Source organism: Cupressus sempervirens, chromosome 4 (assembly GCF_028749045.1).
Source record: "Cupressus sempervirens isolate cs-2001-9-10 chromosome 4, ASM2874904v1, whole genome shotgun sequence".
NCBI lineage: Eukaryota > Viridiplantae > Streptophyta > Pinopsida > Cupressales > Cupressaceae > Cupressus > Cupressus sempervirens.
Window position 1 is genome coordinate 71,435,107 of NC_143121.1, and position 72,089 is coordinate 71,507,195.

General features: G+C 34.1%; 1 protein-coding gene across 1 annotated transcript; it reads right to left on the minus strand.

Annotated features, from left to right (window-relative positions):
• Window positions 1-31,382: 31,382 nt before the first annotated feature.
• LOC149560000 (dihydroflavonol 4-reductase-like) lies at window positions 31,383-35,497 on the minus strand. The gene is made up of 6 exons (XM_089824405.1): window positions 35,150-35,497; window positions 34,090-34,259; window positions 33,624-33,827; window positions 32,607-32,766; window positions 32,289-32,481; window positions 31,383-31,919 (listed from the first exon to the last, which is right to left on the minus strand). The coding sequence occupies exons 1-6, from the start codon at window positions 35,331-35,333 to the stop codon at window positions 31,775-31,777; spliced, it is 1,056 nt and encodes a 351-aa protein (XP_089680531.1). The 5' UTR covers window positions 35,334-35,497; the 3' UTR covers window positions 31,383-31,774.
• Window positions 35,498-72,089: the final 36,592 nt, after the last annotated feature.

Genomic DNA, 72,089 nt, shown 5'->3' on the forward strand with positions numbered 1-72,089 from the left:
TAACAATGTTTCTTTTGGAATAGGTGAAGTAAAACCAACTAGCCTAAATTCCTTGGGAATAAAATTTCTAACAACTAATTTAAAACAAAATGAGTCATTCATTTTTGGAATAGGTGAAGTAAAACCAGATAGACTAAAGTTGTTGTGAATAGATTTGCTAACAACTATTTTGAAACAATAAGAATCATTCATTTTTGGAATAGGTGAAGTAAAACCAACTAGACTAAAGTTGTTGCAAATAGACTTGCTAACAACTACCTTGAAACAACAAGGATACGAATCCTTTGATAATAGATACAATGTATTTGTGAGTAAACCATCTCTTAGATGACAAAGAAAGTTTGAGAGAGATAGAGAAATGATCTCTTTAGCAAAAGGATTTGATAGTGACCATAAAAATGTGTATGTTCTAAAAATATTTTTCATAGGTCTTTTGCACAAATAAGACTAGTCAAGCACACTTTTTATCCCATGGTCACTTTGGTTTCAATCTATTCCTCATTAGGCCTACTGAGAGGTACCCATCTTGATGTTTTCTGGATCTAGTGTGATATTTCCCTCTAATCAAAGAGGTGATTTTATATAAGAGTTGATCAACAAACTTACATCTCAATGATCCTTCAAGGAAATAGAAGCCCCCCCTTTTGCAAGGACAATGACTTGTGGAGATGAAACCCAAGTAGCCATATGCCTCTACTAGGGAAAGCACATATGTCAGGTAACATTAGAGAAGCCTTATATTCTCTTACACCATAAGTAGTACACCAAGTATAAAAGGGTAGCTACTAAATTGGTTTGTAATAAGGTTTGTGGAGTTACCCACTCAGTTGTTACATATATGATCCACTTAAGAATCTATTCCAAACATGTTAAAATCATGGGAAAGTTTTCCCACTCAGTGCTACCCATAGAAACACACTGCCCTAACTTTCTAGGTGGATCAAGAAGGTTTACCCTTACTCTCATTTATATACCAGCTAGATTATTTACTGATTTGAGCTTCTATCCAAAGGGGATGTGCTTCCTAGAGGATGATGAACTCACTAGAATTACTCCTAGGTTGTTGCGAATGATCTTGCTAACAACTTTTGGTACATACATCACATATTTAAATGGTCCTAATTTTCAAAAGAAGAGATGTCAAAGATGTGATAAAAGGAACAATCTTAAGACACATAAGGCACTTGATTTATTCTATTTTGGAAGCTTTAAGTGTATCCATCCTATTGACTATTTGAAGACACTCATAATTAACATACATGGTTCATTTCCAACTTATAGTGATGGTCAACATAATAAACCACATCAATAAAAGAAATTGATTGAGTGAAAACTTTGAAAGAGATGAGAATAAGGACGATTTTGCTTCAAGGCATTCAAGATTTTGTGAAGTTTTTTTTAAGCCCAAAATTTAAAGTGTTTTCCCATAATGTTCATTAACACTTAAAATAGAAATTTTATTGCATTCATTCATTTTAACACCTTGGAACTTGAGAGGTTGTTTGTTTTAACTAGTTAAGCATGCATTCCATGAAAATAACTTATAATTCTTTCTTAAGACATTCAAGATTTTGATTTTTGCAATAACCTAAACATTCATTCCATTAAAAATGTTTAAATTTTGATCTTATGGCATTCAAGTTTTGATTTTTTTTACAACTAAACTAAGTAAATCTGCAAAAGAAAATAGTAGAATTGTAACAAGGTACCTGTGATCTATCCTCCCATAAAAACGATAAAAAAACTAAACTGGTTAATAAAACTAGTGAACCCATAGGAGTCAACCTGTGATCCCGCAGTGCAAGAATGCATTCAAATAACAAGGGATCATGGTGAATAAATTGGTGAAAAATAGAGAAAAAGTAAGTTGAAGGAAAAATACTTACATAGAGAACTCATGATAAAGCAATCCCATAGGGATAGAAGGCATTCCCACTGACAAGTTTATCGGCGAGTTTGAAGGTAAAATTTAGAAACTAATTTTTTGGGTTGACTGCTAACAATAACTAGCATTCCCACTGGAACATTGAACAATGCGAATAATGGGGAAGGTTTTAACTACAATGTGGTAGATAGGAGTCATGATAAATGTGATCCCATGTTTATAGATTCACAATCCTATAGGTGTTTTTCCCATGAACTTGTAGCTACAGGTTCACAAAAATGAAGTGTTTTTAAGTTGATTTAGTAGAGAAATTGGTGATATGGTTGGGAATGTGTTTCCTAGATTAAGATTTATGCACCCACAAAAAATTGTAAAAAACCTAACATACACAAGAAAAAGCACAACATGTTAGTTTGGTTAGTTAGAAAAAGAGGTGCAAATATGATCAAAACTAACTTGAATGCGAGGTCCCACTAGGCATGCCAAAATGTAGATGGAATCTATTGTGCTAAGAAAATCAAATCTAATTTAACATTCACAACTAAATAACAAGTTGTACATACAATAAGACCAATGGAGCACTATGGAGGAAGGAAAACCCAAAATGGTAAGCTCCTCGAGTGTAACCTTGATAACTTTGATGTCTCTAGATATGAGGGATGTGCACTTAGATGTAATGAAGCTTCAAATGGTGAGTTTGTGTTCAAGCATGGAGATGGATGAAAGATTCAACAATGGAGGTGTCTAAGGATTTTGAAATGGTAAGGATGTAAATGGCTATGTTGTGGTGGTTGATGGGGCATTATAAATTTGCATTAAAAGTTGATGATATGTGAGAGGGGAAGGGCTTAATCTATAGGCTAAGAGATGGTGAGATGGAGGGTCAGGATTGAGGATGGAGAAAGGGTGAGGAAGGGATACGATGCAAGGAAGGGGGAGCACATGGATTGTGCTTCTTCAAAGCTCTAGCCTTGTGACAAGTGTCACAGGGGGATTGGATGATCAAATTGGAGAGTCAAAGGGAATTATGAGGGAAGAGGAGTGTGGAAGATGAGTATAAGAAGCATTTAAGGGCATTTAAGGCATGTAAGAGCCATAAATGCTCTTGGATAGGAATGTAAGAGGATAGGGGAGACTTTTGACTTTGGTTTGGGTTAGAAAGTATTAACCCATGTTTAAAGTTGTGCACATGTTTAAGAGGGGATTAGGCTTAACTTAGGAGGGGATTAGGAGGAAAGTGGGTTGGGGCTTAATGAGGTAGGTTAATTAGCTGGCTAAGCAAGGTTAGTATGGTTGAATGGGTTGGATTTGGCTAATGACAAGGATTAGGGATGGCTAGGGTTTTAGGATTGATTTATTAAATGATTTATTTAATAAATGGGGATGTGGGATTAAATTGTGAATTTATTTAATTTAATAGAGGAATGGGGATTTAATTGATAAATTGATTTTGGGGTTATCATTTGATTTTTTTCAATTGGACTATAGTTAATTAAATTAATTATTGAAATAGGGGATGATGATTACTATTAAATATAAAATATTTAATCAAAAATGTCATAGGAGATGACTACATAAGATTACCTAATGGTGTAATTAAATTTCAATGTCTACAAGATTAATCATCACATGGCATAAAAAATATAGATCAATATCTAGTCAATCAAATAATGCCTCAAAATATTGAATCATAATGCATCAAAAAAATATATCAACTGAGCTATGATGGTTCAGGGTGAGTCCTTACAACCTTATTGTTAGGACCCAAATTTACTTTCAATAGTAGTTTCTAGGTTTTTAGCTACTTCCTAAGTTTATCTTAAGGGGGGGTGTTAGAGTAATAAGGTGTTTTTTTATTAACTCTATTCTACTTAAGCTAAATTTTAGGCATATATTATTTAACTTTTTTATAATTATTTTCATGCAACCTTGGTTTTTCTATTTAGGGTTTTTTATCTTTTTTTATAAGGATTGATCTCTCTTTGTAATTAAAAACACTTTTTGATTAATTGCAATTTATCATTTTGCTCATTAATAATGTCTCCTTAATGGATCTATGAATTCCATCCTCTATAACTTTTATCCTCTCTTTCTTTGATAGGTTTTTTCATACAATGATTCTAGGGAGTTATGGGGTTGAGCTTTGCTCAACATCAACAAGGATGAATAATATCTATTATAGCTTCATCCTCAAGAGTAAATGTTTTAGGAAGTGAGGCCTTTTCTTGTGTAAACCTTACACGATTTGTTTATATATATTTTTAAATAGGGTACTTACCATGTACTTGGATGGAAAGTTCAACACTCTCTTTAGGAGCAGTATGCCTCAATTTAGACCCTTGTGGATACCTCCCATGACTAGATATGAATGTGTGAGTCCTATATCCAACAAATTTTGCCTCTTGTTCTCCTACCAAACATTGAGGGAACATGGGGAACCATGTCATAAGTTAATGAAGGTATAAATCTTTGACCATAAATGGCCTAAATTTTCAGATACTATTTAACAAATTCTTATCCTATACAACAAATCTTTGATTCAATACTTTGTCTTCTCTTAAATTAGGTTAATTATTGAAGGTTGTTTCCTTCCTTCTCCCCAAGTACCAACCATCAAGATTTGGCTTCTAAAATCATGTAGGTTTTATTGTAGGGTGCACCCCATCCCACTCTTGTAACACTTTTAGATTTCCCCCATTTAGTAGGAGCTTATTTCTAGGATCAACAACAAATATTGAACCTTTAAATCACCAAAATGAGCCCTAATGGGTCCTCAAACATCCAACTATGGGCACTAACTCTGTAGGACTATACAATACCTATAGAACATGGCTTAAATATAATAGAGGTTAGGGATCCTTTATATTGCCATATTAATGCGATGACCTATCAATCTATATCACTCCTACCATACACACACATTTCCATGTGAGGGTATGAGGTCCACCACTATATTTCCCACTTGAAAGTATTAGAATATATACACCTACATTATTTGATTTCTCTCAATCATTTATCACATTAGTGAGGAGGAGATCACTTCCCTTATCCATACCTGATTAATCACAGCCTTGCCCATGCACACATGGATTAACCTTCTGAATTACCATTGCAAACTGCATAAAATCTCTTCCTTTCTTTCTAAAATTTTCACTCTCTTGTGCATCACTTAACTTTCCCAAATTAGAAATGGTAGTAAAATAGAGTGAACGTTGAGTTGAAAGGAAAGATGAAGCACTAGTTCAATTGGAAGAGAAAAATAACTCAACATGAAATGGCATTGTTAACTAACAATAGATGAACCCTTCCTAAGCTATCTTAACTAGTCCAAGAGGTTAAAATGTCAAAATAACATGACACACCAAGGTTGCCAAGAAATACTACATAACCCATTTTGAATCTAAGAACATCCCTCGAAAGACAACACAAGTCCAACTCTAACCAAGGATGGTCAAAACTTGATAGTCTCAACTTTATGCTTGACTCTTTAGTGAGGTATAAAATAGATAAGGGTAATTAGTAATTCTTATTTAATTATTTAGTCAAGTGTATTGACTAAGATAAGAGGATCACATACGTAATAATCAATTTTTTTAAAAAAATTATAGAGAAATTAGTAAACAAACTTTTCTTTATATATACTAAATAAATGAATAAGAATTAGCCTAGAAAACTATTAATACTGGTTATTTAGCTGACTAGCAATGGTAAATGAAAAAGGAAACTAAAATGATAATAGTGAAATATTCATGTGGAATTGAGACGCAATGTTGTGAACAACAATAGGAGGTGGCGAAATGACATGTCTACAAAATGTACAAAGTCAACTTAAAGTAAGAAAGAAATAAGCAGGACTCGATAAAATTTAAATTTGAAATTAGGGGTTATTTTCACTGGTTCATGATCAATGGTAAAAAAATGGGTGGGAGTGAATTAAAACTTTTAATTTGAATTTGGGGTCATTTCTACAATGACAAGATTGGTCTCGCATCATGAGATTGAGCGAAGATAAGGGTATAGTAATAGTTAGGTGGAGAAGAATGTTAGGATTAACCATAGATAGAAATAAAAATTACATGAAAATATAAACAAAAATAGAAAATAATAAGTTACACAGAAGAGAACACACGGCACCAAGATTTAACACAGTTCACCCAATCCCTAGGCTATGTCCACCAAACGATGAGTCCAATATTATTATGATCCATTGATTACAATCTAATTACAATATGTAATCCCTTACAACTCAAAATTGTTGCAAGAAGCAGTTATCGCATCACACCTTATGGAAAATCCTTAAACCTAAGCCTTTTTTACACAAAATTATTGTTGCTTTAGGGTTATAATTCATTATAACATGTTAGCCCAAAATTACTGATAAAATAGGCCCAAAAAATTATATGAAAAGTGTGTTGTACATTCCTAATCAATCACCACATATCAACACTCCCACTCAGGGACTAATCAGGCTCCGCACTAAACAAAAACTTCCCACATGGAGACTGATACTATAGCAATACAACTACCACATGGGGCTCCCACTGGATCGAACCACCCCAAACTTAACTATTATTTTATCTTGTTCAATCAAGAAAACCAACTGAAGCTAAAGAGGAGTTTAGCTTCTCCCTTGTCACTACCTTTCTGAACATACTTGCTAGATTTTCATCTATATGTATCATGTCCAATTTCAATCATCCATCATCCAAAACTAATTGAATGAAATGGTACCGCAACTGTATGTGTTTTTCCTTTGAATGTAGAGAAAAATTCTTTGTAATATGAATGGAACTCTAACTATTTGTAAAAAAAAAAATCATCCCTCTAAGGGTGTCCTAATTATTCCAGGAACAATTGAAGCCATAACATCTCCTTGGTTGCCTCTATAGAAGCAACATACTCTGCCTCTATGGTGGATGCGGTATTAACCTTTTGCAATCAAGAAACCTAGCTTACGTTGCCCCAAAAATGGTAAATATATTAGCTATAGTACTCCACCTGGTATCTACTGTAAAAATTTTCAGTGCTCCCCTCAGGATTCGTGACAAGGGATTAACTGCCTCCTATGTACTATAAGTTGAATGGTTGTATTGGGCATTTATAGATTGGTTTTTTGGTACAATAGAAACCCCACTCTAGCAAGTTGTATTAGAGCTTGGTTAAAGGTTTGAAACCTTAGACCCTCAAGTAACACTAAGGGGGAGATTCCCCTCAAGATTCATGACAAGGGATTAACCACCTCTTATGTACTATAAGTTGAATGGTTGTATCAGACATTGATAGATTGGTATTTTGGTGCAATAGAAACCCCACTCTAACAATATCAATATCCCCTGCCAAATCTAAGTCAACATAGCCTTGTAAATTAGTAGTAGATCCCCTAAAGTGTAAACACTTATTAGAAGTTCATATCAAATATCTCGTAATCCTTTTGACTACATTCTAATGCTCAATTTTGGGATGACTCATATACCTGCTAACGACTCCCACTACATGTGCAATATATGGCCTTGTACATATCATAACATACATCAAGCTTAGTACAACTAAAGAATAAGGTACCTTAGACATTGTATCCTCCTCTTCTTGTGTCTTTGGACACATCTCCTTAGTCATTTTCAAATGACCAAGTAAAGTGTGTTGACAACTTTAGCATTCTCCATAGAGAAATGTTCCAACACCTTTGCAATATAATCAGCATAAGATAATATCAATTTTATGTTCTTCCTATCTCTGCAAATTTTTATATTAAGAATTTTTTTTGCAGCCCGCAAATCCTTAATAGCAAATGAATGTGCTAACTATTGTTTTAACTCTTAATGTGATCCATGTTAGACCTAGCTACAAGCATATCATCAACATATAAAAATAAAATAATGTAGCATTGTCACCCAACCTCTTAAAATAAACAAAATGATCTAAAAGACACCTACTGTATCCATCCTCATGTATATAACTGTCAAATTTCAGATACCATTGCTAAGGTGCTTGCTTCAAACCATATAAACTTTTCTTCAATCTATACACTAAGTTCTCCTTACCTTTGACCACAAATCCCTATGGCTATGTTATATATATATATATATATATATATATATATATATATATATATATATATATATATATATATATATATATATATATATATATATATATATATATCAAGCTTTTAGCATCAAGCTTTTCCAAATGCAAATCTTTAGTAGCCACAATAGTTAAAAGGGTGTGAATAGAAGTCATTTTAAAAACAAGAGAGAATATCTCATCAAAATCAATTCATTTCTCTCTGTACAAAACCTTTTACAACTAACCTAGCTTTCAATATTTTCTTACCTCCCTCCTCTTCTTTTAACCTATAAACCCACTTATTCTATAAATCCCTTTTACCTAAAGGCAACTTACATAAATCTCAAGTCTTATTTTTTAGCAAGGAGTCCATTTCTTCTTTCATTACAGACTCCCATTGAATCTTTATATCCACCTACACAACTTCATCATAACATTTAGGTTCATCAACATCTATTAGTAAAATAGAGTGCAAAGAGGGAGAAAATATTTTTGGAGGTCCACTTTTTCATGTTGACCACCTAACATTCACTACGGTGTATCATATTTGTCATTGCAGTTCTTGCAGATCATGAGGAACTGTTGGAACATAATCTTTTGGAGTATCATCCAAAACTACACATTCATTTTATTTCTTCTCATGTTGCTGCAACAAATATTTGTACAATATTTTCTCATTGAATATAACATCTTTGCTTCTTAAAACTTTATGATTTTTGAAATCCCAAAGGTTATAACCAAATTCATCAATGCCATATCCAACAAATACACATTTCTTTGACTTAGCTTCCAACTTGGTTTTATTTTTAGAATCTACACATGAAAATGCTCCATAACCAAAGATTCTGGGAAGAGAATAACTCACCTTCTTAGCAATCCATGCTTCCTCAAGAATACCACAACCCAAAAGAGTAGAGGAACCTCTATTAATCAAATATACATGAGTATTGACATCTTTTTGGTGAGATAATAGGTGTTGTACACATTGCATAATATTTTTATATTGTATTATTTTATTTTACTATGTAATATTGTATCTAGAAGCACCTATATGGGTGTGCAACATATAAATATTCCCATGAGATATACTTGATGAGTTGTATCATAAAATTGTGATCATATTTGATGTAATTATTTAATATTGGGGAAAAGAATTAAATATACAATATTAAATGTAGGGTCAATGGGTTAGGTAGCACATGGTGAATGTAATACCACTTGGTGGTTTTGTAGGACTTGCCACTATATAAGCATCCGCACGGGTAGTTGTTGTATGACAAGATAGAAGGCAAAAAGGGCAAGAGTTGATCAGGACAAGGCTTGACAGGTTAGCCAGGGGAACATTTGTGAAGGTTGGAAGCATGGCATGAGATGTGTGGGTTCATGTTTTTTCACATGGATTGTTTGGATGTGGATATGGATTTTAAGGCTTCCATGGTTGTATGTGGTATTTTGCTAAATAATACATAGTGATGGATACTTTTGGAGGCTAGGTTTTTTCTCTCAATGAGGGTTTCCCAAGATATATCTTATGTCACAATTTTTGTGGGTATGTTGTCTATTCTTTTTCATTTAGATTTCAATTGCATAGTTATTTTAACTCTATTATAGGTTATGTGAAAATGATTATATTTTTTGTTGCAAGTTTCCTTACACCTTCACCCACATATTTAAGGGTAACCTAGAATGCAACCTCATGCTCCTTGCACACTTCATTTTTGACTAGTTCATAAGTTCAACCACTCCATTTTCTTGTGGAGTCCTTGGAATAGTTTTCAATTTGTGAATACCATTAGTGGAGTAATAATCTTCAAATTCATAACTGTAATACTCACCACCATTATCAAAATTGAGATATTTTAATCTCTTACTAGTCTCATTTTCAACCAAGCATTTCCATTTCTTAAAATTTTAAAAAACGTCAATTTTTTGTCTAAGAAATTAAACCCATACTTTTCTAGTTTCTATTGGAATTACAATTGAGAAAGATAAACTTCTGAGGGGGAGGGGGAGGGGGGAGTGAATCAAGAATTTAAAATTGGACCCATAAAACTTTCACCTTTCATACATCACATGCATAATAAATTGAAATAATATATAAAGCATATGCATCAATCATGTAAAAAAGTAATTAAACACACACACTTCAAACCATATATGATTACCCAAAAACCATCCAAATGAGAAGGTAAAACTAGGGTGGGGATGACACCCACAAATCTTCACTACTGCAGCAATAAAGTGTAGCCAATTAAGGTTACAATGGTTTGACCACGAATCATGATCTGCCTCATGAAAGGCCTACCCTATTAAAAGCTTACAAAGACTATTAAGTACCACCTTGTTAGAGGATTTTAACACCCTGTTAGAAGTGTACCTTGTTAGAGGACTTTAGGTTATTTACTTGGAATGCCACCTTGTTAAAGGATTTGGTAAAGCTTGTTAGGACTAATCTACCTAGGAGATTTAACTAAAATCACTTGTTAAAATGTCTCAGAATAGATCTTGCGGTTGGCACTTGCTTTCCTAATAATAGATCACCTCTATCCAATCTTTGATTAATCCTTCACAATTTGATGTATCAATGTTGTATCCTCTATCCTCTGTTCTTCACTTAACTAATTCTACAATTCACTCTTACTACTAAGTCACCTTGAATGCTTTGAAAACTATCTTGTTTTCTCCTCCAATTAGATCATTCACCCCTTTTGCAATGTTCTTGACTCTATTAAAAATTTAGGGCTTCATCTATAGATTAGATTCATCCATTTTGCCACTTAAACCTTCCCATTTTTTGATTGGCTTCATGTGATTTGCATAGGGAATCTACATATAGATTCATCCTTATCTCTAAAGGATCAAAAATTATCCTTAGGTTGACTAAAAATTGGTTTACATAGTTGTTTGTGCCATAACAAACAAATATGTCCAATCTGTGTTACTCAACATATTAGTCTCTAATGCTTGGCATACACTGTTTTGACTCGGCACCTAAACTGCTCGGCATCTACTATTTACTCAGCACTTGAATCACTTGGCATGGTCTATCTGCTTGACACTTGAGTGACTCGGCACTCATTGCAACTTGACATGGTCTAATATTTACATGTTGTACTCGACATGCATTACTAGTTTGACATGAACTAAGTAAATTTCTTAAGTGAGTTGACACTCACTTGCCAAAACAAATCTAAGATCAACAATCTCCCCCTTTGACATGAGTGTCAAAAACACTTGAACATACATAATCAATCTGATCTTTTTGAGTATAACATATCCATGACTTGGCTTATATACAAAACTTTTAAATTTTTAAAATTTTGCAATAACCTATATACCTCAAAATTTATAACTCCCCCTGAGTTAATATATCTATTTTGTATCCAAAATTTGTTTTCCATTCTAAGTATATTTGTCTCTACTGACTGATACTCTTTGACTTCTTCTCTATTTTTGTATCTGCATTGTATTTCTAAAAAATGTATAACTCCCCCTTTCTATATCATTCCTCATAGGATATTCTCATCTTTTTTGCTGTCTCTCCCAAAGGATATTCTCATCCTTTTTATTCTATCTCCCCCTTTTTTGACACTTATGTCAAATGGGCTATACACAGATAGTGTGTTTGTCCAAAAATGATTTGTGAACTTGCATCTTAATTGTCACATGCAACATCTAGTGACTTGAGTTGGATGGAAAGCTTGACAACAAGGTGTACTAGGCTATCTAGAGTAGAAAGATTGGGGTCTTTCTTTAGCATAGTTTTTGCATAGCCTAATTCCTTCTATAGTATTTCTATGTGAGGGGTGAGAGACGCTTGTATATTTATTAATTTGGCTCTTATGTTAGCCTCTTCCACTATTAACACAACTAATTGGCTTTTTTTTTGAAGCGATGTATTAAAGTGCTTCTCACTCTAAGCTAGTTTATGAGGTAACCTTGTACCTAATATGTTTAGATTTCTTTCTAGGCTCAGAATATGATGCCTGGTCTCTTGGGTGAAGAGTGTAGGGTCACACAATTTGGTGTATGATGAGAATATATTCTCAAGTACCTTCTTCACGTCCTCAACCTTTGTTGCTAATGCAACTTGTGTTAGTGCTATGTCACCAGATATCGTCTCATTGACCTTGCTCTAGAATTTCTTTTCTAACCATTCTAAAAATTTGGCACTTGTATCAATGTCTTCATTGTTGACCTTCTCCACTATGTCCAACAATTTCTCTAATAGTGTTTTTGTTTGTTTAGGAGTAGGCAAGCTAAATGCATCTAAAAAGATGTCATTAATTTCTTGTAGTGCATGGTTTTGCCTATATTCTTTCGTAAGCATTTCTCGATGCTTCTTCTTCTCTTTGTAAGATTCTTATTGGATCTATTGTCATTGTGCCATAATCAAATTTAGGAATTATTATCTCTTCATCTAAAGTGATATCACCATAGTGAGTCACCTTATCAACTTTTGAAGAGCTTGAGCTTGGCACTAATATTTGTAATGGTATAGCTTCTGTGCTCAAATTCTAAAGAAGTTTTGTAGGAGAAGAGCCTGATGTTGGTAGAGTTACCAGTGCCTGGATGGCTTCTTGCTCCTTTACCTTAGGTGTTTCTTCACCTTCTTTAAACTTATCTTAATCTATGATAATGACTTGACTTGCACCTTGTGTTTGTGCTTCAGGTATAGATGAATCTATTTGTCCTCTATGCTCTGTTGTTATCCCTTTTCCTTCTTCTATAGTTTGTTTTTGTTCAACTGTATCAACTTTAATATTAGTATCAACCTTAGTAGATGTGTTTAATATTGTTTGAGTGAAAGGTTGTACTTGAGTAATTGAAGGGATGGCAGAAGGTGGTTCTTGTGGATTCACCTTATCCCTTGTAACCTCAGTTATTGCCTTTTGAAGTTGTCCTACACTAATGAAAATTGGATTATTACATAATTGTGCTTGTAGTGTAGATTGGTCTAGAATATTCTTCAAATCATCTACAGTTAATGGATTGATTTTCTGAGCTAATGCATCAGGAACATCCTTGACAATTATTGTTTCTATAGTTACCTTTGTGTCATGAGGGGGATTGGCACTCAACAATTGTGTGTCTTGCACACTCTGTTCCTTGTGCTACTGTTCAATTGTTGCTGTGTTAGTATTTATCTTTTTCAGTCTCACCCTCAACTATATTTCCTTCTTCCTTACTGTCTTCTTTGTCATCTTTGTCATCATTCTTACCCTCAAAGATGTCCTCTTCTCCTTGTTTCACATTTGTTAATCCATAGATCAATTTCCACATTTGTGTGGATTTCTTTACAACATCTTCAATGTTATTTTGAAGAATGTTGAAGGCTCTATACTTTGGTGTAAACCTTCCTCCATATTTTCTTATTTGCCTTGGCAATCTACCCTTTTGTTAATTCTGGCATTACCTAGGCTAGTGTTGTTTCTCTAATCCATTTTTCCAAATTTAAAAAATAATGCCATTTTTGTTCAATAATGTCATGTAGGCCCTTTGGTATAGTGTTATCAAATTCAAGTGGAGTGTTCTTAAATTTAGACATAATTACATATGCTACCTCTTCTACTAGATTCTTCTCCTCTCTTTCAATTTTTTCAAAATCAATATTCTTTAAACCAGATAAATCTACAATATTTCTGACATTTTCACACACATTTTTTATATCAGAGAGTGGTTTGTGACTTACCACTTTGAATTGACTCAAATCATTCAATTCAGTCTTTTCTTCATCTAAGTCACGTTGTGCAACATACTTTATTCTTTGTTTCTTCTACTCTTGGCCTTCTTGTTTTGTCACCTTAGTCTTTTCCTTGGCCTTCTATGTGTTTTCCATGTACTGGATCTGGTGGTAGGAGTAGTAGGCTTGGTTGGCTTGGCTTTGCAATTTTCTTTGCCTTGGTCATAGGTTGTGCCTTAGCCTTTCTCTTCTGTGACTTTGCATGTGTTGGTGCTTCCTCGACTTCTTCTTCCTCAACACCTTCTATTCCTTCTTCTTCCTTATCCTCTCTGATGCCTTGGGTCAATACAAGAGGTCCTTGTGTTTTTTCTTGTTCTTCCTCTTCATCCTCTTCATCTTCTTCCTCTTCTTCATCACCTACACCTTCACCAAATTTGTCCTTTAAAATTTTCACCATTTTATCTTTTGTTTTAAGTGTGGAGGCAATTTTCAACTCCATCTCAATCTTTGATTTCATCACATCATAATTTTGAAAGATTTTGTTGTTTTGTCTACTTCCTCTACTAGAAGTGTAGTTGTTTTTGTTGATGCTTCATCAACATTGATCTCATATCCAAGTGGTCTTAACCATCTGACCCTTGGTGTGGCAGCCTGTATAAAGGTATAATCAACATCAACAAGAAAGCATATATCATTGTAGTGTTTCTCAACTAATGAAATAGGTATCCTCATTCTTTGTTTCATTGATCAATGTTTCAAAATTTTCTCCCATTTGTGTAATATACTCATTGATCTGCACTGCTATTGACCTATTGGTCTTCCATCCAACTATACCAAAAGAGGGAAATGTATTTTTTACATAAAAGAATATACAGATAAGTATTGAACCAAATTTGCATTGTGCACTTTTGGTTTTCCTTATAGCTCCTAAGTTCTCCATCAATTGTTGCAATTGTAGCTCAACTAGATCATAAGTATGATCTTTCTTCACAATTTTATAGCCAACATCTATTGCAATATAGGGTACATTATTCAATCTATTGGACTGATAGAATTTTTGTGAGATTACCCTAATAAAAAATTTCATTAGTGGATTAGTGATAGTGTCCATTGTCATTCCTCATTTGTTCCACTTTACCCCTGTGTTCCTATCTATCACTTCTTTGGAGTTTCTCCTTAGAGTCTTGGGCTGATCTAGGGTTGGGTAGCTAGTTAGCTTGTGAATTATCCTCTTTGATATTTTACTTAGTCCTCCTTCTAGCCATAGGGATCCATCATCTATTCGAGTTAAGACAATTATGATCCATTCAGTCTTGAAAATAGTAGGAAAATCTAGGGCACGGGTCAAACCCTTCCTTTCGATGATTTTGAATTCTTATTTTAGAGTACTATTTTCACATAGTCTATTATAGGCTTCTCTAATTTCCATGTCTCCTATTCCTCTCATTTTAAAATTGTAACATTTCCTAACATCTTGTACCATAATAACTTTTGGTAGGATCATGGATAGTGCACCAGAGGGATCTTTTTTATATGTTATCTCAGGGATGACCTTGAATATTGGCTATTTGACCTTGTTACTAACTAGTTTGACATTCAAAACCTCCTTCCCTTCTACATTATTTGAGGTAGACCCCATTTTGTAAAACTAGGGTTTGTGTACAATAAAAATTGCGTAGCTTGGCTTGTGATAAATACCTTGAAAATCTTGTAGACTTAGTGTGAAATTGTTGCTAAAATCTTTGCAGTCACTTTGAAAAAATTTTTGAATTGCCTTTTGCTCTATTTGCTCTTGCTTGAATTTGAAATGATGAACAATGAGTGAAAAATGAACATACACCCTTCAAAAAACCTTGCAATTAATGCTTAGTGCTTGTACAACTATAAACTCTAAATTAACTTGATTTCATAATCATTTGACATCCATTGATATTACCATCACTTGAAAGCTACTACAGACTCGACATCAACTAGCTAATCTGGCAAGTCGACATCAACTAGTATTCCACTCAGCATCCATTGAAAACTTTTCAGGCTCGGCAACAACACAAAAAATTTAAAAATTTAATCTTGAATTTTTAGCAACACCTTGCAACTTCATTTATGCTAATGTTGTCCTTCCAGTACTAACTTCTTTTGGAATTGATGTACGATATAATACTTTAAATATCAGTCCCACATACCTCTTGTTTGCTTAGTTTGATGAGGTGTGACCACCTGACCCATTGGGTGAAGTGATCCCTTCTCCATTTGATGTACTGCAACCATCTTTCTTCTTCCATGTCTTATTCATCTCATTCTTGATGAGTTAAACATCTGCCTTGCCTTTTCCTTTATCAAATTCACAACTTGGTGCCTTTGACCTAGTTGGACAATGCTTACTAATATGACCGGTCTTCAAATAGCTAAAGCATGTGGTTTGGCTCAACCACCTTTTGTAGTTACCACTAAAGTGAATCCTAATAGAATTCTTAGGAATATGTCCATATTCTTGACAATAGTGGTAGCTATATCTCGTATTGTAATCCCAATTATGAGATTTTCCCTAGCTTCTTACCTTTGGTGGCTTATTTGATGACCACATGGACTTGTATCTACATTCAAAGGCTCTATGTCCATTCTTCTGATAGTTGTAGCAATATCCTTCAAATTTTTGTTTCTACATGGTCCTAGTTCTACATTCATGTGCCTAATGACCTTGTTTATTGCACTTATGACAATGAACCATGTTCTTAGGCTTGACATTCTTATTTTTATTTTTGCTCCTACACATGTCCTTTCTTTTCACAGCTATGACAAGTTCTAAACCTCTGTTATTCCTTTCTTCAACGACTTTGGATGATTCTCCTTCTTTAGTGCTTGTGTAGCCCAATCTTGATGTATCTTTGTTAGATCTAGGGGATCTAAGTAATTGCTCAAAGTATTTGATGACTTCATTTGGCTTGTTGAAACTTTCAACAAATTCCTTTTCTCTTTTCAAGTCATTTTGCAGTTGTTCATTCTACAACTTTACTATGGTTATCTAAATGTCCTTGACATTCAACTCATGATGAGAATTCATCATTTGGCTCAAGGTATCCAATTGCATGTTTGAGATCTTGGTTAGCTCTATTGACTTCTCTTCCAATCTATTTGCTAGAATTCTTTTGTCTTCTTCAATCATGACCTTATCTTTCATGGCTTTCTTCTTTTGTTCAGTCACTTCAAATAGAATTATAGCTTGTGATTCTTGCTCCAACTTGAGATTTCTAATTTCTTTAGCTTAGATTCTATTCTTCTCCATTAGATCTGCAACTACTGCATCAAATTCACTAAAGTTACCATCTGCAAATATCTTGGTGGTGTCTATCTCTTTGTATAGTGTGTCATTCTCCACAATGACTATTTCTTTCCTTCTCTTCAAGGAACTCTTTAAAGCATCTTCAACTTCATTCAATGGATGTAGTATAAGATGTATTTCAATCTCCTAGTTCTCAATAATCTTTCCCAATTTGTAGATTTCCATTTCAAGATCTTTCCTCTAAGTTAAAAAGCTTCTCTTTTAGAGAACTCAACTTTGATGCCAATTGTTAGAATTACAATTGGCAAAGATAAACTTCTAGAGGGGTGGGGGGTGAATCAGGAGTTTAAACTTGGACCCATAAAACTTTCACCTTTCATACATCACATGCATAATAAATTAAAATAACATATAAAGCATATGCATCAATCATGTAAACATGTACTCAAACACACACACACACACACACACACACACACACACACACACACACACACACAACACCAGATATGATTACCCAGAAATCCTCCAAATGAGAAGGTAAAACTAGGGTGGGGATAAAATCCACAAATCTTCACTACTACAACAATAAAGTGTAGCTAATTAAGGTTACAATGGTTTGACCATGAAGCACAATTTGGCTTGTGAAAGGTCTGCCTTGTTAAAGGCTTATAAAGACTATTAAGTCCCACCTTGTTAGAGGATTTCAACACCCTATTAGAAGTGTACCTTGTTAGAGGAATTTAGTTCAATCACTTGGAATGCCACCCTGTTAAAGGATTTGGTAAAACTTGTTAGGACTACTCTGCCTGGGAGATTTAACTGAAATCACTTGTCAAAATTTCTTAACATAGATCTTGTGGTTGGAAATTGCTTGCCTGATAATAGATCACCTCTATTCAATCTTTGATTAATCCTTCACAATCTGATGTATCAATGTTGTATCCTCTTTCCTCTGTTCTTCACTTAATCGATTCTGCAATTCATTCTTACTACTAAGTCACCTTGAATGCTCTGCAAACTATCTTGTTCACTCCTCCAACTTGATCATTCACCCCTTTTGCAATGCTCTTGACTTTGTTAAAAATTTAGGGCTTCATCCTCCTTAAGAAGATTGAGGTGACTTAGGGTTAGGTATGAATCTATGGTTGAGATTCATCCATTTTGTTACTTAAACCTTCCCATTTTTTGGTTGGCTACATGTGATTTGCATAGGGAATCTGCATATAAATTCGTCCTTATCTCTAAAGGATTGAAAACTATCCTTAGGTTGGCTAAAAAAATGCTTTACATAGCTGTTTGTTCCATAACAAACAAATATGTCCAATTTGTGTTACTCGACATATGTTCTGACTCGACACCTAAACTGCTTGACATCTACTGTTTACTCAACACTTGAATCACTCAACATGGTCTATCTGCTCAACACTTGAGTGACGCGGCACATGAGTGACTTGACACTCATTGCAACTCAACATGGTCTAATATTTACATGTTGTACTTGGCATGCATTACTAGTTCAGCATGAACTAAGTAAATGTCTTAAGTGTGTTGACACTCAATTGTCAAAATAAATCTGAGATCAAAAGTTGCATCATCAATAATGTAACATAATAATGAGAACTACCAAGTGAACATACCTGATCTAGTCCCCATACATCTATATGCATAAGCTCTAATTTCTCATTTTTCTTTCCCTTCCCACTCTTCACAAAACTCACTCTCTTTTGTTTTCCATGTAGATAACTTTCATAGAAATCTATACTAACACATTTCAGACCTCGAAAAACTTTATCTGAATGAAGTAATTTCATGCCTTTTTCACTCATGTTCCCAAGTTTTTTGTGCCATAATGTTGAATTAGAATATACATCAATTGTTTGTTCTTTCTACTCAACTGCAACAACTATTCCTGAACATTCATTTTTCTTTGAAACAATTCAAGTAGAAGGAATAGTATGACCTATACAAAGATATAAAATGCCTACTTTTACAGCTTTTTCTACTATACTGAAACCTTTTGAAACCTTCCAATTTTTATCATTAAAAGTAACTATGCAACCCTTGTCACCGAGTTTTTCTGCTGAAATTAAATAACTACTCAAACTTGAAACATGTCTTACCTCATATAGTGGCCAATGATTCCCATTCTGCAACTTAATCGTAAGTTTTCCCTTCCCAAAAATCTAAAAGGGTTCATTATATCCCAAATAAATAAGCCCAAAATCCCCTTGGACATAATCAATAAAATAACCTCTATGGGGTGTAGCATGAAATGAAGCTCCAGAGTCTAAAACCCAAGAATCATCAACACTTTCTAAAGAAAGAAGAAAAACATCCTCTTTGAATTCATTACTTAACACATTTTCTTCCTTGTTCCCTTCTATTTTATCTCCTTCATTATTCTTTCAAGTCTAACAATCTTTCTTCTTATGCCCTGGCTTCCCATAGTACCAACAATCTCCTGATCCTCTTTATTGCAACCTCTTTCTCTTTGACTTTCCTCTTGATCTCCCATGATTTCTAGAATCGTTTCCTCTCTTAGTCATTCTGCCTCTTCTTTGTGCATTCAAAGAACTTCTTGACATAGTGTTAGTGAACAGATTGTCCTTCGAGGAAATGCGTGCAAATCTGACCCTGAATGCCCAAATGAAAGGACAAACTAACACCAACAGTTGGAGAGGTTATCATGGGGTTGATAACCTTCCTCTGAATTTTTATCGGGTACAACTCCCCATACAAGATGTTCAATAAATTAAATGTGGGTGTTTTTACCAGAAAGCACAAAAGGATATCAAACATCTACCCGTAAATACAACGTAGATGCAAGAAAAACTAAACAACTACAAGAAATTAAATGGTAAATGACACAAAGTCCATTCACGCTGACATGCTACAAAAGACGGAACCAAGAAACACATTATCCATCTTCTTGAGAAAGTGTAGAAATGAAAATATGGGGATATAACAACATATTTCAAAGAAAACTAAAGTGACACAAAGATCACAATTAGTGGAAAGTAATTGCTCAAACTCAAAATTTTGACAAATGATTAACTTTCAAGTCTCCCTCCTCTAAAAGCATAAAAATGCATTGCTATTACAACCACCATTAATAAAATCTTAAGGTTTTCCTTGCATTTTAAACAAAATACAACTCTCTTGACACACAGTTCAGAAAGAAAAGAAAGAAAACCCTATCTCTGCTTCTCATGACCTGCTCAAGAAAATGGACTAATGCTGGAAACAATCTGGAAGATTTCCCTCTTGGCTGTAGCACCAAGTCTGCAATCTAGAGAGAAAAGATCTGTGTGTAACCCCAGTGAATACTTGCTGTCACTTATTTATTCTTCTCTTTTGTTAGTCTCAATTCCCCTTCCCATAACTAATTCTTGGAAATCAATATTATTTAAAATAATTTTCTGTGGAGACTTTTCAATTTCCCCCCACCATTGGTTTTCCTTGGTGAACTTTATTTAAAATTTATGTTTTCCCCTTTCTTTAGGTGTTTATATCATTATAAAAATAGTCTTATATCTTTGCAAATTTGTGGCCCCTATGGTACACTCATGCTGATAGGTGGCATTTGCTGGTGATGAGGTTCTGTCATGATTTTGTAACTGTGATTGATAGTTTTGATAGTGATCTACTAAATCGACTATAACTCATGAAACAAGAAATTTTTTAAAGATCACTCTGGTTAGATTCTACATAACTTACTTCTAAACAACATATCCAAAATTGAGCCAAATCCAACAGTTCAATTGGAAGTTATGCTCCCCACACTGAGACCCCATTTGGTTATCTGCACTTTGTAGTTGTTATTGCTTGGCCGATAGAGGTGCAAATAGTGATGTATATCTCATGATTCCAGACACATTTTGGAAATCGCTCTAGTCAAATGTTAGAAAACTAGGATTGCAAACACATAAAAAATTGAGCTCGATCCAACAGTTGAATTGTGAGATATGACCCCCAAAATATGACTATTTTTTTGCCATAAGAGAATCTAGGATTTCTTCTGCTTGTATATGTTTTTTCCACTTTAAGAATTCTATGAAATAGACAATGATTCAAAGATCTAATGTAATCTCATCGTGTGCCACTTGAGATTAATCAGGCTTTCCAAATGCTCTAGTCTCTTGGGCTCTGAACACCAATTCAATTCTCACAATCCATTCTAAAGATAGCTTCTGCATGCCCCATAATGTGTTGAGCCTATCAACTTATCTTGAGCTGATATAGCATTATTCTTTCACAATGATAGATGTGAATATCATTTACATATCCCTAAGTCCATATTTAAAAACATGTCTCAAGCTTGTTTTGGAAAACGGGAGCAAGGAAGTCTCAGAACCAAAGTGTGGATCATTGAATCTCGAGGTTCATACCATAATCTTGCACATTCTAGGCATCATCTTCCAGACATACTTGTGGTGTTACATAGAGCCAATGAATTTACTTGAAATGCAGAATGAACCCTTGAAAATGCTGAACTAACAAAATTTTAACTTGGATTATGAATCTGCAAGTTGAACCAATGAACCACCTTGTGCCTCTGAACCATTCTGAATTAACAATTTTGTATTTTCAAACCCATTTGAACAGTTGAACCACTTTGAACTACTTCAAACTTCAATTCGAAGTGGTTCAACAACTCTTCACTTGAAGTTTTAAGACCATGATCATATTGTGTGCTAACACATAGATCCACCCAAAGTTTTCCTATGAGTTTTCTCACTCATGTTTTTTCTTATCTCTCTCATCCTGATGATGGATCATGTAGTATGAGCCGAAACGTTGATGCTATAAACTTTCACACAATCTCACTAGAAGCATAAATATTTAGAGCATGGATTGTGAAAATCTGTTACAATTAACCAATCACATCATCAAATTCTAGGATATTAGATCCAAAAACATAATTACTCATGTATTCATTACCAAGTCATTCCAACTTTCAAGCAAAGAACAAAAAATCAAGAGAGCCCTAACTTCTTCATCAAAATTGACATTCATAGAAGATAACTAACTAGTAACAATATTAAACTCATTTAAATAATCTACAACAGATCCACCTTCTTCCATCTTAATACAATATAAATGCTTCATGCGAAATACCTTATTTGAAGTGGAGAGCTTCTCATACAACATTGCTAGGGTTTGCATCAACTCTTCTGTCGTCTTCACTTTTGTAATGTTAAATGTCATGCATGGTGCCAGGCATAATCATATACTTTTGAGGTAGGAGCATCCTGGGTTTCCTTCTAATCCTTCTCTTTTTTTGCTCATTTTGGCATTGTTAATCGAGGTGCAGTGTTAACCGAGTATTAACCTATTGTGTTAACCAAGTATTAATATGTTGTGTTAACCAAGTTATAGAGTTAGTCGAGTATTAACCTTCCATTTTAACCAAGTTATAGTGTTAATCGAGTATTAACCTGTTGTGTTAACCAAGTCTAGTGTTAACTAGTAGTATTACCTGAGTTTGTAGTGTTAACCAAGCTCACAATGTTAACCAAGTGTTCCTTCATGTGTCCAGTGAACCTGATAGTTGTTGATACTTGGAAGGGGTTTTATAATGCTGGGTCATGTCTTGGTTCTAGCTTTGCCTGAGTTGTCTGTGTTTTGTTTCTAGTGTGAGTAGACCTTAGTAATTAATTTGGTTGTATTTATTTTTTTATTATGAGTTAATTTCGTGCTTAAATGTGCATTTAATGCAAGGGTTTATTTAATTTGTACTATACTAGGTCAACCTTAGTTGGGTATAAGTAAGGTGTCTTGTGGAGTCTTTGTTCATAATCATCTAGCTTGGAGAAGAGGATGTGGCAAAGGAGTGAACTTTGAAGAGCTAGTAGTTGAGGCTTGGGAAATAAGGAGATTGCTTGGTGGGCTTGGGAGCACAAGTTTAGATCTTCCTTAGAGGTTTCTACCAGAGTGTGGATCTAGACTAGCAAATGTTTGGATTGAATCTTGAAGGATCTTGCAGAACTATTAATTGCTTTGCATTTGGTCATAACTGGGAAGGCCTTACAACCAGACACATTGTATGTAATTGATTATTTTATAATAAAGAATTATGTTTGGTATTAGATCTTGTATCTTGTATTGTATTTCCACTCTGCGGATATTTTGTTGGGGGATAGGACATCTCCTTTAGGGATTCTCTTGCCTCGCACACCATCAACTTCCAAGTACCTTTCTATCTAGAGCCTATCATTCCTCATCTCAAATTTTTCTTCTAATGACTTTCATAAATTATTTTGACAAAGATAGTCCTCCATTTTCATTTTCCATAACTAAAAGTTTTGCCCATTAAAATTCTCAACCTTTAGCCTACCCTCGTCTGCCATCGCTCCCACTCAACCATGAGACTTTCCTTCAGAGGATAGCTGGAAAACAACTAGGCTCTAATACCACTTGTTAGGATTAACATATACATGAATAACAATTATATGCAAATATAAAAAATATCAAACAATAATAAGTAGCAAATAAGAGACCACAAGGCACCAAGATTTAACATGGTTCACCCAACCCTAGGCTATATACACCAAATAGTGAGCCCAATATTATTATGATCCACTAATTACAACATGATAACAATTTGTAATTCCTTACACCTCAATAGTGCCACAAGAAGTAGTTATCACACCACACCTTATTGGAAATCCCCAACCCAAAGCCTTTTTTTTATACAAGATTTTTGTTTCTTTAGGGTTATAATTAATTACAACATGTTGGCCCAAAATTACCAATAAAATAGGCCCAAAATATTTACCCCAAAGAATTATGAAAAGTGTACAATACATTCCTGATCAGTCACCACATATCAACAAAGGAATGCTCAAAATGTGGGATGAAATAAATCAAAGATGTATGAGAAATTATGTAGCAATAAAAAAGGTATAGTTAGATATGTTGAAAGGTATGATTAGATATGTAGTATTAAATAGTATAGGTGGAGGATAATGATGTGGATCCAACTTCACACAAGATTGCACTATTTGTCAATTTATAGTTATATTAAAGTATTCTCTACAAATAATATATAATGCTAAGATAGTAATAAAATAATATATGATGAATATATAAATCTTGTTATGATTGTAACATAAATTTGGTTGTTTCGTGATTCAAATTGACAAGAAAAGAACAATAAAAAACTTTAAAGTGTTTCATGGTTTTTAGTCGATTTCTTAAAGCCTACCTATCTTTCTACATCATGTGCTAAGGCAACTTATGGTAAGAAATAAATGACTAGGACCTTGTAAAACATAATTTCTATTCTTGACTTTAGTGAGTTGTTTTAATGAGTCAAACATCAATGGTAAGAAAGAAACGACTAGGAGTCAACAAAATAATTCAATTTGAATTTTGAGGTCATTTAATATGAAGGTAAATCTCACATTGGTGAGATTGACCCAATAAAAGAGCATATTAATAGTTGGGGTAGGGGGTGCATGGAATGAATGTTAAAAATGGGGGATGTAATAAAGTTAAATGTATGTGAAAATTTGTACAAAAAGATAAGACGTCATTAGATATATAAAAGTGCACATGTAAATAAGCACAGATAAAGGATCATAGTTTGAACACAACTTGACTCAAGATTGTTCTATTTGTCAATTTATAATTATATTAAACTATTGTCTCAAAATATACCTAATATTAAACCAAAAAATACACACACACACACAGATTTAAACTCAACACCATTTAGGTGCCTATAACACAAACATTGCCAATAAAGCAAACATACTTCAATGACAAATCTATTAATATTTACATATAAATCTCCCTAGAAAGCACATAAACTTGTTTGATATAAATTTGATGATTAGGGGAGAGGATCCAATAGCTAAGCACCCTACCTTTACGATTATCAAAATCTTACGCGAAAATTTCAAATCACACCCAATGTTTTATGGTATCTTATTTAGCAAGTCCCTTCCTTATACCTAAGGGCTATATCATCAAATACGATGCCGCATCAACATACTCTTTGCTAAGGTGCCTAAAATAATAGATAATATAAAATTGATGCATGTGCATTACATCATATTTTATTGGTGTGCTAATGTGTCATCATATGACTTATTGATTTTTAAAACTAAGGGATACATTTCAGTCAATTATGACTAGTCATTATTACAACTATAATTGCACCATGGCCAAAACATTGAACATTAAATCAATAAATATAGATATTAGATCAACAAAATATTACCACAACTATTGAAATGTGTTGGTGCTAGATTTTTTCCCCTACTAAAAGAGTAGTTTGATATTTTTTTATTAGATAAAAGCATATAGAGATTACATAAAAAATGGAAGAGTTGAATAGTCCATGTTTAAAACATGGAAAATAACACCATCTTGGGTTCACTTTCTAAAGGCATGTTTACCAACATTTACATAATAACTAGGCTTTTAATGTGGTGTGTAATTAATCAACTAAGGAAATTATTATTTAATGATTTAATTAAACAAAAAAATTAGGAGAGAAAAGATTATTATATTATATTTAGTTAATTGCAAATTCATTAAATAAATAGTTAAAGGATCTATATCAAAGTTGAAGTGGCCAAAGTTGTCTTCGAAACCTAAGCTATAATGGGTAGGCAACCATGGCCACTAGGTTGGTTGTTAAAGTGTCACACACATCAACACCCCTTCATTACAAGATTTTAATATAATTTTCTAATTTAATTTTATTCTATTTAACTTTTTATTATTATTATTATTTTTTAAAGAGGGGTAAACGCTTTGACCTGGAGCTATGAACCAGTGAGGCCACAAACAGGGGACCTCATCCCCATGAGATTTGAACCTTGATGGAAAGGATAACAACACAACAACTTAACCATCACAACATGCCACTATTGGCAATATTCTATTTAACTTATTTTAAAAGCTAATTTTATTTAATTTAAAATTTAATGTTATTTAAAATTTAATTTAAGTTTAAATTATTAAATTTAGTTTCTATTAAACTAGCATACCTAAAAATTTAATTTAATTTTTTTTGTAAAATAAGTTGAGGAGTATCTAATTTTTAAAAGAATTAATATAAATTTAGTAAATATTGTATTCAAATGAACACAAAAATTCCATGAATAAAGTATTGTATTTATTTTAACTTTTTATATATATTATGCTTTGATATTAATACATAGAAGTATTATGAGACTGAAAAATTTAGCAAATCAAATTTAGACAAAGATTTATTTCACCATGCACAAATTTTGAAAAAATCATATTCCATAAAATTTATAACAATAAAAAAATGCATATTTCTATTTTATTTTTCTGAAATGTAAATGAACGTCAATTTTTTTTCAAAATGGAAAATGTTTACATTGAAGATTGCGACCACTGTAGAAAGCCTCTCAACTAAATTAAATTAAATTTTATTTAAATTTAATTAATATTTGAATATAATTACATTTTAATTTTAAATTTTATTAAATAGTTTCTTTAACGAAAAGGATTGTCAAATCATTTTAAAATATTATTATTTATTTTCCTTGAGTAAATAATAAAAAACATTATTGTGTTTTTTTGAAAACGTAGTTTATTGAAATCATGGATTCTTTTGAACTATGAAAATGAAAGTACATTACAACCAAACTGAACTTAGAATACTACGCTAATTAGGAAAACTTTAGAAACGAAAACTCCAACTTTTATTCAAATCAAACTTCTTGGTATTTTACTAAAACCAATTTGGTTGGAAACTGCGCTTGTTTTAAATGTATTTAATGATGTTATGTCTTTATCTGGTGATGGGCTTTGGGAGACCCTTTTAGTTGGCCAGATTAGGAATGTGTACTAAAGGTGGGTTTTATGAGTATTAATTTCCAGTGATTTATGTCAAAATTGATTTCATATTTGTTTCTATTATGAGATGGATAGTTTTTCTATGTAAAGCTCTTGTGGTGTGATTTTCTTAGTGTATCCTTTCAATGTTTTGGTCTAAAAACCAATAGCACATTGTAGTGACTCGTATAGGACTGAGGTGATTAATGCAACTTTATGAGATGTATTATAATGAGCTTAGGGTAGATTATCTATATGAATGTTGGGAATTGGCTTGTAATGAGGGTCAGAGTTCTAAAGAGTTTGTTAGGATAACTCATTGTAAGTTGTCTTAATAAGTGATAACAATTGCATTAATGGGTTAAAATGGATTAAAAAGAGTTAGTATGTTCCCTACTAGGCAAATGGATCTCCTAGAATCAAAGTAACTAGATTAAAAAACAATTTATGGGTAAGTGCACCAAGTTGTGGTGCCAAAAAGATGACACCTTTTTTTTTCTTTTTTAGTTTTGAAAAGCATGTATATGCTATAGTGTGTACACATTATAGCGCGTACACGCTTTTCAAAAAAAATTATAAAGTGCATATGCGCTATAGTGTGTACACACTATAGCACATACAGGCTTTTCAAAAGAATTTTTTTTTGTAAAGCACATACGTGCTATTTAAAATTAAATTTAAAAGGCTTTAAATAGTGCATGTGCACTATAGCGTGCATGCACTATAGGGCACATGCGCTATTTAAAGCTTTGCATTCTACCAAGCCTAAGGTTTGGTTTTTCCTTGGGGATCCAACCAAAGGTTTGGAGTTTGTAAGCTAGTCTAAGACGTGTTTTGTTGCAAACATATAAAAAGTGATTGATTTTTCTTGTGTGCTCTCCTTCAAGTTTCCTCGTGTTTGAGTATCGATAAAATTAGGTTACATGACATTGTAGGTCTCTGTTTTAGCTATATAACCATATAATTTATTTTTAATTTGAACTATTTCAAGCCTTTCATCTATAATTTCTTTTGAATGTATGCCCATTTTTTGTCAAAAAAATCATGTACTAATTGGGTTGTAGATTTTAGCTCGTTCGTCGAATTTTGTAACAACTTAGTTTTCTAGAAACTAGACTCCATTCTACACACTTTGAAAAAAAAAGTTTTGATTTTAGATTGGTTTTCAATTATTTCTTGGGGGAGCACACAGATATTTCATGTTTTTGGGATGTGTCTAGTTAAAAAATTCATTAAAAAAAAATACACATTATAAAATTAGCCAAAAAATCTGGGATAAACTACAAAGTGTTAAGTAACTTTTGACCAGAGTGATGAAAGAATTTAGAAAAAAAAAAGTTAAAATTTTAGGGGGGCCACACTTTGTACCGTGTTATGTTTTTTTGGAATAAACAATACCACTTTCTGTGGCCCCCTTTTTTGAGGGCCTAAAACTAAATCATTTTGGAAAAAAAATAGTAATTTAGAAACTAGATTCAACGGATTATGACTTTTGTTTTTGTCATATCTTAAAATTTTGATCGTAACTATCTTCAAATTCTTGTTGAAGTTCATAAATTGCTGATTTCAGGAAAAAAGTGTCCACTTATACCCTTTTTGGCACCACAACTTGATGCACTTACCCTTATACTAGTGAGAGTAGTTGATAAAAAAAATGGTAGGCCTATCATGTTCCGAAGAACTCTTTTTGCAAATTGAATGTCAGCTAAAATCTATTTAATTTATTGTATCTTTATGGGAGCCCAATTTACAGAAATTATTTCTAACGTACTTAAAATTTTTTTTTGAGGCTTATTAACAATTTTCGATAATGCACTTTATGAGAGGAAGGAGTTTCCAATGTTAGTGGGGGCTTTTGTTCCTATTTGTTTTTAGCCTTTGTCCTTGATGTCAAAGGAGGAGAATATTTTGAGTGATATCACAAGAATTGCCTTCAATACCAGAGGAGGGATTTTTGTATTGATGTCAATTTGATATATTCTATGGATGGAAAACAGGTGGTGTAATCTTTATACAACATATAAGACATGTATATAGCAATACTAAATGTCAGAGTAATTTTGTCTAAAGTTTTGAAGATTCACAGGCTGGCTTGTTCCGGAGAAGTATAGTTGTTTAAGATGACAGATATACAATAGTAAGAACTGTAGCAACTTGTATAATGGTTCAAAGATTGTTGGATTGACCCAAATAAGGTGTTTCTAGATGTCTCGACTGTTCTACGGAGGTTTTGCTAATTTCTGGTATATTCATAGTGACAGAAAACTATTGAAGATATAAATATGTAGTATCTTTGGTCATCTTCTCTCTTGTCTAGAGTTATAGAACTTTTTCATGAAGAACATTTATGTCTTGGAAACTATTTTGATGCAAGTTCTGTCACTGAGTTCTGTTCCCCAGTCTGCACTTTTGAAAAATGATAAATTGTTGCAACTCAAGGAGGATGGTGTATAGGTTAAATGGATTTGCATAAATTCTCATGTTTTTATTGAGAAAAAGATCCATGTTTGAACTGTGTGTTTGAGCAAGTCTTTGGGTCCATTTTATCACAGTTGAGTGTGTTGATCTCGAAGACAATTGTAGACTGAATGAAGAGTGTGTATATTATACATTAAGACTTGATTCTTACGTTAAAAATGCTAAATAATCAAAGTTGATTTATTTTTTCTAACTTAATTTCTTTCTTCGTATGTGATGTTTAAGAGTGATCCATTCTTATATGATATTTTTCCTCTACAAACAATAAAGATTGCTTTTTTGGTCAACTACTCTCTCTCTTTGACCAACATAATATATTGAAAATGAATATATAACAAGAGATGAAAATGAATATGTAACAAGAGATTCACTTCAAATTAAAACTTGATGAATGGATAAGATCACAAAAATAGATGACTGAAGAGAAGTGATTCAAGGCAATAAGGAAGGACAGATGATAAATGAGCAAAAATGATGGAATTGGAGTTACACCAGTATGCCAAAAGCAAATTTAAAAAAAACATTTTTTGATATCATTTGTAACAGATTTGAGCTATACGGTTACAATAAGCTTTGATTGTAAATAAGTGGCGAGTCCTCGTTTGTATTAGGATAGTGAGCTTCTTGTTCTACGGTCTAGCTTTTCTAATAAAATAGATAGCATATAGTGAGTGTACTTTCCAAATTGGCCATTTAAGAAAAAAAAGAGGGGTAAATAGCACTCGTGTGTATGGAGTACTTTTTGATAAATAATTGAATAAATTCTGATATGAGAGAATTTTCAAAATATTAATTATATTGATCTCCGCACCTTCCCTGTAACACCTAACAGTGTTCAACACTCCAAAGGTTGAATCCCCAATCAAATTGTTTGATTAAAAATACAAACACGATGATAAACTTTCTATGTTTTCTTGGCCAATACATTCTCGATGATATATCACGCTACTACCACGGTCAATGGTGGTTATGAAAAACAAAGTAACGCCTACCCTATCAATGGTTTCTAATAGCTTACACGAGCATGGATATTTGGTTATGAGAATCATTTTCACTACATTTCCCAAGATTCAAATTAATTGCTTGAATAGTCAATTGGTTTTGCATGCGCATATAAGCTATACTAATGGTAACTAAATTGATTGAGCATCATAATTACTCGTTATAAATTCTCTCCAAAGTGTTTAATTATATTTTACAAATAAATGGATTTATCACGAGGATGCAACTTTGGCAAGATCAATTGATTGAGTGGAGACTGCCAATAATTGTATAAAATCAACTTGTTTTTGTAATTTTAGAATAATCAATCAAAACTTAGAGGGATTGTGTCTTGAATAACTTCTAATAACATCACCACATCTCTTATTGTGTTATTCAAGCAACTATAAAAAGTTCATGAGAAGGTCATAGAACTTAGCCCATTTTCTCAATACCACTTGAGCATCATTATGCTACCAAAATTGTGAATGAAAGAAAACACATCCAATCAACTATCGTTGAAAAATGTACACAAGAAGGAGGTTAATCATAGTTTTATTTCATGAATTATTTGTCTATTAAACCTTCTCTGGCCTAATTTGAAAGTTTCCTTCTTTTTATGTTTTATTTGGTTTTAGACCCATTTACATATTGGGCACAAATTTCATGCACTCCATAGATAGATGTACATGCCACTAAATTGTACTTAAATTTGAAATAAGTATATTTGTCAGTAAATACCTTGTTGCTTACTTGATGATGTATATTTAATTATTAAACTTTTACATTTTTTAAATTCATACAAAACAAATGTGTTACTTTTGACATTTTCATTTAAATGAAAAGATTGTTTATTACATTATGTAACAAGTTCTATAATCTATCAAAGTATTGTTGATACAATAGACAATACATTCTTTGTATTCATCATCATGTGGAACCAAAAGCAATCTTAAACCATGAGATGTGGTAATAGTGTAAAGAATGAAAGAGCAATCAATAATGACAACATTAGAATAGAAGAATTAGCTGAATATCTTTTGTACTAATGAAAAGCCTTATGATTTATGTATTTCATGCAATAAGACTTAAATGATCCGTTCATTCTCATTAAGAACAATTTTCATCTCTATAATAACTTTTAATATGCAAATGTGACTCAACAATTACACAACTGAATCATATGATTAAAACAAATAACGACCTCCCACCTACTCGTCAAATTACTATTTAGAGAGAATAATGTTCTCAGGTGGATCGTCTTTAACTTCTGAAAAACAAGTGCTTTAAAGTTTAGCACATTATTTGTAAGGAGTGGACAGTATAAAGTCCAAAATGTTTGTTGGAATGACGAGGTAAGAACAATATCATGCAAGTCTCTGCCACATTTTAAAAAACTAATCCAAGTGGCACACAAAATAACTCAAACACGGTTGTGCTTCATAATATTTGGAGGGTTTCAGGACAAACATGAGGTCGAGGATAGGCAACTAATCTTACTCAGCTATTACGTCATATAAATAGCTGGTATATTTAATAACACTAAAAGAAATTTATTGCTTAAAAACATAATTCTCATCTACTTCAACAATCCTTTCTCAAGGCAACACTGGATGGCCCCATCAAGCATCTCTTCAGGTGTGTACTTGAATTTGAAGCCCAAGTCAACAAGTTTCTTGTTTGAAAATGGTACCGGCTGCAGAGATTCATCTGCATCCTTGAACCTGTATACAACAACAAATAGGGCATTTATGATTAGCAGATGATGAATCAATGGAGTCTCTAGGAAGAATTTTTCTTTTTTTACATGAGGTGTCCCTGCAACCTAACCCAGCGACGACCAGTGGCCGATGCGAACCAGGGCGAGACTAACTGCCCATGGGTGAGATCAGCCGCCCACAAGATGTTTCAAAACCTTCTCTTAGTCTTCTACCTATTAACCCTTATTATTCATGACTACCCTGACTCCCTTCTATTAATGGGCACATTTCACATTACCATTCCAACCCTGAACTAAGGATTCAGTAATAAGATTGCCCAGTACATTTGTAAAGACAATATATTGAAGCTAAGCAAATTTTGTATTCACTCACTCAGTTGGAATGTTGTACTGAGGGTATTTCTCAGCCAGCATCTTTGCCAGTTGAACAATGGTGGCATCATGGGAGGAAGAGATGTATCTGCCCTTTGCTTCAGGATGCTCATACACATAAATGAGGGACATGCAGAGATCATCCAGGTGTACCAGCTGCACTTGTCTGAGTATCATATAATGGGGTTCATTTTCTGCAGTACATATAAGTATTACCCATGTCATATAATATCAGTACACTTTCAAGTACGAATGAAGTCTGTCTGGATGACTTGAGTAGAATGTAACTTAAAGAGAGAGAGAATAGCAAAAGGCATACTTGTAATGAGTGACAAAGCAGTGACCAAGCTTGGTGGCATAGTCTGCATGATGAATGGGCCAACTACCAGAGTGGGTATAACTGTAATGAGATCAACGTTGTTCTGTTCTGCAAACTCCCACGCAGCTCTTTCTGCCAAAGTCTTTGACACAAAGTACATCTGTATTCAAGCGATAGCATCTTATCACTGTGTTAGAATATATTATATTATTCAAAATACTGAAACAGTGCTTAATTTATTTTCTCAAGTTTAATTTCTAACTTAATGTGTGATATTTAAAAATGATCTAAAAGGTAAGGTTAGGTAAGGTAAGCTCGCATCACCTAGCAGTTGAAACAGAAGAATAGAAAAACATGACCCGATTGCTCTGTGTGTGCTATATAGACAATGAGAAATCTATAATAACATACAATACCCTTACATATCCTAGGTGGACATAATGAAATAAACAATTTAAAGAGTCAGGAGAAATGCAGCATACAAACTATACAATAGGATGACAACGTTACCTTCTCTATTAGGTAGTTCTGTAGTCAGTTGGCATGACTCTTAGACCAAAAGCATTATATAGACAAAATTGACTAATTTTTTGCAAGTTTAATTTGTTGTTTAAGGGGCTGCCTTCTATACAAAAGAGTTAATTAATGTGGAAGAAAACCTCTTTATAGGAATGTGCAACTGTATGAAACAGCTTGATACAGATAATTAGTAAAAGCTAGAAAGTGATCGCAAGGCTTGACTCAGAAGCCATTGGGAATGCTAAGAGTGAGGACATGAAACACATCAACTGATGGATCTTAGATACCTACAAACATGAAAACGGCTAAACGGCAAACTTTGTAACACAAAATGTACAAGCCATTTTGTCATCGCAGAGTCTGTGTGGAAGCTAAAACAAAAGTCTCTTCTCTGAATTTCATTTTCATGTATAGATACGTAAACTATTCTGTTAAGTTGAAAATTGTATCCAATATTCCTGGAGAAAAAAAGGGAAATAGATGATATGGTAAAATTACCCAGCCAGTCATTTTTACGTTCCTACAAAGCTCCACATTGGTCCAGCAATCTTCATCAAAAATTTTGCCAGGCGTTTTAAAATCGTCAGTGAAATTCACTGTGCCAGCTGATGAGGTAAAGACAACTCTTTTCACAGACTTGGCCTTTGCACATGATCTCATAACATTCAGCACCCCATTCACACATGGCTTGATTATCTCGTTCTGTATACCAGCAATCCAAATAAAACAGTACCTATAAGCCTCAGTCCAACTAATAACAACTCGTCACTAAAAAAAAGTTCTCTATCACACAAGATAGCATAACATTTTGTGTAGGTTGGAAAGAAAGAAGAACAAAGTAATATTAATCTGCAAGTGACTAAAATAGGTCAATTGCATTTACAAGTAAAGGTAGCTTAGCATAGATGAATGTTTAAAGGCTAAATAAGGATCAGTCACAAAAGAGGAATTAAAAACATCAAACCTCTGGGTCCTTGGACTCAAAATCCATGGCAGTGGCAACATGGAAAACACCATCGCAGCCATCAAAGGCAGCATCAAAGCTCCCTTCATCATCCAAATCTGCTTTCCAAAGTGTCAATCTCTCACTGGCCTGTGGCAGATCCAACAAATGCTTGGTCTTCACTGGATTCCCTGCTCACCGAAGAAGAAAGCATGAAATATAAAAATTAGATATGGAAAAGCACTGAAATTGACAGATTCTTTTGCTCAAAACAAACTACAATGAAGCGGGAACTTCACCAGACAAAACAGAACTTTCGGTGCACTTTTACAGTTGTATAAAGTTATAAACCCATCAAAATTTGTCATATAACTTGAACTCATCAGACTATGTTAAGTAAAATTGTTCAAAAGCTTTTATACATCTTGAATAAGTGGCCGTCCATAAGAAACACTCACTTCTCCATTGTATATTCCACAAACTAATCACTTTAGGTTTCCATTGTGTACTACAAAAGCTAAAATCCAATGCCCAGTAAATTTCAGAGAACAGGATATTCATGAGACCAATCGATTCACCCATCAAATTTGTCATCTAAGTCAAACTCGTCACATTGTGTAATGTAACATTGTTCGAAAGATTATATATATTTAGAAAAAGTGTCCATTCATAAGAAAACCCAACCTCTCTGTTACACATACTACAAACTGATCACTTGTGTTTCACTTATGTAATACAAACAAAACATAACTACTGTACACCGTAAACTGATTTCCGCAATTCATATCAATATCATTTTTCCTCTGAATTTGTGCGTCTGTAAATCAATTTTTGGGGTTTCATTCAGTAAACAGCCATTGTTTGGGGTCACCCTTCATGAACCATCATCCGTGGGACCCGACACATTGAAACTCATATAGACAGACTTAATTCCAAAAAAACCAAAAATGATACCTATAAACACAATGTCCGACTAAAATTCAACGACCAAAGAATTAAATTTAGAAAAGTGGGTATTCATACAAACAATCAATTAACCTTGACGAAGCCCCCAAATCAATCAAAAAGCATAATTAACAACCTGGGTCGCGTACAGTAGCTCGAACAGTGTATCCTTTCTCAAGCAATCGCATAATAAGCCATGACCCTATAAATCCAGCAGCTCCAGTGACACACACCGTTTTTCCAGCTTCTATCCCCGTTGGCATCTCTACCGCTGCTACCGCCTCTGACTTCACCAGGGAAATCTCCTCACCAAAAGCCATTTAATCAAACTCTTTGTTCTCGAGCTCTGAGTTCCTTAATGGCAAAGTACAGGCAATATAATGGCAGAGTGAAGCCCTCTACTTGTGTTTATATCATGTCTGTGCAGTGCAGTGCAGTGAGAAGATCGCTATCTACATTTCATAGCTGTGACGAGTAGATGCATATTCACCAAAATGCCTTCTATCTGCCTCTATAGCTAACATTCTCCCGCCTTTTGACTCGGGAGAATAATCCAACTAGTATTTGCCTATGCCAAGACGCCTATCTTTCTGTTGAGGAGTTTTCCTTTGTTCACTCTTAGGCCTGCCAAAGGAATTATCCACAAAAGGGTCTTTGTCCATGATTGTACTGTTAACTTAACCCGACCACCAACAAACCTCTCCAAATGTATACCCATCTCTCCATCTAGTCCGTGTATCCTTTTCTGTCTCACTTAGGCCATTTAATGAAGCCAATGCGGCAAGGTCACGTTTTTATTCGCCTACCAAACTACCAAACGAGGTACGACGTTAAAAGTTATGTAAATGCAGGTAAACGCGCTTTTAGAAAGCGGACCCAAGATGGTGCTATTTTCCCTGTTTTAACCACGGACCACTTCAAATTTTTGGCTCTTCCTTTCTTAATGTAATCTATCTAACTCCTTTCAATAAGGGAAAAAAATCTAGCACTGATTACATTAAAAATTGAACCTAATATTGAGTACATTTCAATAGTTAGGGTAATATTTAGGGCAGTGGCTAATCTCTAATAAACTGTATTAAAGCTAAAAAATGTCGAGCACATTTTTTTTCAAATTAGCAAAAATAGAATAAATTTTGTTGTTGTTTTCGATCACAAAATATGTAGATCATGAAGATCAAATGCTGAAATTTTCAAAAAAATTGTTTTCGATTTTTTAAAATTTGGTCAACAGTGCATATTGTAGGGAGGATAGCTGCGTCCAATATTTTGTTGATGTAATAATCTATGTTTAGTGATATAATGTTCAATATTTTTGGTCATAGTGTACATGCATCAATTTTGTATTTATCTATTATTTTGGACACCTTAGCAAAAAGTATGTTGATGTGGCATGGTATTTGATGATGTAGCCTTTAAACCTTAGGTATAAGCAAGGGACTTGCCAAGTAAGCTACCATAAAACATTGGGAGTCATTTGAAATTTCCATGTTAGATTTTGAGAATCGTGAAGTTAGGGTGCTTGGCTATTGGGTCCTCTCCCCTAATTATCAAATTTATATCAAACAAGTTTATATGCTTTATAGGGAGATTTACATGTAAATATTAATAGATTTGTCAAAGTATGCCTGCTTTAATGGCAACATTTGTGTTGTAGGCTGTTGAGTTTAAATGTGTGTGTGTGTGTGTGTGTGTGTGTGTGTGTATTTTATGGTTTAATATTAGGTATATTTTGAGAGAATAGTGTAATATAATTATAAATTGGCAAATAGAACAATCTTGAGTGAAGTTGTGCTCAAACTATGATCCTTTACCTATGCTTATTTACATGCACTTTTACATATCTAAGGATGTCTTATTTATTTCTACAAATTTTCACACACATTAAAATTTATTACAACCCCCATTATTAACATTCATTCCATCCACCCCCTACCCCAACTATTACTATGCCCTTTTCTTGGGTCAATATCACCGTTATGAGATTTACCTTCATTTAAATGACCTCAAAATTCAAATTGAATTATTTTGTTGACTCCTGGTCCTTCCTTTCTTACCATTGGTGTTTGACTCATTAAAACAACTCACGAAAGTCAAGAATAGAAATTTAAGTTTTACGAGGTCCTAGTCATTTATTTCTTACCATAAGTTGTCTTAGTACATGATGTAAAAATATAGGTAGGCTTTAAGAAATCGATAAAAACCCATGAAACACTATAAGTTTTTTTGTTCTTTTCTTGTTAATTTGAATCACGACACAACAACCAAGTTTATATTACAATCATAACAAGATTTATATACTCATCTTAAAATATTTGATTAATACCTTAGCATTATATATTATTTCTAGAGAATACTTTAATCTAATTATAAATTGACAAATAGTGGAATCTTGTGTGAAGTTGGATCCACATCATTATCCTCTACCTATACCATTTTGATACCACATATCTAATCATATCTTTCAACATATCTAACTATACCTTATTTATTGCTACATAATTTTGCATTCATCTTATATTTATTTCATCCCACATTTTGAGCATTTCTTCTCCACCCAACTATTACTATACCCTTATCTTGGCTCAATCTCATGGGTGTGAGACCAATCTTGTCATCGTAGAAATGATCCCAAATTAAAATCAAGTTTTAATTTACTCTCACCCATTTATTTTAACCATTTATCTTGAACTAATGAAAATGACTCCTAATTTCAAATTTTCAAATTAAAATTTTATCGAGTCTCGCTTATTTCTTTCTCACCATAAGTTGACTTTGTGCATTTTGCAGGCATGTCCTTTCACCACCTTCTATTGTTGTTCATAACATTGCATCTCAATTCCATGTGAGCATTTCACCATTATCATTCTAGTTCCCCTTTTCATTTACCATTGCCAGTCAATAAAATAACTTTTATTAATAGTTGGTTAGGCTAATGCTCATTCATTTATTTCATTATATATAAAGAAAATTGTGTTTACTAATTTCTCTACAATTAAAAAAAAATTAAGTATTGACATACTTCATCACAACTATGTGATCCTCTTATTTTAGTCAATGCACTTGACTAATTAGTTAAATTAAAAAATATAAAAATTACTAATTACACTCATCTATTTTATACCTCACTAAAGAGTCAAGCATAAAGTTAGGATTGTCAAGTTTTGACCATCCTTGGTTAGAGTTGGACCTTTTTTGTCTTCCAAGGGATGTTATTGGAATCAAAATGGGCTATGTAGTGTTTCTTGGCCACCTTGGTGTGTAATGTTATTTTGAAAGTTTAACCTCTTGGATTGGTTAGGAAAACTCAAGAAGGGTTCATATGTTGTCAGTTAATTAACAATCCCATTCCATGTTGAGTTTCTTTTCTCTTCTGATTGAACCATTTCCTTCATCTTTCCTTTGGACTCATGGTTGACTCTATTTTACTATGAACTTTGATTTTAGAAATCCAAGTGATGTGCTGGAGAGTGACATCAAGTTTAGATAGAAAGGAAGAGACTCTATGCAACCTATTATGGTAATTGAGAAGGTTAATCCATGTGTGTGTGGGCAGGGTTGTAATCAAGCACGTAAACGCTCCTTTAGAAAGTGGACCCAAGATGGTTTTATTTTCCCTATTTTAAACATTGACCAGTTCAAATATTTGACTCTTCCATTTTTTATGTAATCTCTATATGTTTTTATCCAATAAAACAATATCGAACTCTAGCACTGAGCACATTTCAATAGTTGCGGTAATATTTTGTTGAGGTAATATCTATATTTATTAATTTAATGTTCAATATTTTTGGCCATAATGCACTTATAGTTGTAACTTTAAAGTTGTATTAATGACTGCTCATAGTTGAATGAATGTATCCCTTAGTTTTTAAAAATCAATGAGTCATGCGATGACACATTAGCACACCAATGGAACATAATGTAATGCACATGCACCAATTTTATATTTATCTAGTATACTAGACACCTTTGCAAAAAGTATGTTGATGTGGCATTATATTTGATGATATAGCCCTTAAACCCTAGGTATAAGTAAGGGACTTGCCAAGTAAGCTACCATCAAATCATTAGATTTTGAGAATCGTGAAGTTAGGGTGCTCAACTATTGGGTCTGTTGGCTCCTAATTTAACAATGATTATTATTACTAGCAGACAACAAAATTTATTACACCTGGAGGTAGCCAATGCTCATGATTAGTATAATAAACTATGTCTCTGGGCCAACTGCACGAAGCACAATGCTCCCTACACTTCTGGCTCTCCAAAACCAAGGTGGGAGTACATTTCAATTAACTTCTTGACTCTCACCCTTAATCCCTAGAAATAGTAGATATGGTCCAATTTCTCTGATATATGTGAAACAAAGATGAGCTACAGTAGCTAACAATAACCCATAAATTGCCACAGATAGATGATGATCACCCTTATACACTTGATATAGTATTTGATTGATTTAGATTTGAATATAAATTTGATATATGTAGTAGAATATATTTCAATTTGTCTCTAATTTATATGACCAGAGCCTTATCCATTGCTATACAAAGTTAATTGTTAATGTAGGGGATCTAATTCAAATAACTTGTAAATGAATTTTATCAATTGTAACCACCAATTCCCATTCTTATGAAATATCCCTTTTATAAACCCATAGACCCTACTGATTCATTGAAGCATTTCCTTAACTCACTACTACATTTGACCCCATTTTTCGACCAAAAATTTCGACCATCAATTAAAAAGGTTTACATTAGTCGGATTGTAGAAGGATTTTTTTCTCTTTTTTCAAAATCTAACCCGTGTTGGTCAAAATTTCGACCAACACGAGCTTTAACTTTAAATCATTTCACCGAGCGCAGGAAGGAGCCGAAGTTTAAGTTTTAATTTGCGAAATTTGTCGTGAAATTGAGATTGAGATTGAAGGAGCTGGTTTGGTGAGGAGGCAAAAATGGTTGCACAATTTGATGTTTCTGATTTCCTATTGCTAGTCTCCATTCTAGAGGCGTAGGAGTCGAGCAGAGGAAGTAGATAAGGGTTCTGCAGGAAGAGATGACATTCAAAAGGAGGAATGGAGGGCGTAATAAGCATGGTCATATTTCTAGGTTTGCTTGTTCTTTCTTATTTTCCTATCCTCGTTTTCGTTCTTATTCTTTTTTGATAACTGGCCTTGTATGCTTGTATTTTGTTCCCACGTTTACTACAAATTTTCATTTGTCCTACAAAATTTCTCCATCAACCAGATACATGCAACTTCTAAAACTTGCCCCCCAATTTATTCTTTGTAGGGTTTGTGAACTGTCCTCAACCAGATACATGCAACTTCTAAAAAATTACCATCCCCCAATTTATTGTTTGTAGGGATTGTGAATTGTTATGTCCAATGTATTCAGATTATATTTCTACTCATGTTGAGTATGGTGTACAATCTTTTGCATATTTTATGTTTATTATTTATAATTATATTTACAATGCTGTGAAATTTCCATAATGCTAAGGAATGGTTGCTTCTTTTAAGAATAGAATCATCTTAGGGAACAAAATGTGTTTGTTAGTTTAGGATTATAGTGTAGGCTTTTCACTTATGTTATTATTAGAATTTACATTTGCTAGTAGATACAATATAAGGTACACTTCAGACACTATAGCATTAACCATGGAGTAAAAGTTAAAGCATGGATGTAACCTCTTTCGACTCATTCACATTTTTGTTGTTGATATCTTTCTATTTTTCTTTGGTTTATATGATGAGATACTTGGAACTCTAATATTTAAGTTACAATAGATGGTGAGCAATGAGAATCAGTGACAACATACATAAAATTATTTTTCTTGTTTGTATAAACCTGTTCTAGTGTTTCTGTTATAGAAAAATACTGTCAGTTACAACAAGTAGGTATTAACTAACATATTCATCAAATAAATATCTACATATAATTCATGGTTGATTACAGGTATCAGTGACATTTCTTTATAGTTCCTCCATTGTTCCATATTACTATCACACCTTGCAGACCTTGTTCCGTGAAGTCTGTGTGTAAAGCTCTTTTGTACTTAAAAGTGTAGATTATTAATTTGTGATTTTTTTGGGAGTATCAATTATTCATATCAAGCCATGGTAAAAGCTTCTAGAGATGTAGATCTAACAAGAGTGACTATTTTAACTTTCCAAATATTTGCACATACATAATAGTTAGCAACCTACATAACCAATTGGGATTCCTTTGATTAATAAACAACTATGATGTTGATGGAGTTGCATATGGAATAGAAACTAAAAGGAATAAAACACCTTGATATAAGACAGGATTGATAGTTTGAGAATAAGATCACTTACATAACATATTGCTATAAATATGTAAACCTGTGAAAAGAAGCTATAGCCTTCAATTTAGCATTAATCTGGAGATTGTATATAAGTTTTTTGTAACATGAGTTCTTGTTGTAGTGGCAAGCTAATCATATTTTACTTTTGTGGACTGTGTCTGATTTTTAAGCTATTCTCTATCCTTCATTTGTGCTTTAAAATTCATAATGTCTTAGTGGAAGGTTGTGAATTTCATTTCATTTTGAAGGTTGCTACAAAAGAAATTTCAAACATTATATAGGCCTCAGTCAACTATGTTTGCAAAGTGGGACATGTTTTGGATTTCAAGAGATTAGTCATAGGTAGTATTGAAATGTTTCTTCCACCTCTTGTAGTGCAGACATCCTGTATTTTCTTTGTCAGGTTGGGAGAAAGATTTTTGTTAGGAGACTTTGTGAGAAACTTTTACATTTTCTTGTCTCTACATACTATTGATTCACTTATTAGATTGTGTAATATGCTGTTGCCACTTTTAATAAATATCTCATTGTAATGTCTTAGTCATAGACTCACAACTAGAGAGAGTTTAATAGGCATAGTTTTTGATTGAAGTATGAGAGCCAGTTGACGGAAACAATAGATTAGTGAAGGAGAAGGAGAGTAAAAAAGTAGTAATATTAAATCTTTAATGATTTCATCTTGTGCACTCCCTTCAAATACCCACACCGTACTGAGGAATTGTGGAATATTTGCATCAAAATCAATTTATAATAAGCCTTAGTTCTATTAGTGACCTGCCTAATATGTATGATGATAACAAGTAGATTATAATAGTAGAACAGAGAAGGAAAACTTTAAACATGAATAAGATCATAAATCATATGATGATGACATATTGGAAGTGATAAACTTATGCTTTAACAATGATAAAGTTTATTGTTAATCAATATTCTATCAAAGTTTCAAACTGATTAGGTATTGAATTAAGCTTGATAAAGAATGAGCTGATACACAAACAAAAAATTGGAAAAAAAATTAGAAATCTCAATCAAGGTCCTTAGCTATCATGCTCTCTACCGATTACCCGGTACTTGGGATATGTGTACCTGGTACTTGGGTACGTGGGTACAAGTTCCAAGGGTGTGGGTACAAGTACCCATGCAACATTGATAGTTTATCAGAACACCAATTTTTTTTCTTAAAAGTGAACTTTGGTGTACAAAAGCAATTAAAATAATTCTAATAATCCTAAGGTACAACACCCTTTTATTTTTCTTGGTCTTTCTTATATGCAAGTTCCCTCATTAGAATCCATTATTGTTTGCCTTTAGAGAGAGAAAATATAAATTGGTAATGGCTGGAGTAGAATGTGGCCTTAATTTGGTTGAGGAAGATAGCCCTTAGGCATTTGGTAATAGAACATGGGCCTACTTGAGTGATAGGCCATGTAATTTTACAAGATTATAAATGATTGAATATCAACCTTCTGTAGAAAAAAATGGTAAAATACTACTTCAATGAGCACTCCATCATGAGGTGGAGGCCTACCTCCAATTTTTAAATGCCTAAAAAATAAAAAAATACTTGCTTCCTTTTTACCATAGTCTTACAGTTTCTTTCTATATTTGCAGCTCTGGAAAGTGCCATATAGTTCACTAGAGAAAAGGTCACAAGCAAGAATGTCAGCCACCAAATAGCAGCACTAAATCTGATTTTCCAATTCCATTCAAGATGGATGAAGTTAAATCTTTTGATGTGAATATACAAGAGGCAAGAAACTTCAGTTCTAGATCTCAAATGTTGGGTTCTTCTATTAGTGCTGAAGTTTTTGAAACCTCTACTTCAGGAGTGATTGATTTGCAGAAGACTAATTCTGAAGCAACAAAAGAAATCTTAGAGATTTTGGTTTCTAATGCAACTGAACCTAGAGAACCAACTATTTCTGCTGTTGAACCTGAAGTAAACAACTCAGATATCCATCTATCAAGTAGCATCTCAACATATGTCTGTGCAAAGACTTCTCCCATGGATGGAAATCATGGCTGTCAATGTACACTCTCGAATTGTTGCATTACAGGTATGGAGGCTTTAAAAGATTATGTCAACTTAGATACTGGTAGCTCCTGTGAAGGAAACAGTCTTTCCTCTGAAAATAATGTGAATCAAGTCACCTCCTTGGAAGATGAAGCGAATCTTATCCCTTGTTTCAGTGAGAGAACAATCAAAATGTGTGATGATCTAGTCTCTCCCAATTTCGTCAAAAATGTGACAGGGTTTCTAGTTTTTGAATAGAGAATTAATAGGTCTTTGAGCTACACTCATGATCTTTTGAATTCTGGTGGGTTTATTATTGAAATAACTCCAGATAGTACACATGAAGGATCTAAAACAAAGAATAACATCTGTGACCATCCTCTTGATGACTCTTCAAGTACCGATCATCATATTGTTGATACTGTTATTTCTGAAAATCATATTTCAGAAGTGAGGTATGTCGTGTGGATGTTCCATTTTCTGGAAACTCTGATATTAGTATCTTTAGTTTTTCCATTTTGAGCATCAATGTCCCTTTTCTTCAGATTTCTACTAGGTTAGTTTCAGAAGGAGCTTTGCTAATCAGTGATCTTGGTTCTAGCTCATTATTGAATTTCATTAAGTTCCAAAGTCAGGAGCCAAATGAATCCAATACAAAAATTTTAGAAGATGAACTCCAAAGTTCAAGCACTTCTATATTGTTCTGTGATACTTATGAAATGCTAAACACACCTTAAATATAACCTACACACATATTTTCAATGCCACTCACAATTACAACAATCCTTTTTGCATTTATAGCTTTCAACTTGGAGAGTATGGAGAAGAGGAAGGAGACTTGTATAGTTTATGACACGTCACCCTAAAGTATTCACTTTACTCACACAAATGAAACTCATGGCTTTAAATCTTGAAATTCAAAATACACCTTCCTTGATGTGACATATGAAGATTTTATACAAAATATACAAGTGGTCCCAAGGGCACCCCAGGGAAGTTGGATACTTTGTGGTTTTCCCACAAGCTTCTTCCCCTTATAAAATCCTAAACTAAACCTTATATATGATCCATTCACCGATTTGCATGACAACTCAACTACCACAATCATTTTTGCAGTTACAACTATTACCTGAAGAGGAAGGAGAGAAGAGGATAGGAGCATGCATTGTCTACCACTAGTCACCCATGAATGGTCACATTTATTTCACAAATCAAACTCATGGTGTGAAGTAATAAAATGAAAAATACATTTTTTGATGCCAAATATGACACCCTTCTACACAATCTACACATGTTCCTGAAGGCACCTCAAGAAAGTTGGATACAACAGATAGGTACAAGTGTTCTGGTGGGACCATATGCTTGAGTGCTTTTCCTCTAATAGTGTTTCAAGCTTGGAAACAAGGTTTGTTGGGTGCTATTCTTCGGATGGTTAGCTTTGCAACCTAAAATATTGTTGCAAATATTATGAATTTGAGGTATTCTTTGATTGTTATTCAGGCATTTGATGCTAAAGTTGGCTCATTCATAAATATCTCCATCATAACTATTCCACTTTTTGCTATGTCATATTTTAGATTCATAAAGATGGATACAGTTTCTAGCTCAAGTGATTTATCTTTAATACACATGCTATTGGTCCAATGGAAAGCCAATTGAAGGAAGAAAAATAAACTGGAATTCCTTGTGCCATGGTGGGATCTACAGCTCAGACTCTCAGTTAATCAATTTTTATTGATTTTCCTGTCAAAAAATTCAGATTTCAGGTAGAGAATCTATAATCTCAAACATAAATTTGAGTGTTATAAAAAATAGTTGTGGAAAGAGTAACTTCAACAATTAGAACCATTTGTAGCTTTCTTCATTCATTCTGGGTAATATAGTTGATGAGGATATAACCTTTTTTTGTGGTTAACAATGTTAGTGTAGTTTTTTATTTTTCCTATTTTGCTAGGTTTTTCCTACACTTTTAATAATCTCGCTTAGGTTAATAAAGCATGTCTTATTAGGTGAATGGTTGTGAGGTGTCACCTTCCTACATGTGAGCATCCATTAGCTATCTTGGGAAGATACTTTGCTATCTTTAGTCCGATAGATGGTTGCTCCTCATTGGTTGGTGTTGCCACCTCCTCCCTCTTCCTAGCCTATATAAGCATGCTACCTGGCTTGTATTTGTATCTCTTGTTTTTGCATCCTCTTAATGCTATTTTTCTTCCAGCATTTGCATTACTCTCTTGGAGACTAACTCTATGATGCTATTTTGATTTTGTATCATTTGCATTCATAGTTTAGATATTTACTCTTTGCACTAGTTTTATGGGTTATTAATCTTTTCAGATTCTAACAAACAAGGGGATGCATATGCATGTTATTTATTGTGATAGGCAGAGAGCATTTTCTTTGCTCTTTTTTGCAGTGGAGAATGAACCATTTACTGAACTTCTGGTGGCAGATTTTCATTCCTGGCCTTAGCATGTTCGTGAGAAGAAGATTCAAATTGGTCTTGCTCCAGCTGCTATAGTTAGGATACACAAACAAACAAATGATACCTTAAAGCCTCAAAATGGTCTATCTATATATCCTCTTTGGCCCATAGGTAACTAGCCCACTAGAATAGATCCAATTGGATTTCCAGTTACATTAACTACAACCAAGGATAGAGCAGCAATGATTAAACCAGTAATTACAACACCATACTGAGAAACACAATAAACATATTCAAAGGTTAATTCATTTAATATTCTCACAAAGATTTAGGCTTTTATTATAATGATTGGTTGATGTATCAAAAATAATCTTAGTCAGAAACTCTTAGAACAAAGTAAGGAACCATTATTTTATTTCTAATATTTTTGTGGCATTCTTTTCTAACTGATCTAATACCTCAATCATTACTACCACATTGAAACTGGTTCTTTTCCGACTAATCTAATGTCCCTGTGGCTTTGAATATGTTAGGAATTCTCATCTACTCTCAACAAGTATTTGAATGATGTATGAATTTGATGTAATCATCTAAATCTCTATCCTTTATATTGATTCTTATACCCTTGTGTGTATGCCAACTATATTGATCAACATGAAGGGATATTGCAGATTAATTTGGTAATATGTCAGAGATTCAACACTCTTTATGCAATATTTAATAATGTTCCTGATTTTCGTCGCTGCTATGAATAGTATTGTTCTAGCTATGGTTGATAGAATACCTCCTTTAGTTGGTGGTTGTTTGATCTCCAATAGTGAATATTCTTCTGAATATAATTGCTAGATATATTCAAATGTCTATAATCTAATCCTATACAAGTTTTGTGCCCTATCTTCTTCTCTGTCTTTGTCAACAGTTGACTTTGATTGCTATTGATTTATTTTCTTTTAATTTTGTCACGATTTCTCCTCTTGTTTGAACATATCTTGGAATCTATGACCTTTTTCTGTACTTCTTCCTTGTGTAAATATTCAACAGTTAAAGTCAAATGGCTAATTGTTCAAATACATAGATCTAATGAATAAAAGGGGACCAATGTCTAATCTCATATCCTCTCCAAAATGAGATTGAGAAGCTTTATATCTAGTCCATATGGAATGATGAATCATGTTCCGCATTGATAAGTAGGAGATATTTTCCACAACAAGTCAAATTGTGATATTGCTATCATGATTTAACTCATGAAGCATAGGTCAATGAGTTTGATTAAAAAAAATTACACAGTTAAATTCTGATCATGATATCACAATGTCCCATATTAATAATATCATGGCTACTTAGATTCTTAAAAAATATTTCCTAAGGGTAATCATATTAATTCATACTATTTGGTTATGTGTGTATTAATGTCTCGCTGTGCATTTGTAGTGGTAATCTTACTAGTTAGCAATTTGTATGATGCCTGTTGGTGGAATTATCATGTGGCAATGATTATTCAAAGGGATATTTGTTATATTATTAATTATGTGTCTCACTAGGAAATTTATAAGGAGACATCCAATATAGATGACTGTTTCAACATTGGTATATTGCATCCAACTAGAAGCCACGTCAGAAATACAATGTCGAACCCTTATTTCAATGTTCATGTCCCATTATCTCAGAATCATTTTTGTCAGTCTTTTCTCTTTATGTGATGTTGCCTAGCCAATTCCTATTATGCTTGTTTTATGGCAATATTATCCTTCTTGGAATATTCATGTGTAGGTCTGTGAAGGCTTCCCCAAATTATATTTGAGAGCAAAAGAAAAGTTTGCCAAGGCTGAAAGAAGTGGTCAACTAGAGCCACTTTTTATTCATCCTTCTACACAGTGGTATGCAGGTGAAGAGAAGCTTGAAGGCATAGGTTCTGATTTGATTCATGTACCATTTATTTCTAGAAGACAAATGAAATCAGTACTAAGAGAAGTAGAAAGAGACCAGTTTGGTGTTTGGCATGTTTGTTTTTCTATGCACTCATCTAAAGAGGAACTTGAGGAAGCATTAATGGTTTTGAATCCCAAAGAAGTCATTTCAACCACTTCCAACTACAAAGCAACTGAACTGCAGTATGTTAGTAAGAAAATTGGAAATACTCGAAAGTGGTCTCAAAATGATTCAGGTTTGCAGTCCAGAACTACAAATACATTCTGTCAAGCTGGTTCAATATTAGGAATCAAACAAGATAGGGTTAATGATGTAATTGCATTTCATGTTTCAAATCAACTGAAATTTATTTCAAAATGAGAGAGAAACTCAGATTTGAGAGTAGCTTTAGAAGAGAAGCATTCTCACACACACGTGCACTTTTCTTCACCACTTAAACCCATTCCTCTTTTCGGGATAACAAGATACAGTCTTCTGCCATCTCCACCTATGTCTTTTAGTGATGAGGAGGATATTTTTAGCTCTTCAGAGTGCAAGACTTCAATGAATGATGCAAGACCTCTGTCACCTTCTCATTTGCCACAATATATTAAGCATTTTATGTGTGGTGGAAATAAAACATCTCAATTTACAGATTCAGTAAGGGCTAGAAAGCTTGATGATGAATCTAGAAGCTCCATAGATCATGCAGAGGACTACACATAGTCATCTGGAAGGAAAGCTTTGTATATCAATGAGGAAGTGAAGAAGCCACATGTATTAAGTGGCCATTCAGAAGAGAGTGAGCATCCACTTGACTATACTGACCATCCAAGTCCTAAAAAATATGGTGCAAGTGATAGTGAACAAGTAGGCTACATGTAAATTTACATGATGGAAGAGAGCTTCTTGAGTTTTGATAGCCATTGCAAGCATCCCAGGTCACTTCATGAAAATGTTAGAAAAATGTACAGATCATTACATGTACCAATTCCTCAGCCCCTTTTTTCATTATAGGACCTTGCAAATATCACCGAGCGACCTAAAATCTGAAACTCTCAAAGTTAATTAGATGAAAAGAAATCACTGTGGCTTCTCATTCAAACTCCTTTCTTGTTCATTTTCTAGATAAAAATTGGAGTCTAGATTAAGATAGTAGCATTTCATTCTATTATTCATTATTATAATGATTTTGTAAATTATCTCATCCTATGTACTATGATAAATATATTTTCTTATCAAGAATGTCATGACACTCAATTGCTTTAACTCAGTGGGTCTGGCTGTATAATAGTTGAAACATTTAGTTGTACTCCAATGTAGTCCGGTCTGAAATTTAGTCATATATTCATTGTTCAAAAGCTATTATTATTCTATGTAATATCATTTAAAAAAAAAATTCAAGTGCATTTAATATCGGCTCAGTCTTCATGCTTATTAGCTAGAAATAATATTAGAAAGAAATTGTGTAAAATCTGGCAACATGGAGTTCCTGACATTTGCTACAATGAATGTTTAAAAGAGAGCAATTCTTATGTAGTAGCTAAATGGTTATATCTTCCAGATCAACAAGACCTTAACATCAGTAATGCATTTAAGCACCATACTTGAAAAGGGTTGTTCATTTGTCTTATCAAAAGAAGTTTCCTTGAATCTAAGAAAAGGATTTGACAAATGTTTCTTTTGCATATGGTACCCATGTGGTGATACATAACATAATTAATTGTACTTGGCACAAATACAAATGTTGGTTTCACTACGATTTCTGTGAACAATATATTTGTTGTGCTCGAAATCAATGTCCCTTACTAATGTTTTTCATCCTAATTGTATAAACTAAGTCTTTTCTTGTGAACCATATTGAATTAATGGATGCTTTTCCTTGAATAGGGTTGTTATGATTTTAGCAGATGTATAAACTATTAGTGTTGGAGCTCTATTTCTCATGATAGATTTTGAGTTTTTGATCACTTTATGTATAAATCTTTCAAGCTTTGAAGAAATTTCTGGATGGAGATTCCATATTAACGTTAGATCCAAAAATAAATAGAAAACCTGCTGCAAACTTGGTGATAGAGAAAGTGCTATTAAGGAGTGGTTAAAAGGCTTGGCAATGATTTGATTTTGATCAATCAGGTACACTTCATGTGTCTAGACTTTGTCTACTCAGAATTTAGCTCTTTTTTATGGACTATTATTATTATGAGCTTTATAAGTTTATATAGTTTATTTCTCTGTTAAAAATTGCTATTACATTTTGGTTTTCTTTGTGTTGTACATAATCCAAATTAAACCCATTTATTTCTTATTACAGGGCTGCATCAGCCTTATGCTTGAAAAAAGAAGAGGAAGCCTCATGTTATAAGAGTAGAACCCCAAGAACCATAGGAGAATGTTGAAGATAGTCACGATGTGCCTATTAGCATCATGATTATCTTTGGCATTCTCCTATGGCTCGTAAGGGAGATCAGCTAGCGAAGATGCTCTGTTAGCTTTTAATATGCTTCATAGATGAGATTGCATTAAATGAGATTCATTACTACACTCGGGAATGGGCTCGTCTTCAATCTTCAGAAGATTGAAGATGAGCCCATTCTGAGTGTAGTAATGAATCTCAAAGCTCCTTCAGCCTGAGCATATGATGTCTTTTGGACGATCTTTTTGAAGCTACATCAAAGATTGAAGATGAGCCCATTCTGAGTGTAGTAATGAATCTCAAAGCTCCTTCAGCCTGAGCATATGATGTCTTTTGCACGATCTTTCTGAAGCTACATCAACATTGTATCCTTTAGGTGTTTGATTCTTCATCTTTCTTCTTTATTATTCTTCAGAACAATTCTTATGGTTTAAGTTTTTTAGCATCAATTTGTAATTTCAATAAAAAATCTCTATATATCTTTTCTTGCCAGACAGGGTTGCTCAGTTTTTATGTAAATGTCTTTGTTTTTGCAGCTTGGACTTGAATTCACCGCAAATGTTCTTTATACTTAGCCAACAATATATTTGTACCAAGTAGAATGCATTGTAATGGTATTGTTCATACAATGTTGATGTTTACTCAAGAAGACTATTTTTATTTAGTTTTATTCAGCAAGATTCCTTTTCAGTTTGATTTTGAGCTGGTGACGCTTGAGACTCAAATGCCTACAAATGCTTCATGCAGTGTCTAGTCTCAAGCCCTGATCACTAGGCAAGCTCCTAGCTCTTATTACAATTTTCTTACTGCAATGTCACATCCAGTTTGCATGTGATTCTATTGACCTAAAGGATCCTTAACCACAAACAACAATAGTCTCCTTTGCCCAAGATAATACAACTTTGTTTGGATTTAAATAAGAAAATCGCAGCAGCATTATTAGTGAGGATTTGTGTTTGCTCAGAAAATTCTTATGTAAGAAATCCTTCCTGAGGGTTGTGAGCTTGTGTACTTTGCCTTTACATCAAAGTTTCAATGTGAGCATGTTGCTAAGACCCTGCCCAAGGTTACAAATGCAAAGTGAATTAGTTTTAAATGCTTCTCACTAGCAATAAAGCATGTTTTATTAGCCCATTATTTGGCTGGTTCACCTTTATTTCAAATTTAATGCAAGGACGAGGAGCTTCTTGGCCAGGGTCTTGCATTGAATGATGAATTAGATCGTGTGCTAGGGAAACACGACTCCATTACTATAGGGTCTCCTGTTACATGAAAAAGAACAAAAGAGAGTAAACTAGAATAAATTTGGTAACTTTCCACATTTCAAATGTGGATTATACCACTGAACTATTGCATAGAGAGAGAGGGGGGTAGGGTGTTGCAGAACTATTGCATAGCCAAGGAGACAAAAAAGGAGCCTCATTGTCTCCCCTGCCCCCACATGTGAGAGAGAACACTATTGTATAGAAAGATAGGCAACAGAGCAAGAACATGCACTAGAGTTTTCCCTAAACTAGGTGTTCCCAAAGGTAAATAACTGAGGCTGTCCATGGTTACAAGAAAAAAGATAATAAGTGCACATGATATAAAAGTAGCAACTCATGTTGAAGTAAACCATTAAAGATAATTCTTAGAATAGACAGAAAAACATAAATAGGAGTAATAGTAGTAGACACCTTATAATGGAGTACCAATTCGACAAAGAACTTCCATGGAAGGTAAATACAAATCCTTCAATTTTCCTATGCTCTGCAAGCTTGAGTTCACTCTCTGGGTTAAATAAAAATGTTAACTAGTAGAGAGATCCAGGCAACTAAAACTTGTGATCCTTCTGGAGTAGACAAAGGGACAATCTATTTGTAAACAACACATATCTTAGGATTTTATATGGAAGCCATATTTTTTCTGCATAATCTTCTTGAGATAAGTCATTCTGATTGATACTGTCAGTGATATAATCCTTTTGTAGCCACGAAATTCCAAGCTTTACAACTAATTCAATTTCACCTATACTATTTGTTGGGTTTGCTGAGGTCAGAAGAAAGACTGGTGCTTCATGTGTGAGCTTGAGTTTCTTGTCTCGAGGGTGAGAGGAGGAGATGGTGCCTTATCACCAATTAGAATACTTTCTAGAATTAAAAACATTGGCAATCACCTTGGATATGGAAAATAGGAAGATGCTCATGAGTTTTTAAGGTAACATGAATTGCAAAGTGCTTAGAGTCTTTCAATTTTTAAATCATACCGACATATATCAAGGTAGAAATGCTCATAGAAAGGAGTATTTAAGGATATGCTACAAATTATGTGCACACAAAAATTAATCTCCATTGATGTGCTTAAACATACTTACATGGCACACACATGCATGCTCACGTGCGCGCACGCACACACACAAATTGATATTTTGTTTTTCTTTTCCCTTTTAGATTTGTAGTTGATACTATGGTGTCGATATGCCTTGATGAAGCTAGTGGAGAGGAAGCCATTCATCCAATAACACATGTGACTACATTCATTCAACAAACATTTGGTGGTTATCTTCAGTCAAAGGTGGTGCTAGTATTAACTTTAAAATGCAAAAATGTCAATGAACAAATACAGGTGATTTGTAGATTTTGATTATAAAATTTATTTCTGTATAAGGAGTTCAGATTAGGGGAGTTAGCTTGGCGAGCTGACATGGCGAGTCGACTTAAAGTGGCAAGTTGGTGGGGCAAGTGGGGGTGACTTGGTAAGCTGACCTGAAGAGTTGGCTTAGGGGGTAGACTTCATGAGTGAACTTAGAGAGTCGACTTGATGCATGTACTTCAATTATCATCTTGGTGAGCTAACTTGGGGAGCCAGCTTGGCGATCTAACATGGTGAGTGGGCTTAAAGTGGCAACTTGGTGAGCCGACTTAGCAAGGCCACTTAGAGATGTGACATGGTGAGCTAACTTGGTGAGCAAGCTTGATGAGCTGACCTAAAGACTGACCTTGATGAGGCACTTTGGTGGGGTGACTTGATGATCAAACTCAAAGAATCAACTTGGTGAGCATACTTGAATAGTTGACTTAGTGGGGCAAGTTGGTGAGCTGACTTAGTGAGTCCACTTGGTGAGGCGAGATGGTGAGCCAACTTAGTGGGATGACTTGGTGAGCTAACTTGGTGAGTGGACTTAAAGAATGACCTTGATGAGGTGCTTTGGTGGGGTGACTTGACGAGTGAACTTAAAGAGTCAACTTTGTGAGCGTACTCAAATAGTCGACTTGGTGACATGACTTGGTGGTTATCCTTGGTGAGCTGACCTAGCGTGCGTACTTGAATAGTAGACTTGGTGAGCTAACTGAAAGAGTCAACTCATTGAGGTGGCTAGGTGGGAGTGACTTGGTGAGTTGACCTAGGGGATGGGCTTGGTGACCAAACTTAAAGAGTCGACTTAGTGAGTGCACTTGAATTGTTGGCTTGGCGAGTGGACTTGGGGACTTGGTGGGACATGTGGGCAAGCTGACTTGGTGAGGTGAGATGGTGAGTCAACTTGGTGAGCGGATAGGGGGGGCGACTTGGTGAGGCAGCTTGGCAAGCTAACTTGGTGAGCGAATTTAAGGACTGACCTTGATGAGGCGACTTGATGAACACAGTCTGAGTCAACTTGGAAACCACACTTGAATAGTCGACTTGGCAAGTGTACTTTAATTGTTAGCTTGGCAAGCTGACTTGGGGAGTCACCTGACGATCTAACATGGTGAGTGGGCTTAAAGTGGCAACTTGGTGGGGCAAGTTGGCAAGCTGACTTAGCGAGGCCACTTAGAGATGTGACATGGCAAGTTGACTTGGTGAGCAAGCTCGATGAGTGGACCTAATGATTGACCTTGATGAGGCACTTTGGTGGGGTGACTTGATGACCAAACTCAAAGAGTCAACTTGGCAAGCATACTTGCACTAGTACATTTGGGTTCCTTTTTTGACCTTTATTGGTCAAATTTCTGACCCAATTTTTGACCAAATTCAACCAACCCATTGGTCAAAATTTTGACCAACTCACTGGTACATGATTTGTCTCAATCATATAACTAATTATATATTCTTCATATTAGTTACTATTGGTCTTTTTCAGGCATTCTATAAAACAGTTCACATGCCTTGCGTATGATATAACATTTTGCATGCATCCTGCACTCTCTCTCATCTGGCTAATGATGAATTACCCAGAGTGATATGAAACCATGATGCTAAAAAACACACAATCAAATCCGAAATGAACTTTCACTACAAATGGATTGTGGAAATCTGATATTGGTAAAATTGCATGCATGTCTACCAGGACAATCACAACTTAAACATATATTTGTCTTGGTAGACATGCATGCAAAATTAACAATATTAGATTTCCACAATCCATTTGTAGTGCAAGTTCATTTTGGATCTAATTGTGTGTGTTTTTTAGAATCATGGTTTCAGATCACTCTGTGTAATCCATCATCAGCCGGATGAGAGAGTATAGGATGCATGTAAAATGTCATATCATAGGCAAGACATGTGAACTGTTTTATAGAATGTGTGAAATTTTTTTACACCTAGCTAATTTCCACCTTCATTGGTCAAAATTTCCACCAACGCATGGGCTTTTTCTACCATTGTTGGTGGAAATGTCCACCACCGCCTAAATTTTTTTCTACCTTTGTTGGTCAAAATTTCCACCAACGTCTAGATTTTTTTTCTACCTTTGTTGGTCAAAATTTCCACCTTCATTGGTCAAAATTTCCACCAATGTTTAGTTTTTTTTCCTACCTTTGTTGGTTGAAATTTCCACCAATGCGCAATTTTTTTTTTCTACCTTTGTTGGTCAAAATTTTGACCAATTCCTGTTTGAACCTACATAATGGCTTTGGTAGTTTTTTGACCAATAGATTGGTCAAAATTTTGACCAACCAGTGAGTTGGTCAAAATTTTGACCGGAAAAATATTGACCAACAGGTTGTTCGAAGTTGGTCAAAATTTGGTCAAAAATTTGACCAATAAAGGTCAAAAAATGAACCCAAATGTGCTAGTGACTCCTTGAATTAAAAGCAACAATATAATTAGTATACAACCTATCCAGATTGCATTCAATCAATTAAACCTTACTTAACTAATCTCAAAGTAATAAACTCATAATATGGAGATAGAGATTGATAACAGAATTTAGTGTAAATGCCCTTTTGTATTATCCTTTGAAAAGACTGATACAATAACTAACATAAACTCAATGAAACTGAGAATACCTTGTTGATTCTGTCATTGATATGGAAACATCTAAAAATTACAAAGCTTGAAAGTAAATTCAAAAAAACTACACATAAATAGGCCGACTGTACTTTTGAAAAAAGTAAAATTATACAAAATTCTCAAACCCTCACAATGCCTTGAAAACTCATTCATAAAAACTCATTCATATAGACATAAGTTGCAAGAAGAAAAGGGCAATTGTGACCGACATGTATCCCTAAAAAAAGTGAGTACAAAGATGTAACAAATAATCTTTGCACTCTCGACACCAAAAGAAAAAACATTTACACAATTGACAGCTGGAAGCATCAAATCTTCAATTTGATCTTTCTTCTCTAATGGTCTCTTGTTAGTAAAGCCTTAATTTCTGTGACTGCCTCCCAAATAATAATTTCCCTTTTAGTTGGCCACTCACATGCTTTAATTATTAATAATTCACCGACACATTTATGCCACCTAGCATATGTGGTTGCTTTTCCCTCTGTTATGAACCTATTTGTTTCATTTTCAATTTTAAACAGAGTATCAATGAGTTCATTGAAAGCAAAATCATTAGTATCACCTTCAAAAATTGATGCCACTTGTGGTAAACTTACAATATGGTCAAAAGAATTAGATCATTCACTCCAATCCTTTATTTGATTATCATAATTAAGAATTAAAGAATACAAACCATCAATCAATACTTTCATCCTACCCTAAATAGCTGTCAACTTTCCTGAAAAGAATGTAACAAATACTTTACTCTGTCCATACCCTCTTTGACTGCAATGACCTTATCAGGGAGGTCTAGCCTTTTGACCAACAAAGGTATCAACCTATCAAAAAATTGCATGTATGGCCCCCATTGCTAGAAAATTGGGTCTAGCCAAGCTACTACCTCATTGCACACCTACTTAGCAGTTTGTAAATTAGTGAATGCATTATATGCATCTTGAGAAATTATCTTCAAGATGCCTACCCTATGATTCAACATGCTCTACATTACACCTCTTTTTAGTGCACCATTAGATTTAGGGATTTCACACTCCAAATTGATCACTGATGTTTGCACTATTACCCCGATGGGTATATCTTCTGTTTGAATCTCTACTTTAGCAGTGGACCTCATTTCTTCCACATTCCTCTATGCAGGCTTTGCCTCTATTGCAGTTTTGAGTTGAACCTATAGAGATAAAATCTCCTTTTCTAGGCTTTGAACCTTGCCTTCCAACTCTTCTATTCACTATTTCTGCACATAGCTTGTCTTAAGCTCTTCTTCATATAACTTTCTGGTATCCAAGCACTCATTGTAGGCAGCAACAAGCCTATCCTCAATTTGATAAATCCTTGCCTCATTCATATATGTGAAGTGCTTAATCATGCTAAAGAGCTCCTTGTTTGTGGTGTTGTCTAATGTCAAGGTAATCATATTACCTTGAGTAGTTTCCTCCACATCCATCATTATTGGTTTTTTAGTCTCAGGGGTGATGCTCTAGATGGCTAGGGTGAAACTTGACCCTCTCTTCAATCCATCACTCCTGGTAGCTTCATAGCTAATTTCCTTGTCTTGCCTTTTGATCTGGTCAAGCACAAAAGCCCTTTCAATATCCCAACGTGGCACTAAGATCATACCACTTCTCTATACTAACTCCCTGGCCTCTATAGGGGTCATTATTTCACTATCTGGATCATATGCCAACAGTTTTTCTAATAATTCTTTTGTCTTCTCAGGATCCTCTCCTGGCATAAGGCTCAATGCGAGCTCATTCTATTTGACCTTATACAAAAAACTTTTAAACTCTGTTGATTTGATAAAATCATCATCCTCCATAAATTTCTTAGATTGGATGAGCCTGCCATCTAATTTGGAAGCTACAATTTGTAAATTAGTAGAGGCCCTACCTACCTCTATTGCTCTCTCCTATAGGTAATTCTGCCTGATATCAAAAAAATAATGATCATTGCCCAATATGACCTAAAAGGCTTTGTTCACCACCCTCTTTGGGATGTGCATTATTTTCTACCTTTTATTACCCTTGGCTACTCATGTGGATGATGAAGGTTGCTCCTCCTCTTCAAATATAAACTATATAGAAGGAGAAAGACAAAGAAATAGTCACAATACTGCTTGGCCAATCTTTCATATCATAGAAGAGAGAGACGAGAAGTCGTAAATATCTTTATGCAAAAAAAATGTGAGTACATGAAAAAAAGACTATATACATGGCATCCAATGTGGTAATACATGATTGCATCTAAAACCAAAAATAGAAGACCACAAGATCTTCTTAAATTAGATATACTAGTGCACAAACCATAGGATTAGGCACATGCATATCTTTTATTTCAGAAACTAAACTAAAATAAAAATAGTTTCACTCCATCCCTATTATTACAATCAATATGCATAAAAACAAAAAATCCTTCCCCTGATATAAAAATGTACTCCTTCCCTATAGCCATAGCTTCAGAACATACCACTCCCAAAAAAGAAGAACCCTACTTATGGCTTTGAGCCTCATATTTATCTTTTTCTCCATCAGTTCTTTTTAGTTATCTCCTAATCAATTCCTAGAATGTCTTCTTTTACCATGGGTTCCTTTTCATTGGAATAAGGCTTGGTTTAATAACTAATTTCTGATTATTTTGAATATTGATGTCTCAAAACTATATTTCTTTTCCAAACCTGTGAAAGCCTTCACTAGTATAATCAATTTCCAAGAATCACTAAAATTTTATCAAAAAAAAAAAAAATTGTGGTATGGGATGTTGGCTCAGTCATATACTTATGACATGGGTCTTTTATGGGCATGTTCCATGCCTACCATTGACTTGCAGTTAGAATAAGAAGTTTTTGGCCTCTCTGAGATACCTCTACACAGTCACATGTATCTTTTGATTGCAAAAAAATTCTGCTAATTGCTCCATTTGGTTATCCATGACATATCCAAAACTTGGCCAAATCTAGTGGTGCAATCAAAAGTTATGGTCCTCACACTGAGACCTATTTTTTAGTCTTCAAAAAATTTGTCTTTATAAGTTGCTAAAGAAATCCTTTGTGCACAGTCGTTTATAACTTTTAACATCGAATGTCTCTTTTCAATCGCTCTGGTGAAAATATGGGTAACTAGCCTTACAAAAACATATCCAAAAAAGGCACAATCTAACGGTGGGGTAAAAAGTTATGGACCTTGAACAGGGACTGATTTTTTTAATTGCAGAAAACTTGTGTTCAAATTACTATCAACAAAATTAATTTTTACTGCTCCATCTTTATAAACTAATAAATGGTGAACAATTCATGTTGGTTATTATCATTTTCTATATGCTCTTGGCATTTGGTAGGACACGGGTCATAATATCTTTAGCATAGGAGAGCACCCTTGTATTTTAAGAGTCCCAATTAAATTGAATTTCTCTTGTTAAATTGAGCATGGCTAAAATCTGATTCCTCACTAAAATATTCTTGAAGATTTGATTGAAAAGGTCATTATTGAAGAAGGGAGAATTGTTTACAAAGAGGGAGATTTTTGATAAAGAATGTTTTCAATCATTGTTTTGTCACCGATGTCAAACCTACTACTTGTTGGAATGACAATTGCTTATAAGATCAAAGTACTATCACCTAGTTGATTGATGAAGAAGATTTAATCAATAAGATGTAACAAAAGCACCTAAGGGAAAGGTTGAGTTATGGTTTTTTAATGAAGTGCAAGGATCAATTAAGATAATGGTAAAATGATGTATTGATAGTATACTCGAAGATATAGAGGATGGCTACACTTAGAAGAATAAGTTATAACAAAGCTGTCTACAAAGCTTGATTAAGATAATTAGTGGGTGTCGAGCAAGCTAGTTCATGCCGAGGAGATTATTAGTAAGTGCTGAGAAAATCCAAAATCTAGTGTGTGCTGAGTGAAATTGAAGGAGCCGAACAAGTTGAGGTGCCGAGCAAGTAATAAGTGCCAATAATAAAAAAAAACTTAGTTGATGCTGAGTGAATCCACAGTAGGTGTTGAGCATTAGTAAAACATAGTTGATGCTGAGTAACACAGTATGTGCCAAGCATCAGAAAGTCAATAGCGCCAAGCTGCTGCATTATTTGAAAAGTCAAAGATTCACTAGATTTGAGCCGACAAGTTTGTTACCTTGAAGTTTGTGAACCAGATGGAAGATAAGATCGATGAGCTAGTGGCACAGAATTTTAGGTAAACCATTTTTGAGTAAATACAGGAGGAGTCTACATGATGTTTCTAAAAGAAACAAGATAAGGGGTAGATTCATTGAATCTTACCTAATCCATTTGAACCAAAAATAAGAGTAGGAAAAGTATTCCAGACTTCTATTTAAGGAGTTACAAGTCAAGAAGTAAGAGTTGTTGAGTGATTGGTTGGAGAAAGTATGCGATGTTAAGGAGAAGACATCAAGAGGGAGGAACAAAGTACATATATTCTGCTTCAATAGGTGACCATAGAAGTGATTGCATTGGCACAATGAGCATGAAGACTCAAGGAGATGAAGCTTTAAAGGAAGACAAGTTGTCAGAGCTGTAGGGACTAAAGGCCAAGCAAATTTGAGAGCTAAACTGAGATCTAAAATTTGCAAGTTATGTTGTGAGTTGTATAAGATCAAAAGCCCTTATTGTTACTCTCTAGCAATTGTATTCGTTAGGGTAAAATCCTATGGAATTAGGTTGGTTTAATAGCCATTTGTAAATCCTCTAATAGGGTGACATTCCAAGTGAATGTTCTAAAGTCCTTTAACCAAGCCCACTTCTAACAGGGTGGTTGAAATCCTTTAACGAGGTCACATTTAATAGTGTGTTTTGTAGCCTTTAACAAGGCATCACTTCAAAAGAGTGAGAATTGAGTAGCATGTTACTGGTGGTTTTTCCCAAATTGGGTCTCCACATAAATCACTGTGTTATGTGTTGATCTTTCATATTCTTGCATGTTGATTTTTCGGTAACTTGCTAAGAGATATGTATAGCTTGGATGCATGGTTAGTTTAAATGGGCTCACTATACTTAGTGAAAAAGTTTTATTTGGACATTTGGACATTGAATAACTGATTCACACCCCCCCACCCCCCCCAGTTATTCTAAAGCATTTCTAACAAATATTCCTCATACAAAAATGAGAAATCACCATTATATTCATCTTGGAATGCATTGATAATCGAGCCCTTCAGACTTAGAGCTTGAGTTTGAACTAAAAACCTTACACTTGAACTTCAAACTTGAGCCTGATAACCTCTCTAAAATCCTTGAATCCACACTTGTCAACTTGCATTTTGAGCTTGAACTAAGAGTTCTAAAAATTGAAGCTTGGACTTGAAGTTGGATTCTAACTTGAAGTTGAAGTTGAACTCTAAAATATTTGGTTCAAGTTTGAGTTCAACTTAAATTTGAGATGTTGTCTTTTCACAAAAAAAACCTTGTAAAGTTATTATTAGCAACAAAAACTAACAAGAAATTGGGGCAATAAGAGAATCTTTTTCAAAATGATTGACTTTGAAAGCTTAAAATTTGGGTGCTAAAAGCAGGCCAACAACTGGCTCTAACTAGCGATGCAAACCATGAGGGGCACAAAGAATCCAACAATCTCTAGTGAAAGACTAGTGATTATCCATTGGAAGAACAAAGTCTAGGGGAAAAAAGGCCTACTTGCAGAGGGAGAGAGAGAATAGGCGCAACATTAATACAAACAAAATAACCGACAAACAGAAAAAAAGAAACTACACTAAATGCCACCAAAATCTCAAAGAGAAAAAAGATTTACAAGTATATGTAGGTGAGAAAAAATCACCATAGAATCAGAGCTGAGGAAAAAACTTACACAAAGCCATTTATTGGTTGTGAGAAGAAAGAGTCCTTTCTGAATAATGAGTAGCATTGACATGGCGCAATCCAACACCACTTTCATTTGGAAAACTCTCCATCTTGTTATCTCAGGTTGATTATGTGTAGAAACCTTATCCACCAGTCATTACATCCAAAGAACCACATCTCATCATAAAATTCTAATTTTTTCCAGGCACCCTGCAAAGAATTTCCAAGTCCTTTTCCAACGATCCTCTGAAATAAAACTTGGTTGAAAATTTCCAAAGTAGGGATTATGTCATTTTCAGCACATATACTCTTGGGATTAGCACAAGCAAGAGGCTTTTCAGAATTCAAAACACCCTCAAGATAGAAGTGAGCCTTTTCAAGCATAGGGCCAATCTCAATTTGGATAAGTCCATCATCCTTTTCTATTAATAAGTTTGAAAACTCTTTATCTAAAATAAAGGAAATGAAAGGGCTTATACCTGGAGTTCTCATGAGAGTAATTCCTTCTTCGTTTGCTAAGAAAAAGTGGGATAGAACTTATTCACCATGAGATAATACATTTGCTGAAACTTTTAATGATCCTAGGGACTTTCCTTGTAGTATACTTGTTTCAACATTCTCTATTCCAAAGGGAAGTAAATAATATTTCCCACCCAAAGGTGATCCTTGTATTTTGAAAAGAAGATTTTCTTTGATAGTGACATCATCATGGAAACCCATTGGTAGGTATAGTGGGTTAAACTCACTCTAAGTCCACTTATCATTCATTCCTTCAAACTTTATTTTTGTCTCACTCGTTGATCCATCCATTGTTTGGAGAATGCCTCATTTAGTCGAGCATGTGAGAGATTTTCCCTTTTGGGAATCCTCACTATCATGAATGAATGTGATTGACTTTAAATCTTGGGGATTACCTAATTGGGGTCTAACCTTAGGTTGAAAATCAACATTTGAGCCTTTTAAGCATCTCATAGGAGTGTAGAAGTTTCCTTGTGTGTTGGGTCGTGACCATTTCTCTTGAGATGATTGGTAATGAAACAAAAAGGTTTCATATTCTACCTTTTCATTAGCTTGAAAGATTTCCTTTATTTCTTCTCCATGAATCCTTCCTTTGTCATACTGATCTGCCATAATTTCCTGATTAATGGTCATGGCTAAACTTGCATTAGGAACTTCAAAAGAAAAAGATCCAAAAATGGGATAAGAGATAGCCATTAGTAAGCTTGCATTTAACTCATTTTTCAATCGGTTCTTCCTCTATAGGAGGCATACTTAGATGATTCATAGAATCATCTGATTAGGAAATATGTTCGCTATTATTCTCAATTTGTGAACAAAAATAACCTATCATATTAAAAGAATTACCCTCCTCGAGTGTGACTTCTTGAGAATCCTCATCATCATATTCAAAATGCAGGTGATATGACCCCATTGTATCATGAGGATTTCTTTCAAATAAAGGAGGCATTACCAAATCTTTTGTACCAAAGATTGTCATAATTTGACAATAAAAAATAGAGGGTGTTGGTTTTACTATTTTGAGGACAAGCCTTTTCATCCTGGGTTTTACCCCTAGATGATACTGTTGTTCATAAAGGCAAACTCTTTTCCATGAAGGTTTACCGCTTATAGGTTCATCTTTAAACTTCAAATATGGGTGTGAGGCTTTTGTAATGTTGTCTTGTTGAAACCAACCAAAAAAAAAAAATCATCTTCAATTCTAACAACCTCTTGCTTAGCAATTTCAAGGTTACATATCTGACTCCTTTTGAGATGAAATCTGACTTCTGGATACAATGTTGCAATAAAGATCAACAATAAGTTAGCTTGGCTAGGCTGGTCAACTTGTGGAATCTTTGTCAAGGTCTGATTGAATCTATCCACTTAGCTTCTTATCTCTTCATTCTCTTCTTTCTGAATTTTGATGAGTTGGCATAATAGGGAACCCACATTGACTATTGGTTTAAATCTTGCAAGGAATTTATTTTCCATCACATGCCAACCAGTGATGCACCCATCTTCTAAATGCCGAAACCAAATAGAAACATCACCAACAAGGTATTTAACAAATAGGTAGACATAGACATCCTCTTCTAAAATACCAAGAACCCCACAGGCTGTATTTAATGCTTGAACGTGGCTATCCAGATCTTGATCACTTCTTCTAGCATACTGAGGAAAATATTTCTTTGATCCAGTGGGAATGAGTGTGAAATGAGATAGACCAAAAGGACCAAAATGTGGCTGCCATGTTTGAGTCATAGTCAAGGCCATGTTTGTACTGGACTTCTTTTACCAAAAAGATCAGAGTCGCCAACCTCCATTCTCGGGGAGGTAACCTTTAGATATCCAAGGAAAGGAAAGTTCTGGAACTCTCTTTTCTTCCTGAACAAAGTCTCCAAAAAATCTGTTAGTGAATAGATTTTTCCTTCAGATAGAAACATAAATAATGACTCAATATGCTCGATTAAGAAGAACAAAACACACTAACAGTTGGATCAATTATCATTGATTGATAACTCTCCTCTAAATTAAGAGGTACAACTCCCTCATTTATAGATTTGCAAAAAATTTAAATGATAGTATGTACTTTTAACCTGAAGGTACTTAAGGTTTTAGAAAATTCATTCATAGACATGGAATGAATGTGATTTCTAGATTTATAAACTATATAGAAGAAGAAAGATGGAGAAACAGTCATAAGACTGCTTGGTCAATCTTTCATATCATAGAAGAGAGAGGTGGGAAGTTGTAAATATCTTTATGCAAAAAAAATGTGAGTACATGAACACAAGACTACATACATGGCATCCAATGTGGTAATACAAGATTGCATCTAAAACTAGAAATTAAAGACCACACGATCTTCTTAAATTAGATATACTAGTGCGCAAACCATAGGATTAGGCACATGTATATCTTTTATTTCAAAAACTAAAATAAAATGACAATAGTATCATTCCATCCCTGTTATTACAATTGATCTGCATAAAAACACAAACTTCTTCCCCTGATATCAAAATGTACTCCTTCCCTGCAGCCACAGCTTTAGAACATATTGCTCTCAAAAAAAGAAGAAACCTACTTATGGATTTGAGCCTCATATTTATCTTTCTCTTTGTTAGTAATTTTTTAGTTATCTCCTAACCAATTCCTAAAATGTCTTCTTTAACCATGGGTTCCTTTTCATGGGAATAAGGCTCAGTTTAATACTTGATTTCTAATTATTTTGAATATTGATGTCTCAAAACTATATTTCTTTTTCCAAACCCATGAAAGCCTTCACTAATATAATCAATTTCAAAGGATCACTAAAATTTTATCAAAAAATAAAATATTTTTTGGTATGGGATGATGGCTCGGTCATATACTTATGATATGGGTCTTTATGGGAACATTCCATGCCTACCATTGACCTATAGTTAGAATAAGAAGTTTTTGGCCTCTCTGAGATACCTCTAGATAGTTGCATGTATCTTTTGATTGCAAAAAAATTTTGCTAATTGCTCTAGTAAGATAATGGACCATTTGGTTCTCCATGACATATCCAAAACTTGGCCAAATCCAACAATGCAATCAAAAGTTATGGTCCTCACACTGAGACCTATTTTTTAGTCTTTAGAAAATTTTTCATTATAAGCTATTGAAGAAATCCTTTGTGCATAATCATTTATAACTTTTACTGCCGAATGTCTTTTTTCAATCACTCCTGTGAAAATATGGGTGACTAGCCTTATAATAACATATCCAAAAATGAGCACAATCCAAGGGTGATGTAAAAAGTTATGGACCCCAAACTGGGACTAATTTTTTTGATTGCAGAAAATTTGTGTTCAAATTACTATTAGCAAAATTAGTTTTTACTGCTCCATCTTTATAAACTAATAGATGGTGAACAATTCAAGCTAGTTATTATCATTTTCTGTATGCTCTTGGCATTTGGCAGGACATGGGTCATAATATCTTTAGCATAGGAGAGAACCCTTGTATTTTGAGAGTCCCAATTAAATTGAATTTCTCCTATTAAATTGAGCATGGCTAAAATCTGATTCCTCACTAAAATATTCCTCACACAAAAATGAGAAATCACCATAATTTGCATCATGAAATGCATTGATAATTGAGCCCTTTAGACTCAAAGCTTGAGTTTGAACTAAAAACTTACACCTAAACTTCAAATTGAAGCCTGAGAACTCTAAAATCCTTGAATCCACACTTGTAAACTTGCATTTTGAGCTTGAACCAAGACTGCTAAAAATTGAAGCTTCGACTTGAAGTTGGATTCTAACTTGAAGTTGAAGTTGAACTCTAAAATATTTGGTTCAAGTTTGAGTTCAACTTAAATTTGAGATGCTATCTTTTCACAAAACAAACCTTGCAAAGGTATTGTCAACAACAAAAACTGACAATAAATCGAGGCAATTAGAGAATCTTTTTCAAAATGATTAACTATTAAAGCTTAAAATTTGGGTGCTGAAAGTAGGCCAATAGTGTGTAAAAACCCTTAAAATTTGAATTGGTCCCCTTCAAGGCATCCTCTACCTTTTTTATTTCATAATATTTTTTCAACAACTCCTCAAACTCCCTTGCCACTACTATATTTGCAATTAGGTCTTCCACAGAGATGGGTTTATTGGGAGGTAGAATATAATCCCTAATGGCCTTAACCTCATTGGTTATATAGTTATCTGGGTCATATACTCTGTAAGATCTAGTAGAAAATTTATAATGACCTAAATACTCACTAAGATCCTTAATGGCATTCTTCCCAATCAAAAAATCTCCTACCTTAAAATATCTACACACAAATGTAGGTTTATGTAGGGAAGCAGGAGTCATCTCTCTGCTCATTAACAAAAATTGCCAAAAGAATTCAACAATGACTAACCTAAGAGGAAAATACTTAGGTAGCACATGAGGTGGCTAAGGGAATGCGTAAACCCTAATTAAGGAACTCTCTTTAAACAAAAATATATCACACCAGTTGTGATCCAATTTTAATTTATCCTCTAGATGGAAGGGTCTGAGTAGGTTTTTCAGAGGGAGCCCTAAAAAAGGTATGATCTAACATCCTCGTAATTACATAACTAAATTGATTGAAAAATACAAGAGCATTTGAATAATAAAAAAAATTGTCCCAAATACAAGTCCATAGTTGAATAGGAAATTCACTAAATTCATCATATCTTTGATCAATTAAATCCTGACTGATGTAGCCAATGTTCTTGTATAGGATCAAATGCATGAGCAGTGAGTAGTGATGGAATTTGAAATTACCCAACTCTCCCTTCTTGGCATTCATGATCTATAGGTGCATACGATCAATGATGTATCCTACATAGTAATACTCCCTATTGTGAAAGGGATCTTGTATTGTTGGAAATATAATAGGAGTAACTTAGAGGGGAGGGGTGAATCAGTTACTACTAAAATAAATCCTAGACTCCTTATATGTTAGTACAAAAATACAATCTGAAAACTAAATACAACTGATGGTCGGTAAACACACATAAAATGTTCATGCAAATCTTTAAATGTTATTTGTGATTACCATTACTTTAACTTAGTTGCAAACACATGAATGAAAATAGCATGAACACATTTGACACCATAATTTAATGTGGAAACCCAATTTGGGAAAAACCACCAATTGCAACTAGTTACTATTTTCACTCTTCTAAAGTGAGCCTTGTTAGGAGCCAACCATGTTAAAGGTTACAAAACACATTGTTAGGTGTGACCTTGTTAGAGTATTTAATCACCTTGTTAGGAGTGGCCTTGTTAGAGGTCTTAAGAAAATTCAATAGAACATCCACCTTGTTAGAGAATTTACAAATAGCTATTAAGCCAACTCTATTATGAGATTTAGATCACTGCCACAATGGTTAGAGAGTAACAATGATATGACCTGGTTTTAATGCAACTAAATTGCTGATTACAAATTTCTATTTAGGCTTGTACTTGATCCTTCTTGATTGAATATAGCTTTTCTGCTCCACAAGGATATTCTTCTTATCCTTCAAATTCACTTCCTCTCTTCATCATAAAATCTTCAATTCATTCATCACATCTTCACACTCTTACACTCTTTGAATCTACAACTTGACCTTATACATATATCTTTCAAATTTTCAAGTCAGCTCATATATAACTTAGAATAATTAATATTCATTACCTTAGTTGGATAGAACCAATAGATAAATCAATTAAGCTTAATATGCCAAAATAAGAAAATCCTTCATTAGCTGACCCAACTTGGTAAACACTAACTCAGAAGTGATTTCCTGTGTTAACCAAAAGAAGCTCAGTTAACACTACAAACTTGCAAAGATCCTTTGGCAATTGAGTGAGCTCAATTAACACTCATCTTCTATAGTCTTTCCTTTGATGCCTAAGTGAACTCGATAAACATTGCCTTCTGAACTAGGCAACCACAACAATACTTGGTAGACATAGAATACTATCTTCACTGCCTGAGTGAGCTCGACATATACTAACTAATAATAATATGACATTTGTGTAACATCAAAGACAATATACAATTAATCAATTGTATCCAACAATCTCTCTCTTTAGCATTGATGGCAACACAACATGTCATAACATAATGAAAATTTGGATTTATTCTTGAGAACTCCCTCTATCAGTATGAGCTCTTCCTTTCACTGGATTCTCCCTCTTTCTACAACAACTTCTGCCAAGTTCATTCAAAGAAATTTCTCTCTCTTACAAAAAATTATCCTTCTTTAGAATGACAAAAATTTCTATGAGATATGCCAATAAACTTCTCCTTCTTTGACAACACATGCCAAAAACAACAACTCTGCTAATATTAATGTACCTTAACTACTAATTTATTTGCAATATACCCTTATTAATTCTACACCAACTGATTGATCTTTAACTTAGCTCTTGTTGATGGATCACTAAACTTTATTTAGTGAGCTTTAGCTTACCTCTTAGATATAGAAATGCATCCTTAGGTAATGGCTTGGTGAATATGTCTACAATTTATTCTTTTGTATTCACATTTTCCAATCTTACTTCTTTATCCTTCACCAACTCTCTTAAGAAGTGATATTTTATATCAATGTGCTTTATTTTGGTATGCTTCACTAGATTCTTTGATATGTTGATTGCACTAGTGTTATCATAGTAAATGACTATTGGATGCTTGATCTCTATCTTCATTCCTTACAACAATTGTTTGAACCAAACAATCTTAGAATAATTAACTATTGCTGCCACATATTTTTCTTCTATCATGGATTGAGAGATACAATTTTGTTTCTTGCTTGTCCAAGACACTAGTCTTTTACCAAGAAAGAATGCTCCACCACTAGTGCTTTTTCTGTCATCAAGGCTTCCTACCCAATCAACATCAGTAAATACCTTCAAGTCCAAATTGCCTCCAAGTTTATACCATAATCCATAGTCTTTAGTACCTTTCAAATATCTCATGATTCTCTTGATTGCCATCATGTGATTTTCTCTAGGATTTGCTAAGAATCTTGTCACCATTCCAACTGCTAGAGAAATATCAGGCCTTGTATGTACTGCATACTGTAATTTTACAATCATTTATCTATATGCGATTTTATCTACTTCTTTGGAATCATCATTCTTGGAAAGCTTTTGTCCAGTAGACATAGGGGTTCCAACTGATCTTGAATCTTCCATTCCAAACTACATCAGTATCTCCTTGATATACTTGGATTGAGTGATGTAGATACCATTTTTGTTCTGTTGTATCTATTGGTCTTAGATGGTTTTGACATTTGAGTGTCAATACACTTAACCACTTTCTACATTGATGTCAAGTACACTATGTATTGTGAGCCATAGTGTGTGCCGAGTTAGATTTTCAACAGGTGTCGAGTGACTTCAAATGCCAAGTAGTATATAAGTGCCAAGTGATTTATAGGTGTCAAGTCATAGTTAATTTTGATCAATCTAGAACTATACATGTGCTAAGAAAATTAGAATACTTCATATGCCAAGCAAGACAGAGTGCAATAGATGTCGAGCAAACCAGGATAGTATAAGTGCCAAGCACCAGTCGTCCAATATGTGTTGAGTAACATAGAATCAACATATGAGTTTGTGCCCTCACAAACTGAGATATGAACTATTTTTGGAGTCGACATCAAAGGTTTTCAAAGGAGAAAAAGGATAAGGAAAAATCTTTTACATTCCCTATACGATCAGCATGCAGCTAATAAAAAAAATGGAGAAGGCATGCAACCAATAAGAAAAATGTAAGGAATGAGCGAGAACTTAAGATTCAATATGGATCGTAGATCCGTACCTAACCCTAAGTATTCACAATCTTTAAAAGGAGACCGCAAAATTCATTGTGTGTGTGGAAGAGAATAATGTATGGGTAAACTATAGCAAAATTCAGTGTGAAGGAAGAAAGAGTTAGAGGAACAGAGTAGAAATTACATATCCAGTTGATCAAAATAGTAAAAGGGACAAGGGACACAATCAGATATCAAATCTTAGAGGATCAAGACTAGAAGGAGCAGATCAAGTGCCCAAAGTCAATAATTGAAGATTGTAAGCAATCAAGTCAAAGATTCATAATACTTTCTAGCCATTGTATCAGATAAGTGAAAATCCTATGTTGATAGGTTGGCTTAACAACTACTTTGTAGATCCTTTGAAGAGGTGACTAAATCCTTTAATAGGGTGACACTTCATGTAAAGTGTTTGTAAATCCTCTAACCAAGTCACTATTGACACATTGTAAAGCCTTTAACAAGGTAGGCCTTTCATAGGGCAGACCATCAGAAGTGGTCAAAAATTTATTGCTGTAGTGGTTTTTGTGGGTATCATCCCCACCCTAGTTTTACCTTCTTATTCCTGGAGGGTTTCTAGGTTACCAAATCTAGTGTTATGTGTCTTATTGCATGGGTTTACTTTATGTTCATTTATATGTTTACATGCATACACTTTATTTTTTAGTTATTTGATTCAAAGGATTAGAAAAGGTTAATGTGTGATACTTTTGATTCAAACCCCCCGCCCCTTAGAAGCACTCTTCCCATTTTGAACATTCCAACAATTGGTATCAAAGTAGAGGTTCTCACAAGGATAAGCCTAATAGCTTAGAGAAAAGGTCTGAAGATGGAAGTCTTCAAACTTGGGAAGATCATAGATAATCAGGTGATTGATGCACACCTTGCTCTACACAAATTGGAAGAAGCCAGAGAAGAATTGAGAAAATCCTTGAAAAGAAGGAAGGATATAGCCATAGATGAAAATGACATACACTACAAGGAGATTGATACCATAGAAGTGTTTTCTAGTGGAGATTCTAAGGAATTTGATGTAGCAATAGTAGAATTGATGGAGAAAAATAGAGCACAAGCTGAAGAAATTAGATTACTCAAACTTGAACAAGAATCACAAGCCATAATGCTTTGTGAAGTGACTAAACAAAAGAAAAGAGCCATTAAAGACAAGGCCATGATAGAAGATGATAAGAGAAATCTTATCAATAGACTAGAAGAGAAGAAAATTGAGTTTGAAAGGATCTCAAACATGCAGCTAGACACCTTAAGTCAGATGATGAATGCTCATCATGAGCTAGACATGAAGGACATTGAGATTTCCACTCTGAGAATGTAGAATTCAAACAATTGCAAAATGAATTGAAGAGAGAAAAGGAGGTGGTAGAAAGCTTCAACAAACCCAACGAGGCTATCAAGTACTTTGAACAATTGCTAAAATCACCAAGGTCTAGTAACGATACTTTAGGACTTGGTTACACCAGCACTAAACAAGGAGAATCATCCAAGACTGCAAAGGAAAGGAGTAACAAAGGTAAGAACACTAAACCTACTTGTCATTTCTATGGTAAAAAGGGACATACCTCTAATATATGCATGAGCAAGAACAGTCATCAGCATGATAAGCCTACAAATGTAAGCTTTTGTCACAAGTGCAAAAAGCAAGGACATCAAGCACATGAACGTAGAACCAAGACCATGAGGACACCAAAATTTGAAGGTCACTACTACAACTACAAAAAATATGGATATAGAGCTTTCGAATGTAGATCAAAGCCTATGTGGACACCTAATCAGCCTGCAAGAGGAAACAACCATGGTCATCACTACAACTGGGATTACAATACTAGGTATAGCTATCACTATTGTCAGGAGTATGGACACATTCTTGAAAATTGCATAAGGACACATTTTAGAGGGAGTTATAGCAGATGGTTAAGTCAAACCACATGTTTCAATTGCTTGAAAATTGGTCATATTAGCAGAAATTGCCCAACAAAATCAAAAGCACCCAAGATATAAGTCAACAAAGGAAAAGAGAAGGTTGATATTGAACAAATAAGAGGGAAAATAAATAAGACTTGGAAAAAGAAAGATGAATGCAGCACATCAAATAGAGGGATCACTTCACCCAAGAGGTCAAGTGATCACACTTCATCCAACTAAGCAAAAGAAAGGTGTATGGGACTGATACACAATGTTATATCATACATCAGTTCCAAAGAACAAAGGAGCACTACAAGGAAGAAATCTGCATGAGCAAAGATGCCAAGTTAAAACTTTGAGGAAGCTATCGATTACCCTTGGATATCGAGTAAAACTCCAATGAATGTCGAGTTTCTAATAGCGACCAAGTTGATAGTTGAAGCCGAGCGAAGTAGAGAACTAGTGGAAGCCAAGTAAATGAAATACAATGGGAGCCGAGTCATGGTGAAATCTTCAAGTGCTAAGATGACAGTTGTTTGTACTAAGAATTTAATGCTAGGTTTTGACAGGTATGAGGTTGAATTTTGCCCATTTTCATGCCATTCGAACATAAAGCAAAGTCAAGAAGAGCGAAGAAGCGATCAAACAACAACCCAACAACCATTTGCACAAATTCCAATAGTAATTCAACACGACTCATCGAT

Coding starts and splice junctions, on each gene's coding strand:
- LOC149560000 (XM_089824405.1), bottom strand. CDS start 35,333: ATGGCTTTTGGTGAGGAGATTTCCCTGGTGAAGTCAGAGGCGGTAGCA. Junction 32,767..33,623: donor ACGTAAAAATGACTGGCTGG/GTAATTTTACCA, acceptor GCTTGAATACAG/ATGTACTTTGTGTCAAAGAC. Junction 31,920..32,288: donor CAGTACAACATTCCAACTGA/GTGAGTGAATAC, acceptor TGTTGTATACAG/GTTCAAGGATGCAGATGAAT.